The 60948-nt window shown below is 43.3% G+C and overlaps 2 protein-coding genes across 7 annotated transcripts; one reads left to right on the forward strand and one right to left on the reverse strand.

Moving 5' to 3' along the window:
• Positions 1 to 31156: 31156 nt before the first annotated feature.
• TMEM114 (transmembrane protein 114) lies at positions 31157 to 44159 on the reverse strand. Of its 2 annotated transcripts, XM_041401880.1 has the most exons (4): positions 43976 to 44159; positions 42754 to 42834; positions 33973 to 34110; positions 31157 to 31389 (listed from the first exon to the last, which is right to left on the reverse strand). In XM_041401880.1, the coding sequence occupies exons 1-4, from the start codon at positions 44157 to 44159 to the stop codon at positions 31157 to 31159; spliced, it is 636 nt and encodes a 211-aa protein (XP_041257814.1). The 2 variants fall into 2 exon arrangements, with proteins under 2 accessions (XP_041257814.1, XP_041257815.1); XM_041401881.1 differs by lacking the exon at positions 33973 to 34110.
• Positions 44160 to 49177: 5018 nt separating this feature from the next.
• Positions 49178 to 59895, forward strand: METTL22 (methyltransferase like 22). Of its 5 annotated transcripts, none has more exons than XM_041401979.1 (12): positions 49178 to 49278; positions 50687 to 50769; positions 50884 to 51018; positions 53317 to 53667; positions 54035 to 54075; positions 54161 to 54305; positions 54763 to 54834; positions 54930 to 54983; positions 55518 to 55598; positions 56235 to 56337; positions 57112 to 57280; positions 58989 to 59895. In XM_041401979.1, the coding sequence occupies exons 3-12, from the start codon at positions 50889 to 50891 to the stop codon at positions 59022 to 59024; spliced, it is 1182 nt and encodes a 393-aa protein (XP_041257913.1). In that variant the 5' UTR covers positions 49178 to 49278; positions 50687 to 50769; positions 50884 to 50888; the 3' UTR covers positions 59025 to 59895. The 5 variants fall into 5 exon arrangements, with proteins under 5 accessions (XP_041257913.1, XP_041257914.1, XP_041257916.1 ...); XM_041401980.1 differs by having other exon boundaries at positions 50896 to 51018; XM_041401982.1 differs by lacking the exon at positions 55518 to 55598.
• Positions 59896 to 60948: the final 1053 nt, after the last annotated feature.

Raw genomic sequence — 60948 nt, forward strand, 5'->3', positions numbered from 1 at the left:
CTTTTCAGGATTAAAACCAAGTGCTCACTCCCAAATTTTCCTTCAACATAGCAGGCATTCCTTTTCCACATTTCCATTTTTAAATGTAAGGAATATTGCTGCCAGTCAGATATTGCAGCCTGTCCCTCTCTTACTTTAAGAATTAACAACTTTAGTGTAGAAATTACTGTTTGCAGACACCAGAAAGGATCAGCAGATACATCTCCAAGTTTTTTGGTTTTGTTTAAAGTGACATCTGCTTGAAAATTTTCAAGTGTCTGGAAAATTACAATAGGTCTCCTGGGAATGGATTAATAGGCTGCAGACACGCAAGGCAAAGCTAAATGCTGAATAAAATACCTCACCTAGCACTGCAGTTCATCAGCTGGGCTCCCATACCTGCAATAAACCTCTCCCATCTGTGCCTGCCCATGCAGCTTTCAACCTTCGCCAAGGAGGGAGCTCCAGTCACTGTAAGGTCGATCCTGGCACAAATTCTGTGATGTTATAAAGTACTCAAACCATTTAGCAGAAAAATGTTGATTGTGTCTCTCAAAAGTAGAATAAGCAGGCAAGGATTAGATTTTTTAGTAACTAAGTACTCAAGAAAATAGAGTTCCAAAGCCTGTGGGTGTTAATGCACTCTGGTTTTACCAAAAGGCTACCAAAGTGTCCAGGCTGTAATCTCTAAAATGCTGTCTCTATACGTGGTACTTGACTACTGAGTGGAGATGGAGAACAAGCTCTGAAAAGGAAGACAAGCTGTAAGAGGAAAGGTGAGAGAAACTGTCCCTACAGACACACCTAAATTAATGGACAAAAAACCCAAATCTTAGACCAGAGCTGCAGGAAAGAGCAGGCTTTTTTCCTCCTGATTAGTAAGAATGATTAAAATAATTACCCAGTTAAAACTTTGTTCATTTTATGGTGACCACAGCAGAGTAGCTTGGTAACCCTGCCCAGCTCTAATGGTTTGTAATAGTCTGCCACTCCGTGGAGAATGTCAAGAATTTTTGCTACGGGTTGAGATGCTTGGGTTGGCAATTCAGAAAAATGAGACAGGGACATCAGAGCAGTCAATGAGCATGCACAGAGAGCACAGGGAAGCTGAGCTCAGCCTGCCTCGTGCAGCCCAAGCCCAAAAAGAGAGTATTTTTCCTGAAGAATACTCAGTGCATCCATCCCCACACCAACAGAATTCTGACATTAACTCCACTGAGCCTACTCACATCCTTATATTTAAAATCTGTATATAAGTACTTTTCTAGACTAAGCACTACATTGCACATCCCATGTCAAATTAAACCTTTACTACATGACTTACTGCTCTATTTTTTTTGCATATTAAAAAAAATCCCTTCAACTCTTATGTCTTTTTATGTTTTTATACATCTATCTTGCAAGATTCTTTGTGATGCCCATATAAAATTCTTCGTATGAGTGAGATTTGAACCTGACAGGCAAATTCTTTACTCAATCCTCATCTGCATCACTGGTCTGCTTTAAAAGCCATTCTCAATCTCCTCTCTTGTCATGTACCTCTAGAGAGTGATGCCACATGGACATAAGAGCACAGACCTTGTGGCAGGAGCCACCAAGTGACACTGTGAGAAGTCAGCAAGGAAGGGAAGGGATAGGAAAGGGAAAGGGAAAGAAGATGAAGATGCTTGAAGAAGATGAAAACCACTGAATTTTATGTGTGAATCTCAGTGCAAATAAGAGACAGGTAGAGAGAAGGATTTTTGGTAAATTCACTTTGGAAGCCAGGTCTGTGATTTATTTGATGATGGCCATCACACAGGTCATGCATAACTAAGTGCATGTGTATATAATACATAACTTTTAGTTTGATATTATTGACTGAAATCCTTTCGGTTTAGTGAATGGGTGCATTGTGCAGTGACCAGTGAAACCAACCTTGATGAGTCATTGGCAGGATTTTCCCAACTTTTTGAAGGCATCCTCTCCCGTGGGCTAAAAGTCAGAAATGAGCTCCCAGTGTGTCTGACTGAGCTCAGTTTTTGACTGTGACAAGACAAGCCCAGGTATTACTTCAAGTCTGTCAGTTCCTCCCACCTCTCCAAATCCCTCTGCACCTATCCTGATATCCTGACATAGAGGATCAAGGGATGGAAAGTCTCTCAGGGTTCACTGGAACTTGCAATGCAGCTCTTCATGTTAATTTTCCTTTTCCTTTTCCTTCACCTCAATTCACTCTGACGCCTTGCCACAATATTGTCAGTCTCAGAGAAAACAACAAGCCAAAGCAGATGTGCTGAACACATGGTCACCAACAGGAGCAGTTCCCAAGCAAAGTTAGCATGTGAAATCATTCCAAAAGAGGGATGTCTCATCCAAAAAATAATCTACATCTGCTCCTGTTGTTTGGTGGATTGGAAAAAAACCCAAACAACTTCCATGTGTAAGTTTACAGTTTGAATTTACCCAGTGCTCTTAAATTAGAAGGGTTATGATTTTAGGCAGTCTGATACCATTATAATGGGTTTCTCTTGTGTTGACTAACAGATATATTTCTAGTGCTCTTTTTAATAAATGGTATCATATAGTAAAAGCCCCATATGTTTTGGTGCCACAGAGATGAGGAAGGGTAACAACATCATTCTGTAGAAATCCTAAGAAAAAGAAATTTGATGAAAAATTATTGCTCTTTGAAAGAAAGATGAGGTTTTTAATTTTTTTTAAAAGGGCTATTTTACTTATATTGTTTCTTTATTAATTTCCTTTGTCCTGTAGAATTTAGGTAGCTAACATTAGACTGGGCTGTGACCTGATCCAAAGACAATGCATAGAACAGCAACTGGACATTTTATTGCTGCTTCTGTTCTCTTTGGGGGAATATGAGTAAATACCTGGAGAACAAGATACAGAACATCTGGCAAGCTCTAAAGACAAGCTCAGCCTGCCAAGGGGAGAGCACAGGGTGCCAAGGTCTGCCTTGGGTCTGAAGAGGAGGAGGACACTTCCCATCCAAATCTTGACTTTTCAGCAGAAGCTTTGTGCTGGGTAAGCCCATTCCCTATCCTCCCTGATAAGGGCCACCACTGCCCTGCAATAGAAATAAAACCAAAAAACAAATCACAGTTAAAGAAATGTGATAGCAAAATCCATGCCTGTGTTTGGGAGGAGTGGCTGGGAAACTGAGACAATCAAAGCATGAAGTCACTGAGAACTTGTCCAAGTTGAACACACCACCCTGAGACTTGCTCTGCTTTGATTACCCAAACATTCACACTGAGTTCATTCCACCTGTTAACACAAAGAACAAAGCACTTCCTCCAAGGGCAGTTGGTAAACAAATGACTTGGAAAATATTATTAAGCTCAAAACCAACGTTTTACCATGTTGGATTTGCCACCAGATGCTGTGGGACCTGAAGATGCAGAAAGAATAAAAAAATGGCAAACAATGACAATGAAAGACTGAAATACAATAAAAGGAGGGTTTTGTTAAATTACAGTCAGAAAAGAATGCAAAGCTCTTATTCTACCCTGAACTATGTCATGTACAACAAATTTTGCCTTTTCATGAGAGGTACAAGTCCCTGACAGTCTTTACCATATACCTTACGGGGGTATTGTGTCTCATTCAAAAAGCAGATAATGTATGAAATTGATACTATTTCTGTAGTGCATTACCCCACATGCTGGGACACGCTGATGTACAGATTAGTGGCAAGGAGGCAGTTTCTCCTGTTGAAGGCAGGTAATAAGCCTTCAAAGTGTTTTTTACTGAGAAGATGGATGTCAGTAAGAGCAGCTGGAGCTAATGCCAGCTAAACTTTCATCTTTTTTCACTTTTCCCTTTCCTTGAGGAAGAGGACTGTTAGTATGAACCAGCAGCAACATTCCTCTTAAATGCTCTCTTCCAGTCTTACAGGGTCCTTCCTTCTACTTATAAACATTTCCAGCCTCCCTTTGAGAGTGACAAGCATGTGTGATTCTTGGAAAATTCAGTTAAAAACACAAATAACCTGCCAAAGACTGTGGCTACAAAGGAGCAGTGGCCGTTGGAAGGATACAGTCAGAGCTGATTGAGTCTTCCCAGATCATCCTGATGGGGATCTTTGCACCCTAAACACAATGGAGTGAACAAGGAGTTCATAATGGGGCAAACAACCCCCTCACAGTCCAGAGAAAACCTTGGAAAGGCCATGGTCCAGCTATGTCCTGCAGCCACGGAGGGAGATGCCACTATCCAAGACCTCCACCACCCCTCAAAGGCACTCTGCCTTCTCCAGCAGGGCAGTGTTAGTGTTGGACAACTCAGCCTCAATATCACTGAATCCTTTCACAGCCTAAATCTGGGCCCCAAATTAAGTTGTAGCTCTAGGCACCAACAGCAAATTGAGCAAAATCCACCAAATAGCTTCAAACTGAAACATGCACTAAGGTGTTATTTTTATTTTAAGCTGATATTCTGCTTTAGAGGATCATACCAGAGAGCACCAAAATCTCTGCCCAGGAGCATGAGCTTCCCAGGCAGCTCAGCTGGCTGCAGAGACCAACACCAGCTACTGTGCCAGTTTGTTCTTTTCTGGCGCCTCTCTTTTTATTATATTTGAACTGAAAGTTACTCCAAATCAAACCACTGACAGGGAGATGAGGCACAGTGGATGGGTGCTAAGCAAACCTATGTTATGCTCAAACCAAGACCCTCACTGGAGTCCTTGCTGGTTTCCAGGTCATGGATGCTGCACCAGCAACCTGGTCCCCAGCAGAGATGGCACTAAGAAATAATATTTCTCCAGTTTTTAAAGTTATCCAGTGACTCGGGAAGGAGATTTTTTTTTTTCTCCCCCTTTTGCTTTGAAGCAAGTGCAGGATGAGGTTATGTGACTACTTGGAATCAATGCAGGTTCCTAATGATGCATGAAATGAAATATTGCTGTCCAGTGCACAGTGAATATGCAGAGTTCTGCTCTATGATAGATACATCCTGTGCTGCTCTGACAGGGCAGAAACACCCCCCACAGCAGCTGCAGCTCAGCCCTGCACCCCAGCCTGCATTCTGTGTCAGATGAGTTGCCATCTTCTGCTGCTGCACTCTCTTCTCCAGGCTCGTACATCTGGCAGCCAGTTAAGTTCCTTTAGCCAAGGGGTAAATAGAAAACATTTTCCATGCTAGGAAACAACAACAAAAAAAAAAAAGCCATGGACCTTACAGAATTTCTAAACAAGCACATATTATCTGGGAGCTCTGAAATTCTGGCCTGATAATCTGTACATGGTAGCCCAGCTTTTTGCCCTTTTAATAACAGTGATAACATGGCCTGATGAAGCTGGACCAAGATGAATTAAAGCACTGCTCAGTCAGGGCAGACACATCTGTAGCTCAAATGCTAATTTCTGAGAGCTTTTCACATCAGAAGAGAGAAGTAGCATGGAAAAGATTAAGCACTTACAACTTTCGTGGAGATGAATTTGGTATAAGAGAGAAAATAATTAAATAAACAAATGAGAAAAATTTAGATTTCCCTTCAGCAGAGCCCCATCTCCAGGCTAATTTCCTGCTCCTTAAAAGAGTGGACACAAGCAGCCAGGGAAGAGAAGCTTTTCAAGACCTAGCACCAAAACCAACCCCCTGTCTGATGCAGGTTGCTGCATCGGTTTACATTTGTAACCTGTGCATGGCCAGGTGGCTCCGAAACTCGGCAGTCAAATCCTAAAATGAAGGCAGGGACTTCAGAGGGAATCCACAGAAATCTCAGGAAGAGGAGTTATTGCCCTTTTTTCTGGGGTGGAACAAGGCAGACTGGGGCAAGTGCAGCAGAAATCTCTGCCTGCACACCTTTGCCTTGATTGTGTTGGGTTCTGGGGGCATCAGCTGCTCAGGGCAGCCAGGCAGGGCTGGCACACCTGGGGGAGCAGGGTGGGGCAGGCAGGCACAGGGCACTGCCAGCTGCTGCCTTCAGCTCTCCTTGCCAAAGCTGCAGCACTGCCCCGTCTGACAAACCCTTTGAACAGTGATGGTACAGCTCCTAAGCAATGGCAGAACCTGTCCTGGTGCCTTTCATGTTTAATGGCACGCACAGATCTCCATATTCCTCCTGTTTCTGTTGATAAATAATCTGGATGTTCCTCCTCGTTGCTTTTATCCAGACACAAAGGACAGTGCAAGCTACCTGCTGTGCCTCATCTTTTCTCCTGATCGGCTCTATTTAAAATGAAAATCCAGCCAGCAAAAGGACACCAAGGGCTGCTTGTTCAGTATTCCCTCTGTGCTTAGATGATTACACCAGGGAAGAAAAAAAGAGGGACAGCAAAACCAAACAGTAGGAAGCCAGGATAAAACAGTAGGAGAGAAGAAGAAACTTTTTATCCCCAACTATTGCAGAAAGTCACAAGATCTGTTAGTGAACTGCAATTTGTTCTCTCCTGTCCCTTGTCCAGGGAGGACTGTAGTTTTACTACCTCATTTTCAAGTATTTCAGCCAGTCTATGCTAATTTTCCACTCCTTCCTCCCCACCCCCACCAAGTCTTGTTCCTACACACCTGACTTCAGCTTTATCTTCATCTCTTAAAGCAGCTTGAATCACCATTCCAGACCCACCAGATTTATGGTTAAAATTAAAGCTTTGGCAAGCTTCTGTCACTATGTTGCCCATTAGCGTGGTACAATATAATGTAATTAATGTTTTTATGTTTAAGGAAGAGGAGGCACATATGTTCCTCAGCTGCTGACGAACAGATTTATAGGTAACACACCAGAGTCAGTGCCCATGTTTAGACGTGAGCCTGACAGACCACTAATCATTTTCTAAAGGCTGTGCACCACTGCCCTGCTTCCCTGGATTTGCAAGCAGGACTGTGCTGGGATGCCATAGTGAGATGATAGATTTCAGGTGACACAAGGGGAGGAAGCAAAACATCAGTAAATGTTTCAGCATATCTATCTCTTCATAAGCAGATGTTCTTGCTTAACACGTACCATTAAGCTGGAGCACACAGTGTGTCTTCTTAAAGAGAAAGCCAGCCTGCAGGGCAGGCAGCTTGCAAAGCTCTTCTGCCCAAGCCAGCCTCTCTTCTGGCCTCAGAAATTCAAGCCCTGTTTCCAGCAAAATCCTTTGCATGGAAGAGGAGAGGCTGTCCCACTCACAGCCACCCAGGAGGTCTGAGCTGGTCCTAGAGAGACCCTTCCCATCCCTCATTGCCATTGCCTTTTTGGCTGCACCCAGCTGAGGGGGACAAGAGCTGGAACGGTGATGGTGGCACCAGTGTCCCCTCCAGGAAGGCAGGGCACACAGGTGTGGATAACCAACCCCAGCTGCCTCAGCAGATGTTCCAGGTGACCACCAGAGCACTGCCCCATGCCTTTGTGGGGGGTGGGGGATGTTAAAGCACCACCAGTCCTCACAGCATCTCTCAGACCTGCACTGACCTGACCAAGGTGAGGCTCAGCAGAGGCTCAGCCACTGTCACACCCCCCTCCTCAACAGGGAATAGAGTGGGAAAGCTCATGGCTCAGCCATGAAGGGAGATCCCTTCAGCTGCCTTTACAGGCAAAGAAGTGTTTGCTTGCAGAAGATTAATCTAATTTATTGCCAAGTAAAAATAGAGGAGGATTGTGAGAAATTAAGAAAAACTAACACACACCCCCATAGCCCCCTTCCTCACTGAGCTCAGCTTCACTCCCTAATCCAGACCCCCTCTAGGTGCTGTCCCCCTGTGGCAGCAGCTCTCTGGCCACAGAGACACACACAATTTTCCCAGGCATTGTCCTGGGAAAGGCTATGAGAAGTTCAGAGAAGAGCATGAGAAGCAATTCTTATCTTCACTTGCTGCACCTGATGTTGTGAACACGTGGAATGTGTTATGGAGATTTGTTTACCAAAGGGTGATTTCTTAATTAGCCAGTGGTGATGGTGTTTTAATTAGAGGACCAATTAGGTCAGCCTGTAGCGAACCAGGGTATAAGAGAGCAATGGGTTTCTTAAAAATGACCTATAATAAAGAGATTGATCAGCTTTCATGGAGTCAGTGCTAATTATTGCCTGGCTGGGGGCCCACTGCACTGCTGTCCCTGCCCTGCTGGGCTCTGCTGCCCACCTCACCGTGCCCCAGCCAGGGTGCCCAGGGCTGGGATGGACACGTGTGGGACCACAGCTCAGCATGAGCAAAGTGTGGAGCTTCCAGCTCATTTTCAACAGTCAGGCTTTCCTTTAGATTTTTGGGGGTTTATGAGCTCCAATAACAGCAGTCAGTAATATGGAACTTCCTGTTCCTTCCATCTCTGTTCCTGGGACACAGGGTAAGGATCCAAGGTCTCGCCCACTGTCCTGGACATCAGAGCAAGGAATTCCTCTTCTTTTGAAAAGTGCAAGACTAAGCTCTCCTTTAGGGATTTAATTAGCGTGAAAAATGTGAGTTTTCTCCTATACTTATAGCTGGGGGCTGCTTATGCATTTTGGTGAGTCATGCTCTACTTCCAAGCACAGAGTCTCTTTCAGAGCCCACTGTAGTCAATCTGCTGACTTAATGGCATTAAGAAAAAAATAACGCTGTTTAAGAAAATCTTTGCATAAAGCAGATTTTTTAACCTATACTAAAGCCCATTCTGGGCACTCTCATTCAGAATTAAAGTGGTTTTAATTCAAGTTAGTGTTTGAGTTAAATCTAAATTAAATTTGAATTTAAATCATTAAATCTGTGCAGGGATTTAATGCAGTTTACATAATCAATTTTAGGTTCATGCCCTTCATTAATTTGGATGACTATCATCCAGTCTTTGCTTACTTAAAAATAGTTCTAATGCATTTATGAGTATTATACTCCTCAAACTGGGTTATTCTTGAAGAAACAGGGAGTTTGAGCTTTCTTTGAAGTTTCACAAAATGAGAGTATCTTGCTGAAGAAAGTAATTTTTTTCTCACGCATATTAAGGGCAGGGAGGGCTTTTAATTCTGCTTAAAGAGCTTCTGTGTTGTCACAGCCAGTAGAGCAGGCACGAGGAGCAGGGCTCTTCCCTCGTTAGCAGCAGCAGGGAGCCCAGGCGTGCGCTGCACCCACAGGGGACATCCCCAGCCCAAGGACCAAACTCAAGGGGCACATCTGCCAGCTCCTGCAGCGGCACCCAGACCAGAGTGAGGGTGTGTGCGGGCACTGGGGATCCCCTCTGCCACAGTTTGGGATGCATTTGTGCTGTGGTTTCGCCCCAGCCAGCAGCAAAGGACCACCCTGCCCCTCCCTGGCTGCCCCAGCAGCAGGACTGGGCAGAGGAAGGGAGGAGTAAAGTGGAAAAGCTCCTGGGCTGAGATAAAGAAGGTAAATCAAAAGCCATGTGTGCAAGCAAAGAGACAAGGAACTGGTTCCCCATCTCACATGGGCTCTGTCCCAGGTTTGGGAGGACAAACAGCATCCCCCCAATGTCTCCCCTTCCCCCCCTCCTTCCCCAGCTCTGCACACTGAGCACGATGCCATACAGTCTGGAATTATCCCTGTGTGCCCCCCAAGTTCTTGTGCACCCTCAGCCTCCTCACAGGGCTGGGGTGAGAAGCAGAAAAAACTTCAATGCTGTGCAAGCCCTGCTCAGCAGAAACAAAAACATCTCTGCAGTATCAATTCTGCGTTCAGGGCAGGTCCAATACTCTGAAGAAAACTGACTGTACCCCAGCCAAAGCCAGCACACAAAATGCAGCCATGGGTGTAGAGCCCTGCTTTTTCCCCTCTCCACGAAGTGGAGCCATTTGTGATTAGACTCCCAGCTGTCACCAGGTTTCAGAGGAATGCAGAGAGGGTTCCTTTTACACCATCAGAACCAGCTGCTCACAAAAACAGCTTTTGCTCTCCCAAGGTCTGGTAATCATTTCAGGAGACAAGCAGAGAAGAGGATATCTCAGCTGACACCGGAGAGCACAAATGTTGCCACAAATATGAATCTGAATTTCCTGACAGCAGTTGATTGTGTTGCTTTAGAAGGTTTAACAGGCATGCCACTCAGCCGACAAGGCCCTGTTTAATGCTTCACTTTAAGGATTTGTGTGATCTTTGGGGTTGTCAGTTCTGGGAATTGCAGTGCTTCAGAGCCATTGCAGCAATCTCCCTGTGTGTTACACCTGTTAGAGCACAACGCCTCCTCCTCAGCCTGGGCTCTGCTAATCTGAAGTCCTGTGGTATCTACGTGCTGGAGTGCTGCTAAATCTTTTCCATGCTTTCCCTGCTTTACAGCAGCTCATTTGCACTGAGGCCAAGTGCCCAGGCACCAAGCAGGTGTGTGCAAATGCAGCAGGTGTGTCACTGTCACAGAGGATGTGCCTGTCCCCAGCCTCTGGAGCTCCATCTCCAATGGTTCGTGCTCCAGGGCTTATCCTAGAAATCTATTAACCTGCTCTGTGTTGTTTCTAATTTTCTGTTGATTGGGGAAATCTAGTTTCAAACAGTCCAGTCAACGTTTGAATGTTTCAGTATAGTGGGTTTTGTCCTGCCATAAATTTTTTTTTTTTCATGACTTTGCAGATAGTGCCCTCAAATTAAAATCTGGGGCAACTGGAACATTTGGATAAAGGCTGGACTTCTCCTAGGAGAACTGAGCTGCTCTGTTATACTTGCAAGCTGCATTTCTGTATTGCTTGCTTCTGGGGATCTTAAACTTTGTATCTGCTCTATGTATTCAGCATTAATGTTGTCTTTCATTGTTTTCTAATAGTGATAATTAGGTGTTGGGTATGTCTTGTAGCACCCCTGGGAGGGCTTTTATGCATAAGATAAATACTAAATACTAAATACTGTATACATGAAACAAAACTTTGTTGAGATAAAGCCTCTGTTGGTTTCATTTTTATAATGCTGGCTTTCACCTTCCTCTTCTAGACCCACAAAACTCTCTTAGAATTTCCCTTTATCACCTGTTTCTCATTCTTTCTACAATCCAAAGTGCTGGGATTTATCTCAGGCCTTTCATTCTGCGCCAGTGCCATCCTCACCATGGAATGAAGGCAAACTCTCCTCACAGTAAATACAGCAGCATTTTGTGTGCCAAAGAGTGAGAACTGTGCAAATTGATTCAGGGACAGGCTGATCCATCTCTGTATGGACCAGCATCTTCTTTCACTGCAGCCATTCTGGTCAGTGGTGCTTTTCACTGGGGACAAAAAATAGAAATTGGGCTGTATATCATCATAATAATTACAATGATGTCGACAAGGATGAAAATAAAAATAAGATATAGAAGAAGATGGATATTTGCAAATTTTGACATTTCTGGATACCTAGAGATTTTCTTAGCCTAACTTCTGGCTTCCAGTTTAAAATTCCTGGCTGTTACATGGCAGTCTGAATTCCTCACATGTACCTACAGAGGCACAGTGTCACAAAATGCTCCACACTGAGTGACTACCCAGTTCTTCTGCCAGCAGTGGTGGACATAGGGAAGCCAACTGAACACTTAAAGTTTAGTGAAGCTGGGAGAAATGTTCCAAGAATACTGCTGTCATACATGCCTGCTTTAGAAAATTTTGCTATAATTCCTAGATGTTTTAAAATGGGTCATGTATTCCTACTTTTAGGGTTTACAGTACTCTAGCCAAAACTAGCAGCAGCAGTTAGGTACAATAAAAAGGCACCCTGGAGCTCCAGGAAAGCATCCATCTGATCTGAAGGCCTTGACTACAGGGGTACAGGGATACAAATCCTAACCTTTAACAAGAGAAAAATGTAGAAAATGATGATAAAAATAAAGCTGCAGCAATAATTGTCTGAGGTGACCTGTAAAAGTGGGCCTTCAGCATTCAAACCCCCCGTGATAAAGCACACGGGTTGCTGGGGTTCTATTTATTTAGCATTATTGCTGCAGCTATTGTTGTAACATGGAAGTCTGGAGCTGAGTGACCACCTGCTGTTCCTGTTGATGCTCAATTTGCAAACAGTCAAGTACCATTTGGTTTGTGCCAGCTTGCTGCATTACTTCAGCCATAAAAGATATTGTGTAACCTAACAGCAGCTTTTTAACTAAAAATAGGTGTTCTGCTTATTTCCAGTAGAAAACTGGTATTTAATGATTACAATACAATGTATTCAGATTCTTTCAGCTGCTTCAAGCTGTAAGAACAGCTTTTTAAGCTGCAACAAATGGGGCAAACCTCCTTAAAGAAAAATTTAGTATCAGCAGCAAACTGAGGGACAAGACAATTGGCCAAATTTACTGCTGCCATAGCACTGCAAAGGGCTGCCTGTGTGACCTTGGGCAAGCCTGCACATGTGGCTTTAGAAAAGCTGAGGATTTAAAACTCCTCCTGAAGTTACTAGCAGGCCCCAGGTCTGAGCACCTATGAAAATCAGAGCCTTTAATCTTCACCATTTGTCATTCTGGTACCACAAAAGGCTAAAAGGGATCTTTTACTTTGCCCTCAGAGAGCCAGGCCAGACCCCGCTCACAGGGTGCAGTCTGAATTCCAGAGGTTTTATTTTTCTTATTATGACAGATTGCCTATCCAGCAAGAGGTCAGGAAGTGCATTTACCTGGGAAAGGAAGGGTGATCTTCTGTTTACAGGGAGAAGCTGACAGCCAGAGCTCCTGGGAGCTGCTGTTATATCACATCATGGCTTTGGGAAGAGCCTTTACCTCTGTCTTTCACCCAACCCACCTGCAACACTTCCATCCCCCGAGTGGGGTGACACTTCATCGTTATTTATAAAATGCTCAGGGATGGCTGGAGATTTAACCACCCCAAAATTAAACCACAATCACAAGGTGCAGAGGAAGGGATCTGTGTCAGGGCAGGTAGAAAAGCTGCTCACTCAGGTTCCCGTGGCCCTGCCTGGGCACAGACCGTGTTAAACTGCAGCAGCAGAGATGCTCCTCATTCATTACCAGCCCATGCTGGGATGAAAGCAAGGCAAACTCTGCCACCATTTTGCTGACGTTCAGGGTTTCACACACACAATAAATTCCACGTGAACGTTGTTGCCATGCATCCATCCCAGAATTCAGCCCCGGGGGACTCAATCATGCTGCTGTGCTGTCGCTGGGAATATCAATGTGCGGAAACAAGGAGCTGTACCTCATCGGGGTGGTTATGGAGAGCACAAAGGGGAGTGCAGGAGCGTGGCCAGGGAGAAGGTTCCTGACCTCACCATCTGTGCAGTCGCAGGAGTGTGGCCCTCGCTCCCCACCAGGCCAGGGAGAAGGTTCCTGACCTCACCATCTGTGCAGTGAACCCGTGCAGGGGCAGCCCTGGCACAGCCCTGAGCAGCGGGATGAGACACAGCACATGCAACTCTCATAAGGATTCCTGGGTGGGCAGGTCTTGGTTCTGATGAGGAGGAAGGAGGAGCTGCGTGCCCAGGGCTGGCAGCACCAAGCCTTTTCTCACAGCACCCTCGTGTGCTCCCAGCAGAAAATGCTCTGTGTCACTGCGGGACCGCTGTGGCTTTCAGCAAGGCTGGAACTTGTTGAAAAAACTAATTTAAATTAAATAGGACAGCCAGTACATGTTAATTAAGTATCAATTGATTCTTAAAAGAGTACTTATTGAGGGTTCTCAAGTTGGGAAGGGATAAATCTGGTTGTCATGTAATTAATTCAGAATGACACAGGCAACAAATGCATATTACATATTTTTTTCCTCTGAACATTAACTTGTAAAGAATGTTTACATATTCAATTAACATTTAACAAGATAACCTTATACCACATTAATTAGCTATCTGCTAATTAAAAATGCACCAAAATTAATATAGACATTAGACAAGTCAACTGTATAACTGCTTATGCAGAAGGGGAAATCAACATGAAATATCTGGAAAACCTCTTTGAGGGAAAATGTGTGAGAATCTAGACCTATTATGTCCCTTCCAATGACTCTGGAAACCAGCATCTGCTCATAGTAAGGAGTGGTGGAGTTTATTTTGCCTTATGTACATAATTAATGAAGTCCTTTCTGGCCACACCTCATCCCAGTGCTTTTGGGTTCAGGTTTTGAAGATTTATGAAATGAGATTGGATGCTTCTTTTTGGTTTTGGAGGCTCAAAAGCTGGGGATTTTGAGAGATATGCAAAAGAGAGATAAACAAGAGTAAACAAGAAGGTAAATAATGGCTTGACCCCTTCAGGAGATCACTGCTGCACACATCTGCCCAGCCCTGTGCTCACAGTAACATATCCTCCACGCAGGCTGCAATAAACCAAATGCTCAGTGAACAATAAAAGGAAAATGAGTGGTTGTCACCGTGTTCTAAAGAACAGAAACAGTTCTTACCCATTAAAATAAGACACTGGATAATACTCGTGTTTGTGCCTATTGCAATGATTTTAGCACCTGCCCATGTGTTTTGGCACCTGTGAAGAATTACAGGAGGTCATTCTCTGAGGCATTCTGCCTTGCCTTCACCAGTAATTGCAGCTAACTGGAAAATCAAGCCTGTTTCGATCCTAAGATGGGCTGTAGTAGTCTGCAACAGCATAAATTGGCCTATTTTTAAATGAATTAACTCTGACAAGCAAAGCAGAACTACCAAAAAAAAAAAAAAATCACCTCTCTTGCACATAACAGACCTCCTGCTTTCAAAGGCCCACACAGCAGCAGTGCAGCTTCCAGCCAGCACACAGATGGAAATAGTTGCCTGTGTGGATATTTCAGTGTGCCAGAAACCTTTGAAAAATGTCTCAAACTGATCAGTTTAACGGTCAGCTGCATGGGGGTTATCTCTGGGTGTGAATCTGCACACGTGCATGTGTACTGACACACACATGATCTTTTGGCATGGTCACCCCTTCCAAACTGTAGCACTGATTAAAGTGCTCTGAGATCCAACTGGTCTCTTTTTAATGCAATTGCTAAGCCATTTACATTTAAACATTCCCATATTCGAGCTTCATCTGAGTTGAATCATAATATGGATATAATTTAATCCCTTTTGTAATAGTATCAAGACCTGTGTAGTTCAAAACCTGATAAATTATAATAAAAGTAAGAAGAGCAAATGTGAAACAAAGGGATTTTATAAGGAAGGAATAAGAACAATTAAACACAGGCATAACAGTGAAAGGGAGTGGGGAAAGATGCCACAGAAAGTGAAAGCAACCAGGATGAGAACAGGACAGGAGGTGGAAGATGTGTGCAAAAATAATGGGAAAAGCTGAAAATAGAAAGTGATTCTGCAGAGTTTGAGTGATCAGCAGAGAGACAAGGAGGACATGGGAGGGAAAGACAGATGTCATGTTCTTGTAATGGAACTGACTGTGCTAATACCCCTGTGAAGCCTCCCAGCACGCCCCTTGTAAATGAGATGTTTTCAGAGGCCTGAGAAGATTCAGACAGAGCTGACAGCCTCTGTGGCCAGGAAAAAACCTCTGGGTAGAGTCTGTGGTCCCTCTCTGCTGCTTGCTGCTCCCCTGAATCTTCCAGCAAAGCACAGTGCTCCTCAGAGCCTTTCCTGAGCTACAGACCTGGAAAGAGCTCTGTGGATCCCCAGCACACATGCCCTGCTGAAGAAGCCCCTCAGCCATCCCACTGCCATATTTTCAGCTGTGTTAATAAGCCAGTGACCAGCTCAGTTCCAGCTCAGTGAAATCCAAGCAGCTGGGTTAAACAGCAGTGTCAGGCTGGAGAAATGTAAGCAGATGTTGGAGAGTTACAGAGCAGTGCTGAGCCCAGAGAGGGAACAAAGGCTGCTAGTCAGTAGCTCTGAAAGGGAAGAGATTAATGCTGGCACTTGCAAGGCCTGGACTAACAGAAGCATCATTCTCCAGGAAGCAGCAGGGACCAGCAGGCTCAGCTGGGGCTAGAGCAGCACCAGCATCTCTGCAGGGCCATATTGTATTTGTGGGGACCCTCGTGGCAGGGAGGAATGATGAATCTGACTCCATGTTCTCAGAAGGCTAATTTATTATTATATTGTGTTAAAGAATCCTATACTGAACTATACTAAAGAATACAGAAAGGATACTTACTCAATGCTAAAAAGATAATAATGAAAACTCGTGACTCTCTCCAGAGCCCTGACACAGCTTGGCACTGATTGGCCAAAGAGCCAAAATAACTCACAGCAGAACCCAATGAAGCAATCACCAAACACATTCCACAGGTGAGCACAACACAGGAGAAGCAAATGAGATAAGAATTGTTTTCCTTTTTCTTTGAGGCTTCTCAGCTTCCCAGGAGAAAAATCCTGGGCTAAGGGATTTTTCAGAGTGTGAATGTGACAGGACCAAGCATCACTGCTGGCTTTCCAGCAGCAGAGCAAAATTACTTGAAAGGACATGAAGAGCTAATCCACAAACTGAAATTAGAAACAGAGCCCAGGTGAAACCAAGGCAGTGCAGCAAGTATGAGGAGAAAGCAAAAGCTCAGTGATTCCACACAAAACAAAAGTGCTTTCATAAAAGTGAAGGCATGATTTGGGAGATCCCATCCTGGAGGCAGTTAGTGGAAAGGACATCCTTTTTAAGGTTCTGCTATGGTTTATGTGGCTGTCTGAGATGAATATTACAGTGGGTAATGCTAGAGATCTAGCCAGAAGAAAACAATTTTTCACTTCTCTAATTAAGGAAAAGGAAAATATACAAAGTAGGCCTTGGCGAGCTGGTAAATCCTGATTATGCTTTTGTAAGTATTGCATATTGCGATATTGCATATCAGTGATATTGAGATTATTATATTATATCAATACAGTTTGTGACTGTTACCCAGGGCTGGTACATAGGATGAGATTCTAAAGCTCAGAACTCCAAGAGCAAAATCATTTTTATTGAGAAGAAAGATGCAGATAAATAGCTTAATCTGAGATTTCTTCAGGCCTTAGAAGGTTTTACCATCTTCTTGTCCTTCACCAAATTCACTGCAAAATTCAGCCTTTAACTGGGTGGCAGCCTTCCTCCGACTTTTCAAAGTATGCAATGACATTTCAGTGTCAGTAATGTAGGAATTAATCTAACAGATTTTGTCTTTCTAAAAGACTGCTTCAAAACCATGGGAATCAGTAAATTCCCCTTTCTGGGCATAAGCACCTATTTGGAAACAGCAAGGAGGTAACAGGCATCTACACTGCTGAATTCTGTTCCGAGGTCTAGGAGAGAAATATTGGTTTACATGGGGAAGAAACTGTCATGTAACTGGGCATGATATTGCACTGGGGAAGAATGTTAGCTTTTGGAGGGTTGCTAAATGTTTTGTTACATTTACAGCTGAGCCTGGTCTGAGAATGGTGATCATCTCAAAAAACTTCTGTGTTCTTTACAGCCTCTGAATTAAATTATTTCCATTTTCCTTGGGGTGTTCTTGTTCTGTGTATTTCAGTGTGAAACATGATCCTGGAACTTTTGGGTGTGTTATTATTCCAATATTTTCAGGCAGTGAACTGAGGTAACAAGATCATTTACTAGTCTTTTTTTTTTGTCTTAACACATGCTGCTTATTTGAGTTTCTTGGTCTCTGTGGATGCCACTTCCCTCATCTGAAGAAAAGAAATAATGATAGCTACTTACAGATGAGTCATCAAGAATAGTTATGCTCATGTTTGTAAAATTCTTTACAGATGCTGAGTGTCTTGGCTTATAAAACCCTTTCCTACTATTAGATGTTCTGCTATCCTTTTTTCCAGAAATACACATGAACATTTTAAAACAAAGAGGGCGAGCTGCTACTCATTTTTAAAACATAATGTATGTACATAATCTGCTAGATTCCTCATTTCTCAGCTGATTTATCCGCTTTCTTATACTCCTACCAATCCCAAAAATGGCACAGTGAGGGATTTTCAATTGTATCTTTACTCAGGGGGAAATTTTAAATGAGAATGTCCCTGGAAACAAGGGGGCACAAAGTAGAGTGGAAAGACAGAAAAATAATTATATTTTTCAGTCCTAACTCACCAGCAATCGTTACCTATCAGGTGTTTTTAAACATGGAATAGCTGGGAGGAGCAGGCTGCTGGGGATTTTGGAAGTGTTATTACTGCTTTTATGCAAAGCTGTGTAAACAGAAGCAATCTAAGATTTCAGGTTAAATTATGCATGTCCCTGTGTTTTCCCCCAGAACCTAGAGTAGGTGTGTGGTCTCCCACAGCTCACCAGAGAGCAGGAGACTCCTGGCTGGAAGCATGATAGCTGTGGTCCCAGAGGAGACAACAGTTCCTGCTATTTATTGTTACAGACTGCTGCATTGCCACGGGGATTTGAGGACATTTAGCACAGCACATGCACTCCATAACTGAGTGAAGAGGCCCTTTGCAAGCACATCCTCCCCTCTCAGCTCTGTCTGCAGCGCTGAAACTCTCAGCATTCCCTCCTCTGCAGCTGTTCCAGGGGAGCAGGACTCCCAGAGACCTGTCATTCCCTTCTCCTGCTGCCATCTCCCCTCCCAGCCTCCCAAGGGCCCTGTCACCCTTAATCACAGCTTTCTCTCTGATGGAAACCACAGGTGAAGAGCCAGATGGGTTCCAGACCTGCCCACAGCAGAATTCTTTCACTTTATTCCCTGGGAAAAGCATGGGGGAAAGTGGGGAGACATGGGCAAAAATGCAGATGTGCTGCAGTAGACAGCTACACCAAAAGCAAGTGAGCAGGAGTAACTCTCCTGTTGGACTTTGTTCCTCATTAATTCCTTTCTCCACGTGGAGCTCAGGTATTCTCACACTCCAGACAAGACTCGTGGTGTCATAAGGGTTGGGCTGAATTAAATATTTGACTTTGCAAAGACTGAGAAATGGATTTTCATTCAGGGACCTCCAAACATCCGCATGCCAGTTCCATTCAGGCCAACAACAGCAAAACTCTGATTTACCTTTGTGGAGCCTGAATTCCCATTTATTCCTCAGGTTTTCAGGTGCTCACCCTACATTAAAACTTTTCTTCCATGTTGGTATCTCCATAGAAACAAAAACAAATCCAGAAACCAGTGTTAGGACAGTGCTGGCCAGACTCTTCCATATACATCCAATACATTAAATATTTGGCACATATGGCTGTGCTGATGATGTTAGAACCTTTAGTGGAATCTAGGCATCAATAATAATTCATTACTTCTAAATTAGGATCTAATGTACAGATTTTGGGACAGTTACATGCCTCTGACAAGATAAAATAAGATTTTGTAGAGACAAGGGTCAGTGAGATAAAGAATTCCCTCAAATTTGGCAGAGTGGAGCTTGGACTGGCTAGAAGTTCCATTAATCATTTTTCAGGTTCACAGTTTCGGCATCAGAACTCAAATGTTTTACTTCGGTCAGATCCAGCATTCAGTGAAGGACTCTGCAGACACAGCAAACTTCACCCAATTGCTGTTCAAAATGACACTCAGCCCAGGCCTGCTCAGACTCAGAGCTCAGCCCCACGCAATGATTCGTGCTGGGAGATGAATACTGTTTGCAGGGTCCAACCTTACAGCAGGAAAAGCTAAAGCAGAGAGTGACATTCTCTGAATGTCACTCTAAATAATTTTTTCCTGCTGTTACATTAAAAAAAAAAAAAATTGAAAAAAAAAGGTACATTCTGGAGAATATTTTGCCTAATTTAATAAAAACTGTAAGAGAATGCTCCCACCCCAGGATTATGTGAGTTTGCTGAAGCTACACCGTGCTTGTGAACGACTTGGAAAAAACTCCTGTTACCTTCAGTGGCCTTTGGATCTGATGCTAAGTGAGGCAGCATAAATAGATCAGTATTTGGAGGAAGGTTTAACTGTGCACCATCAATTTCATAGCACCTTTAAACCAATATTTACAATAGCTAGCATCAAGTGATTCACTACTTAAAAGGCTCCCAACCACACTATTGACAAACTTGCAATTTGCTTTCCATTTCCAAACTCTGGATGGGTATTTTTGGCACCTCTCCCCCCCTTTTCTTTTTAAATATATATTGACACTTAACTTTTTCAGCACAGAATGTATATTGACGGAGCCATCAAGACAGCAAACACATTAAACAAAAAACAACAAGAAAATAAATAATACAAAGCTCTAAATAATGAAAAACTGGACCTACAGCTTGCATGCTGAAGAGCTTTAGGTAACTGAGTCTGCAAAGAGACCCTCAAGATTCCATTTGGGCTTTTATAGCAAACAAAACAAAAATAAATCTTGCAATTATACAAACAACAATAATTTATGGTGCCAGGTAAAGACCGGACTTGGCTTCTCTGGCTCAGCCACCCAGGAGGTTGTTAGCCACACACAGAACTTGAAGCTGCTCAGAGCTGCTAAAAACTTCACAAGCAAAGCCTCTGCAAAGATTCTTGTCCTGTAAAGTCAGGTGTTCCGGGTTTAAATGCTCATTCCCAGCTCAGCCAATGGACAAGGCAAAGCACAGCTCTTCCCTTGCCCAGGGTGGAGCTGCAGTCAGCCAGGCTCAGGAGCCAGAGGCCTTCAGGACTTCATGATGCAGCATCTGTGGCTCCCCAAGGCCCCACTTTCTCCGCCAAGAGAGGAGAATCTGGCCCGTGGATTTTGTCTGATTTCTTTCACCTGTTATTTGTGGGGAAGGAAACAGCAGCAGGTCAGGAGCACCTGGGCAGTGCAGCAGCAGGGATCACCCTGGAGATGCTGAGAGGGGAGAGCAGGACAGGACAGGACACCTCCCTGGGCAGCCCAGGAGCAGCACACCACAGAGAACGGAACATGCAGGCAAGGGTAAAGCTGTTTTCTCACAATGCCTGGGGAAGGAGGGACATTTACAATCCTCTGCCTTCATTTCTAGCCTTTGATTCACTTCTGCATCTTTTCAATCCTTCACTCAGCTCGGCAATCTTGAGGCAAGCGTTTTGATTGCCGAGTTGTGTGTGTTTTCTCCTTTACAGATCATCCCTGTCTCAGTAGGATGCAGTGTTACAGCCCAGCCATTTGCTTCAGGAAAGGGTTTCCTTCCCTCTGGCAGTATGATCTCCTCTCATGTTTGTGGATCTGGGCTCATGAAATAAACATTGCTTTCGTAACCTCAGAAACAAAACTCCCTGTTCTTGTGCTGCATGAGCAATTCTGGACTGATTTTAGGCCTCTCAAAGGATTAAGATTATGGCTGGAGGTTGCAGGGTATTTTCTTTTGGGAATTTTCTTCATTTCTGTGACACAGGATCTACAGGTTGAGCATGCAGAGGCTCAGCTTCTTCAGACAGCCAGGGAGGTGCAGGTATTGGTGTCAGTTCAGGCATTCCCAGGATGGGAATTGCCAGGGCTCAACATTACAAAGTTGGCATCTGAGTCCTACTGCCTTTAGTGGGGCCCTAGGGAAGGAGAGCAGAATGCTTTTCTCAGATTTTATCTCTTCTGCAGACTGGAGATGCGGGAAAGCATCTGTGAAATAACTGTAATCACCACAAATCAGGGCAGCAATATCAGGGAAAACACAGTGGCCTGGGAGTCATCATGCACCACACAAACCTGGCAGGAACACAGCTGCTCCACACCGGAATGTGTCCCTCAGCTAGGGGCTGGAACTGCAGGTAGATGAGTAAAGCTGGCTTGGGAATGTACACACAGCACCTGGGTGTCGCCTGCAGATGAAGTGTGGCTTCCTCCTCACCACCCCAGGTCCAAGGACTGCAGCCATGTGATGAATTACCCTTCCAGGAGCACCCAGCCCGTGCAGCAGGAGGATCTGCTCGGAGCAGCAGGCTCTGGTGGGCTGGAAGCACAGTAGGAAGAGCCATGGATGGGGAACTGTTGTTTTTAGAGTGCCACAGAAGGTCTGCACTTGATAAATAATTTTCAGACAATGTGGGAATTGCTGAAAACTTGGGGAAAAGTTGTGAAGAAGTGGAAATGTGTCTGTACTTTTAGTGGCAGGTACTGGGAGAGGGGGTGCTCTTTGCTACACAGCTTTTGCGACCTGACATAGCTGATGGAGTGTCGTGTTTCTAGAAAAACACCTTTCAACCTTCTGGCTCTACAATTACACCAAACTTGCAAGGTCTTCATTTCTAAAATCACAACATAACACTCCAAAATCTCCCCTTTTCCTGAAAGGAATAAATGCTCCAAGTCTGAGAAGAACACGATGTTGCTCTTACAGTTACATCTGAGCATCTCATGATTTTGGCGTCAGCCCCCATGGCAGCACCATGAGCAGGGCACGGTGCCATTGCTGCAGGACCTGGCCATCAAGAGCTTCAGTGCCCTGCCACATTTCTCATGGAGAGCTGGCATTCCCACAGGGTCTGTGATCCCTGGCTAATGACCATTCTCTGTTTATACCTTTAAGAAATATAAAAAAAAGATGGATGGGTTTTTCTGCACAGGCAAAGGAAAAAAACAGAAAGAGCAACGTGTATGGATGACCTCTGGTCTGGGGGACAAAAAACTCCCCCTTGGCTTGCAGCACATTTTCTTCCCTCCACTGAAAAGGCAAAGAGACTCTCCCAGTCCTGCTGCCTCTCCCAGGCTCTTTGGGCTCTCTTGTGTGGAACAACAGTGACGTGCAGCGGCTGCTCGGGCAAAGCACAGCAGAGCAGGGCTGTAATTCATCACTGGGGCTGCTTCTCTGCAAAATTACATTCCCACAGAACAGCTACCAGGAAGCTGGGTTCCCCACGCCGTGATAACAGCTCACAAATGAGTTTGGTGGAATGCCAAGTTATGATTATGTGTGTTGCAAACCCCATTTCGAGCACTAATTTATACTGTGTGCTTCTCTCTCATGTAACAGTGCTATTTAGAGGGTAATCACGTTTTAACCTAATTTCCAAATTAGTAGAAAATATTTGTATTGACTTGCAGTATATGTATGGGTTGTAGCTGACAGTGCAGGCTGAATTCTCAACATAGAATGAAAGAAAATCTGATGAAAAATATTCAATCTCTAAATGAGCCATGGAGGGGTTTAGTAAAGTCAGTTATTGAGCTTGAGGCAGTTGAGTAGGAACACTGCAATTAGAGAGGGTGAAGAACAGAAAGGGATTCTGTTAGACCTGTGTCAAAAAGATAGGAGCTAAGTAAGATTTTGGGGTAGCACTTGTCATTTTGGAGAGACATGCTGCTTTCTAAGAGTCTTTAGTGTTTTAATGCTTGTCATGTCACCTAGATTCCAAGGAATCTGCTGTTACAAGGGGATTTACTCTGTGAGAGGTTTGCCCTCTGTGGAGTTATTTTCTGGACTCCTTGGGGCACTGCTCCCCCAGGCAAACCCAAGAGGACAGGGTTAATCACAGGCTGAGCTGGGCTTTGAAAAGACTGAGGCTTTCCTGTACCCAATTCAATTCTCTTTCCAAATGGGTGAGTAAATGGTTCATCAGGCTTTGGAGATAAAATGGCAGAGGCAGCTTTAGGAGTGGGTGTGGGAGTTACTAGTCCAATAAAGAATGTAGAATTGCTCAGGGAAGGATTGATGGGCTCTGGATGGTGTGTAGGAAGAGGCCCTTGAAGTTAGAGAGAACAGTTTGAATTATAAGACAAAGAGCCCAGTTGTTATGGTGACAGAGGGTCCCCATGCACTGCCATCATTGCCAAGGAGGAGGGAAAGGACTTTCTGGTGAGCAGGAAAGCAGGAAAGGGAGCCCCAGAGATTCTGAAGGACAGATCTGTGTCCAGGAGAGGCTTGTAAGCAGGAGAGTGGTTTTCCTACTGGATGATAGCTGTATGGGAAGTGGACTTTTTTCATATTTATGTTGCTAATTTTCCTGCCTACCCACACAGGGAATAAAAAATCCTGTTTTCAGGGAAGCCAGCCCAGCAGGACTCCCTGCACAGGCTTGCAGTCCCTTGTCTCTGCACACTCATGTGACAAGCAAGTGGTTACTAAAGTAGGGCCCTAAAGACTCTGCACTGTGCCCCTTTTGTTAGTCAGCCCATCCAGCAGAGGTGTGGACCAGCTGGATCAGTGGCAGCACCTTCCACGGACAGGTTCATCCAAGGCAAGGCACAGCAGTCAGGCAGAGCAGCTCTCCTGGGATGGGATCCAGTGGTGGAGTTCCCTCCACAGCTGTTTGCAGCTGCTCCTGCAGGGGTGCCCAGGAGAGCTGCTCCAGACCCTCCCTGCCATGAGCTGCAGGGGATGTGTGTGGCCAGGGGCTGGATGGCTGAAGGAAAGAGCTGCCACCTGCTCAGCAAAATGAAACTGACTGCTGTGAGTGCTGTCACTGGGGTGTTTGCATAAGTTCTAGTAGGAGCTCAAAGAATAGCTGAGTTTGAATCAAAAAGACAAGATTGGGAATATTGTGATTTCCATTGGCTGAGAAAGCACCCATTTCTTTCTTCATGTTCATTAAATGTTGCATTATTCTTGAGCGCTGAAAAAATAAATATTTACACTTTTTCACTGCACACTGTATTAAATAGGTGCCTTATCTGTCTGACACTGAAGAAAACAGACCTGGGCTTCTCAGTAGCTTATGTAGAACTTCTCCATTTTGTCAGAAGTACCTTGGAACTAATAAAGGTCTCATCATCCATTAATTTTGCCACAGATAAGAAAGAGATACAGCTGCCAAGTGCCATGTCTGGAAGGTACCAGACATGGCACTTGTAAAAACAGAAAGACAGACAACTCAAAAGACTTGTTATTGCAAGTCCTAAAAACTTTGTTCCATCTATGGATGTTCCTTGACAGTTATAAAACTCTTTTTTATGGTGGGTGCTTTTGTTTGGTTTTTGGTGGGATTTTTTTGCATAATTAAATGTTTCACTGTGTGATACTACTCAAGTGGGAACCGTGGCAATAAAAGGTTTATGATGCCAAAGGATTTTCACAGCACTGATGCAGTCAGTTCCAAAAGGCTGTGAAAATAGAGACTCCTCCACAGTGCAATTTAGTTCAGCCTCTCTGTATGCTACAGGCATTACAGAGAACATTAGCTTATAAATATTTGAGAAGGCCAGGCTGGATGGAGAAATATGTTGGCCCCACAGCAGCCAGATGTGTTGTCCAGAAGCACAAGCCATTAGCAAATGCTCTTCAGCTGTTGGCACAGAGATTCCTTTCCACACCTAGGGAGCATTACACTGAGAGGATACCAGCCTTCCACCACAAGTGTTTGCTTTGTCCTTGGCAAAAATGAAAATGGTAACATTATGAGCCAAAAGCTCTTCAGGGAGCTGCCTCCCATCCCTTCAACCCCAAACAAGGTGTCTTTCAGCTGCCTTTGAAGTGATTTGATTTGATTACCACCAAAGTGCTACTTTTTAATACTTCACTGCTCATCAGCTCTGGGCTGCACCAAATGAAATATTAAACCAAATAGCTTAAACCATTGTGTGAACAGGACCAGGCTGGAGAGATGCTATGCTGAAAAAATGCATTTCAACATCCAAGAGTGATGGGAGCATAAATATGTTCGATGGTGACAGCTTGGCTGATGAGCATTAACTCATTAACTGATGCAAACTTGCCTTCCTAGAGCCCCATATCCCTTTCTTTCTGTCAGTTTTACAAGTGCTAACTTCAGTGCCTTGTCCTTAATGTTGATGGAACCTGAAGGGTTCCTGTAAGATCACAAGGATGGGTTTCCTTCACCCAGGCTGAGAAACCTGGTCACACAGAGCAAAAGATTTCACTCTGTCAGTGCCACTGCAGTTACAGTGGGGTATGGCATTGCTTCCCTCCTCCTTTCCCTCTAATACCTGCAGATCCCAAACCAGATGCTGTTCATCTCTCTGGAGACCACAGTCCAGGGATGAAGGAATTATCCCCAAATACTGCTCATCCAACAAGTAAGCCTAGCAAGTCAATGCTGCACCACAGCTAAGAATTTTTTTTTTTTTTTTAGGACATGCTGTATCCTAGTCATTGGTCTTGGGAGAATTACAGCTGTGCCTGAAAAGCCTGTGCAGAGATATATTCATAGCTCTGGAGTGGGTAATGCTGCCACAGTTACTGCGAAAGGAAGACTGAATCTCATAAATGTGAGAGGCTAGATTTGGTCTCCCCTGCTTTGATAGTTCCAAAATTCAGTAGTGCTGGGAGATTATTCAGTCAAAATTCAGTCATACTGGGAGCACAGCTTCCTGACTTTCTTTAAAAAAGAATTATGGAGAGAGAGTAAAAATTAAGAGCCACAATATAATGTAGCATGTTGTTTCCTCCAGAACTTCTCTTAGATTGTCTGGACAAATCCTCAAGTCAGGTTCAATTGTTCAGTTCTTAGACAGTCTGTCATACCATGGAAATAAACCATGGGGTTTTTTGGTTGTGTTTTTTGTTTGTTTTTTTAGTTTTTTGGTTTTTTATTGTTTGCATCCCCAGATATCCAGCTAATAATTTCAACATTTATGCCACAAATGTATTAAAAAACCATGCTGGTTGACCGAAATCAAAACATAACCATCGCTGGAATGGCTGTATCTCCTAAGAACAGCAGCATAAAAACCTTTAAGAATGTTTTGTGTTTATTTTGTTTTAAAAAGATGATGGCTATCAGCACATTTTCCAACACCTGACATTTTACCTGCAGGTGGCAAGGAGCAACTTCAACTCCAGCAACAAGGCTGTAGTGAGCATGACAGCCTGCCCTGATCTTCCAACCACACAAAAATTAGTACAGAATGACAGAATAGGTTGGAGAAGACCTTTAAGATCTTGAAGCCCCAGAGCCTTTCCCAACCCAGGGGCCCGTCTGGCAGCACAGCAGTGAACGGGTTCTTCCCAAACACAGCCGAGTTCCCAGAGCAGCCATGAGATGTCAGCACAGACCGCTGCTTCTGTGCAAGCTTCCCGGAGAGAAAAACTCAGCTGAGAGTACTCACGGTGCCCGGTGCCAGCACAAAGTGGGATTGACCCCGCGGGATAAACTGTGAGCATCCCAAACTGCGTATGACAGGGACAGGGCTGCTGCAAATGCTGGCAAAAAGGGAGGGCAAGGTTTGAGGGTTTAATTAGGGTTAAAGCTGATGTGTAAAGCAGAGGAAGCTACTGCAGTAAAACAGCACTACAACGCTTTAGTAACAGGAAAAAGAGTAATTTTTGCAATTTAACTAGAACAGCAATCCAGTAATTAAAGACCCGTGACCTAAACCAGGGATAGCTCAAACTCTGGGCAGAACCCAGCCTTCCAAGTAGTTTTAGCTGGCCTTTAAGAACACCTGACCAAATTCCTGTGTGCTCATTGTTTCTGGGCCAACAGCTGTGCCCACTTAGAAGCACCAGGGAATCTCTCATGACCACGGTTATATCAAACCAGGGGGAGTTTGACTCTCTAACACAAAGCCAGGGCATTTATTCTAACCTTTTTCATCCTGAGATGAGGCAATTAAGTCTGCTAATTTGGGATTGACAGTTAGGAGGCACAGGGATATGGGGTTTTTTAATCAATATATTTTGGTTAACTAGGCAGTGCTTCACTGCAAGGAATTTACAAGAGGAACCAGAGAAAAGGACATCTTTATTTAGAAAGCAGGCTCAAATTTCTTCAGGTTTTTTTTTTTTCCACTTTAATAGTTGAGACCATTGAATTTCATTTGCAAAAAAGAGCCAAGGCCAGCAGCTCCAGGACAGAGCCACCGTGGCCAAGGCCGAGCGTGTCAGGGCAGGGCAGCGCCTCTGGGATGGCAGATTTGGGACGGGTGAAGAGCAGCTGTGCAAGGACAAATTGCAGCCTGAGAGAGGAGCGAGAGCTGTGAGAGGAACAGCTCTGCAGAGCCCAGGGCAGGACAGGAGCTGCTCCAGGGGCAGAGCTCAGATTCCCCTGCTGCGCCCAGGGAGGTGCCCCAGGATGCAGAGATCCACCTGGAGAGCCCCAAACTGGAGGGGGTGCGTGCCCAAAGGGGCTGGGATCTCCTGGGATGCCCACGATGGAGCGGGGTCCTGGCAAGACCCACAGAGAGAGGAGCCTGTGCTGGAGCAGGGTCCTGGCAGGGTTTGTGAGCCAGCAGGGAGCCCACGCTGGGGCAGGGTGTTCCTGCAGCCTCTGGAAGGGCCTCGCCCTGGAGCAGTTTGTGAAGAACTGCAGCCCAGGGGAAGAACTCTCTGGAGGAGTTCTTGGAAGAGTGGGTCCTTTGGGAGGGAGGGCCCCCATGCTGGAGCAGGGGCAGCGTGTGAGGAGTCCACCCCCTGAGGAGGAAGATGCTTCAAAGCAATGTGTGATGAGCAGACTGAACCCCCAGTCTTTGTCCCACTGTGCTATTCGGGAGGCAGAGAACTGTGTAAAGTTAAGCCTGGAAAGAAGGGAGGGGTGGGTAGAAGGTGTTTTTAAGATTTGTGTTTATTTCTCTTTCTCCTACCCTGATTGCTAATAAATTAAACTAATTTCCTCAGGCTGAGTCTGTTCTGCCATGACAGTAATTGGCAAGTGACCTCTCCCTGCCCTTTTCTTGTCCCAAACTGAGCAGGGTTTGTGTCCCCTGTCCAGCTGAGCAGGGTGTGACAGAGTGACTGTGGCAGGCACCTGCCATCCCCACGGGAGCCATTGGCTGTGGGTGACAAATCCCTGGGGCTCCTTTGCCTGAAGCTGTGTCCAAAGCAGTGCTGTCCCCCTGGCCATCAGGGCTGGGGACACAGACTGCTCTGCAGGAGCAGCACAGACACACACCGAATTCTTGTGGTGCCATTCACCGGCATGGCCTCTAAACATCTTGCATATTTCCATGTTTTTCACATTCAAGGATTCTTCTGGCCTCCCTGTCCTTCTGTGGCAGCCCTCAAGAAGTCCTGAAAGGGGTGCCTGTGCTGTGGGCACTCTCAGGCAGGGCTGCTCTGCTCTGTGCACCTGCTTCTCTTCACTTTCGATGTGGCGAATTACCAACGAGTACCAATTCACCAGAAAGCAATGGGAGCTCTCTCTCCTCATCTCAGTAAAGGATTTTGGGGAAAACACAGCAAAGGACATGGTATTAAATAAACATTCATTTCAGTAAGAGGAAGAAGCTGATAAGGTCATTTCTTTCAAATTACATAAAGTCCTTTCTAGAATGTTTCCTCTTCCCCGTATAATTTTTCAAAATGTTCAATGCTAATTTGACTATCCCAAGCCATCTTTTGTTCTTTGTATTCAGAAGGAATTTCAGAGAAATTCAGTGGTTATGCAAACATTCAGGAGCAGAAGATACTCTTTATTATCATTGTGCCAGATATTGCAGGAAGCCAGAATGAGAAATTTAGGAGAGCCATGGAAATGAGAATTGCTCTAATTCAATAAGAGATTCATTGGCTTGCTAATTAGATTTGATCACTTGAGTATTTTATATTGTAGCTGTGTAAATATCTTTTAAATACCTACCACATCTGACACAGGAACTTCAAAAGCATTATAAAAACAGTAGAATAAATCTGCAGAAAAAGTTAAAGAAAAATAAATATCTTAGTTCTTTCTTGTCTTGGCAAATAATTCCCACTCTGAGATGTCATTTTATTTAATTTTACAACACTCAAAACCACTTTAAAATAACATCTGTAATAAATATTGAAAAAATAACTCAGATGATATTTTATTGTTACAGCTTGCAGTAATGTCTGAGTAACATCATACAAATTGCATTATAAATAGTTTCACCAGCACCAAAACATTTTACATAATTCACTTAAGCACATGGAATTTTTACTACAAAGGATTTTTTTTCTTACATTTCTTATAGAGCTGATTTGGTATGCTTTAAGTTGTAAAATGACTCAATTACATGGTCCCAACGTAAGGCAACATGGAAAATACCTGAAACCAATGTGGGAGCAACTAAGAATTACAAAATTATACAAATTATACTAGTTAGTCACAGGATTTCTACTGCTCTATTCAGTCTATTCAGGATATTGAGCCTTATTCAATTCTGGTAACAAGCAGGATCTGACAAGTTAGGTCTTAGCCCAGGATTCAGAAACTCTGGTTTTGTGTGACCTTGGACAAGTTTCCTGGCTCAGTTCTCCATTCACAACAAGGCATTAAAATGCTCCTTTCTATCTCCAAAATCTGTCAGCTCTCAGGAGCTCTCTGCCACTATTTTTTCATAAAACAATTGGTACTTTGGGACTAAGATTAGAGCTGAGCTTGGTCAGAGTGAATGTGCAATCTTAAACACAGGACAGACTGATAAAATTGTTCTGGTGTTTAACAGAGGTAGGTGAATGATGCCCTTGTGCTGTTGGAGAATGTACAAGGGACTTGCCCAGCAACAGAGGGTGCCTGACACAGCTCCTGAGTCACAGTCCTGAACTGCAGAGTGCTGAGGCCTCCAGAAATAAGTGATCTAACAGAAATGGAGTGGAGCTCTCATCACATTCAAGACTCTATTCAGCACAACAGTCAGGGGAAAATTTCTTCAGTAACCTCAGTGGGCACTGAAGAGGAAAAACTAGATTGTTTGGCACCCAAAATGAAATTCATGTGTCCTGCACGTTCAATTTACTCAGCAGTTTCAGCACAAGATAAACATTCTAGCACAAAGCATGTGCACAAACTTCATGAAAAAGAAGCATCATCAAAACTGCAAAGTAAAAACTGAAAAATACATCAGATACATCTCCTGCATTGCAGAACTGGAAAAGCAGCTAGTAGTAAGCTGAAGGAGAGAAGGATGTAGGCTGATCATTGAGAAATTGGGGCTGTCTCCAGCAGTTAGAACATCTGGAAAACAGCTGTGTCTTTCTCTTGCAGTGCACTCTCCACTGCACTCCCTGGAGACCTTCAGCATCACACCACTACCATCTGCTGGATTGCAGGACCCTGGGATGGTTTGCCTTGGAAAGGATGTGAAACATCATTAGTTCCAACCCCCAGCGCCCTGCCCAAAGTCCCTCTCCAGCTCTCCTGGAGCCACTTTGGGTGCTGGGAGGGGCTTTAAGGTCTCCCCAGAGCCTTTTCTTCTCCAGGCTGAACAGCCCCAGCTCTCTCAGTCCATCTCCAGAGCAGAGGGGCTGAGTCCTCTGAGAATCTCCATAGCCTCCTCTGCACTCACTCCAACAGGTCCACATCCTTCTAAGAGCTCTCAGGAGAAACCAAAATCTGGCCTGCAAGGTACTCTGAGGCACTTTGCTGAGACAGTGGAAAACAGAAAAGAAAGCAAGAAATCTGCCTTGTTCCAAGCAACAAATGGACATGTCTGATGAGCTGCCAGCTGAAATTATTCTGGAAATACAAACACTGCAATGCACGCTCTTCTAAGGACACAAGGGTTTCCTAATTGACAACACCTGGAATGTTTCACTGATTTACCAGAGTCTTTGTGTTTTACAGCCACCTGTGAGGAAAAAGGCTTACAGCAGCTGACAAGATACTCGGCCTTGCACTCTTACTGCCCCTAGTGACCAGATGGACCAAGTAATGCGAATTGTCAGGCTCTGCAGGGCTCTAGCTGCAAAGGCACCTGCTGCTCACAGAGCCTGCTCACGCTGCCGCTTCAGACCCACCACTCTTGCTGCCAGGAGGAACACGGCCCCAGTGAGCACTTCTGCCACAAAGGAGATCCAGACCAGTGCCAGGGACCAGCCAAACCTGATATCGATTTCCACCAGCAGGTCCTTGCTCCTCAGGAGGCAAACAGCTTCTTGGAAGGCAGCAGCTGAATATGCAATATAGACACTGATTCCTGTAAGGGTAACAAGAGCTGAAAAGAGAAACATGTTCAGCTACTTAGCAGCCACTGAAGAAATTACAAACAATCAATTGGATATGTCTTGGGGCCTCTTTCCCACTCCTTCCTATTCTAGCCAGGCCAGATTTACAGATTATCTTTGAAATCTAGCTGAGGTTGGTTTCTTGGGCAATGAGGGTGAGAGGGAAGAAAAGGCAGGGTTATTTGTGTCCGCTGAGAATAATGTGTTCTCACTGTTCAAGACTGAATCACAACATCTGGCAGCAAGCCTCCCTCAATAAACATCCAGTCCTGTATTTAACAGATATCTAATGCATGTGCATCTCTGCTTTCAGGGCTGCATTGTAATGTATCCTGATTCCTCACTGCTGAGCACCACAGACAGTTGTCTCCCTGTATGCAAGAAAGCCCACAGAGACCCAGATTCTTGATTTTCAGGTCACTGAATTGAGGCTGTTCCCTGACTATTGTCAGTTCTGAGAGTTTAATGTAAATTTGTTTTGTCACTATCATCTCCCACCAAGTGTTGTGCTGCCATGACTATCCATCACTTCCAATACCTGAGTCAAAGACATCTTTGGGACAGACTAAAAATAAATTAATAAGGGCACTCAAACAAGGAGCCAGATGTTTTCAGAAGGAAAAGACTGTTCAAAAGGTGGCAAGTGCAGGGAATGGTACATCTGGAACAGGTACACACTGCATCCTGAGCCTGGCATCCCTGTCAGTCAAAGAAGGAATGATGGAAATCACCGTTCACTGGATCAGCAGCAGAAAAGAGGCAGTAACAAGGCCCTGGATAAAAAGACTGCAGCCCAGGGAAAGTAAATACTGAAACACTTTCAGGACAAAATTGTGGATTTGATTCTGAGAGAGAAAATTTTAGCATAGCTTTATGTTAAATTACAATAAGTCCTGATGAGCTGCCTTTTGTCAGTAATATATGTTTGATTAGAAGCAAACCAAGACAGAAGAGCATTGGGTTATCCATCAGTCCAAATGCATACTCATATTCCTGATTTTAACCATCATCTGATGCCTGTACCTTATTCTAGTCCTCTGCAAGGAGGGGGTAAAAATAGCTTCATACCTTTTGTCAGCAGAAATGGAAAAGACTGATTTGTTTACATTTGCAACAAGGTGCACTGAATGCAATTTCCCTTGGAAAAAAAAAAAAAAAAAAAAAAAAAAAGGAAACCTATAGGATGTCCTGACATGTGGAGCATATAAGTCCTGAGGGTTTAAAAAACTCCCACATTTCTGCAATGGCATCTCCAAATATCTCTTTCTGCTGAGAGAGAGCTACCTAACTAAGACTCAACTTTGTGCATTTGAGTGTCCTCCAAAACTGTTCTGTGCACCCAGCCAGAGCAGGGTGGGGGGCTGGTCTGAGCCAAAGGCACCCCACAGTCTGCTGCTGTTCTCCTGGGTCACTGCACCATCTGCACGCCCAGACCCTCCTCAGGCACCCCTCTCCTGACTTACAGAAGCCTCTGTGCTTCCTTTCCCTCCTGGCAGCCCCAAAGAGCTGAGAAAGGCCCCTGCTCCACTCCCCAGTGGGATAATCATGCTTGGCACTTGACAGCTTTTCATCTTTCACTGACTGTCTGGAGCAGTTTTCCAGCAGCCTTTTCAGTGAACACAGCTTTCTGCTGCTCTGATAATTAGAACTTGCTCTTCTTTTTAGGAGACAATCATAATGGGGGATGGTTGGTCGGTGTTAGAGCATTTCAGACTGAAAAGTTCAGTCAAGGCTTTGAGACAGCAGCATTTGCTTCCAGCAATCTCTTAGCATTTTCTTCTTAAACATAGGACTTTATGAGCAGTTGATGAGAGGCAATTCTGAGGATCCCCTTTTCTGTCGGGAAAAATTTCTGTTTTAAGTTACATTGTGAAACAGCACTAAAAATCTGTTTGGAGCAGAAGATGCAGATTTAAACAAGGTTTTCCTACTTTGACAGAATGTTTTTTAATTCATAAATTACTTTCTAAAACACAGTGGGTTTGGATGCAGCAGCAAAGAAAAAAATAAAAAGAAGTGTAAAAGCATTTTACTAGCTTCAAATTGAAATGTCACACTCCAACTAAAATAACTTCTGGGGGTTTCCTTTTGTGACCCACAGTTTGGGGACACCACTCTAGATCAAAACTAGCAGTGAGGCTAAGCCAGGAATGCCTAAAAAGTCCCTTTTCAGGAACTCAATGCAAATGCCTTTTTAAAAACATCAGTTTTCTGAATAGCTGCAAAATCTGTGCATCCCTACGATTTACTAATTCCATGGTCACTTTTCCATCACCCCTTTAGCCTGTCTGTAAAGAATTTGTGCACCGTGCTGAGAAGTTATTGAATCTTTAGTGTCAATGGGCACAGCACACACAGACTGTTCAAAGGGTGGCTTGCTCTCCAAGAGGGATATTTGCCTGTCCTCAGTAGCTCTGTTCCAGAACCAGGACCCCAGCAGGCACCAGGTGAATGAACACCAGCACTGTTCTGAAAGCAAATTCCTGCTTTTAATCCCTGGGAAACAAAGTGATGTTTCCCAGGTACAGCCTCTTGTTGTCTAAAACAGTTAGGCCAGGAGTTTGGTTTAGTACCTCCAAAAAGGAAAAGCAGTCCAGTCATTAGGAGCAGTAGGTAGGCCCTGGCAAGAATACTGATGAATCCAGTCATTCCTCCAAAAATCATCAGTATCAGGCTGAGGGGCATCAGGATGACAAATGTTCCATGCATGTCTGAAGAAAAATGAAGAGTGTTAATATTGTAATATTTTATTATGGTGTCAGTAGATGTACCAGTAATCATTAAGTGCAGAGCCCCTGATCAGGACCAAAGCCTCATTTTATGCAGCACCAACAAGAAATTGGACAAGCCCTTGGGTTTTCAGGGTAAATCAGCAGGACAAACATATGGTATGGAGGAAAAGGTGGCAGGCAGAACAAACCCTCACAGGATCCCAGCCTGTGTTTCAAACAGAGACCACAGATATGGAGGATATGAATACACAGATATATATGAGCAATCAAACTGTCCTCAGCTCGTGAGCCAGCTGGATGTCAGGTGATGCACTGCACCCCAGGTAGGCACTGGCAACCCTAATGAAAGTAGCCCTGTTATGTGAACCACACTGTTCTGCTTGGGAGGTGAGATCCAGCCATGCTTTGATTTAAGGTTTCTCTTCTGTCATGTGTCCTCTGCTGCACTGATGTGGCAAATCGTTGACCTTTTCCTTTGTTGCAGCTGACCATCAACTAGAGGTAAATTTTCCCATCCAGCTCTGATTCTGTCTGTCACTGTTTTCTACAGCAGCTTCACTAAGTGCATTAACCTATCCTGCTTGCTTCCTCCCATGCTAAATGTTTTACATTACTCTTTCTTGATCCCTATAACATTTTAATAGCTGTGTAAACAGAGGGTTGCTATGTATTTTTTCATATCACCCTGGTTTTTTCCATCATAAACCATAATTGTGCCATTGTTCCCTCTGATGTAATCTATCCACAACATTCAACCCAACCTTATTTTAGAATAATCAAAAAAAAGTAATTCCAGTATCAATTTGTTTAATCCCAGAGTAAAGTGCAGAGTAAGTGAGAAAAGAAAATGTAAAATCCATAAATGGATGGATGCTGAAGAGGTCTAGGCTTCATTGTCTCATTTAATTTCACAGAGGAGCAATACACCATTAGCTTAGGAAAAGTAATCATTTAAGAGCTCACAGCTGGTGTGTGATCAAATGATCAATTTTTGCAAGTCACTGTAACTGCCCATGGAATTGGAGCTGCTGCATCTGCCACTGGCTAAGGATCCAGCTCATCCTGTACAGCAGCATTTCAAAGATCAGACACAATTGTGTGCATGTCTCTGCTCATTCCAGAAGCCTGGAAGGTTAGGAAGGGTCTGCATGGCATCAAGGCAGACACTGTTGATGTTTGTACTTGAGTAGAATGTGGTTTCCAGACATTGTTTTGTGTAGCATAGAACATGCTAAAAAAAAAAAAAAAAAAAAAAAAAAAAAAAAAAAAGTTTTGGGAGTTGACAATATTTTGGGGGTTTTTTTCTGCTTCTGGTATTATATTTTCATATTCAGTCCCACATATGCTGACATCAGGACCAGCTGATGCTCAGGAATCATGAATTCAACATTCTGCAGCGAAGAGAGCACTTCCCCTCTTTGATTCTAAAGCTGAGGACACTCCCTGGGCCTTCCTCCAGCAAAACCGGCCACGGCTGCTGTTCCTGGCCAACAAGCACAGACCTAAAGCAATTCCCAGTGCTAACAGCCAGATCCATCTCCAGCTCACTGGGAACAAACCAGCACGTCAAAACTGCCTGCAAATCTCAGCTGAGCTCCAAGGTGAGAAATAGCCACGGAACTTAGTTCAGGAGTTTTGTGTGGTTAGAAGTGGTTGGGGTGTGCTGAGACACAGTGTGGCAGAACAGAGACTGGGCACCCATTCAGTGCTCATATTCCAGAGGGGCAGCAGCCACAGGAGCGTGGTCTTCAGCCACATTTGAGCTTGCTGAGGGTTATTTGGTGTCATTTTGATTATTCTGACATCCATGTGTCACTTTAGCTTTGGTCTTGCAGTAAAAGGTGAAAAAGGTTGGGAGGATAAAATCTTGGGAGGATGAATTGACATTTGAAAAGTATGAATGCAGGAATGGTGCAACTCTGCTCTCAGAGCTGGCCTTGCTGAGAGAGAGCAAACATGACCAAGTTCATGGCTGGCTCTCTGCTTTGTGATTTTCCAGGTGTCCCCTGCCAGTCCAAGTCCCTGCTCACAAACTCCAGCTCAGGACAGCAGCACTAACTCGGCATTTCTTTGACTTTTCTTGTCTTGGTGTGATTTCAGCTACTGCAACCTGAGCCAGGACACGTGGGTGAGCAAAATACACTCTGAATGGAACTTTGTGAAGGAAAAGGAAAAGAAAACCACACCAAAGCATCACTGGGAGTTTCCTAGATTACATTAATCATGTGACAGTTGCAATATCAGAATAACTCTGATTTTTGTGCCCTCTTCAGTGAAAATATAGAGTATAGGGATAGCTGAAACCCACAAACCTCACTGTGACAGAGCCTTGCTTTTCCTACCCACAGCTGGGATCACACTTCTCATTAATCATTGGCAGCTTTTTAAAAATCAAATATTTAGTGAATTCTATTTGGTTAAATAGTACTTTTATAATCTCCAGTGTTCTAGTTCAATATCTAATACTCATTTGTACAATGAAATCTGAAACTGCCTGGGAAACTTATTCTAAAATGCTACCATGGAAACCACTCAGGAATCTGAATTCATGCCATCTGGCATATGATATTATGCCATTATATTCCTTGATTAGAGGAACAGAATTAGTTTATAGAAGAAAATGACTTAAAATATCTTTAGTGTGTTTCTGTCTTCAATAATCATCTGTGAAAGAAGTTAGAACATTCATTTTGCAGTCATTTTAGTGGGTTTTTTAGTTTCTGTTGAAATACACATTTATGAATTATGTATTAAACATATAAAACATATAACTGTCTTCATATTGATGAAATTGCTCTAATATTGGGGAAAGAAAAAAACCACCCTAAGCATTTTGCACAGGAAGAGGTATGTGCACTTTCTTGTAAAACAGAATTCAGTTTCCCACTTCTATTTCTCAACACCTGAGTTCCCTGTTAGTCCAACATGAAAGATCCAATGATTTAATCTTGGAAATACTGAAACAAACTCATAGACTTTTAAAAAACACTCACTTTTTTTTGAAGCAAAAAAGAATCAAATTGCTTAATAGTGGTTACTGAAGTTTTACAGTAGCTAGCCAAAGCTTTTTACTAGAGCTCTGGCCAAATATCTGTAAGAATGACATCTGTGTGTGTCCAGAACTGAGGATTTGGCAGGCATCTCTACATCACCACCCAACACAGTTGTTGAGGAGTTGTTTGTGAGAGAAATCTGTGGAATTAAATAAAAACACTGAGCAGGTCAGAAATAACCAAGTGCAAGCCCAGCAGCTTTGTTAATCATCTCCTGTTAACATCCTGCAGCTTAATTGCTTCAAACTAACTTTGGATTTGTTTGCACAGCTTATAATAGCAAATAGTGCCTAGAAATCTGCAATATCACCTCATCAGAAATACTCCAAATGGCAGTGGCTCAGAAGAGCTTAATTAAGGGCCTGTTTGTCTTACCCAGCAGCAACTAAAGAGGCAGTCAGAAAGACAAAAGCCTCCAGCTGAAGCAGACTCCTGGCAGTTGTTTAAACCAATGGGGCTGCTCCAGAAGGACTTGGCAAGGCCAGGAAGGAAAAGTGCACAGAGAAATCTGACCTGCTTGCTAGGAAAAAAGCAAGGAAACAACTTAGGAAACCAGTGAACAACTGAAAGAACTTGTCTGTGGCTAATCTTCTGTGCTTAGGCCAGAATCTTCTGTGCTTAGGCCACAGGGACAGGAAGGCTGGATTCCCTCCTGTTCAACAGAGAAAAGGTGATGGAGGAGGATTGCTCACAGAGTTAGGGGTCTCCAGGATGATTAGCCAGGCTCTGGTCTGTGTGTTACATGTTTTGGCTTCCTGCTTTTCTCAAAAAATCTCTGAGCTGAACAGGAAGACCAATTGCAGACAGCAGAAATAAAATTATGCTAGACCTGGAGCAGGTGGCACTGACAAAAACTGCAGCAGCAGGAATGGGCAGAATGATGAATGTGAGCAATGCACCATGGCTCACGTTCTGTTGCTGTGGTACCAATGAATCTGAAAGTAAGAATATTCATCAGAACTCGTCACTGGTTTGGCCTCAGCTGCAGTGGTGCTGAAGTTATCTGGCTTTCTGTATATATTTACTGTTATATCTACAGTGAGTACTGAAGCAGATGCCCACTGGCACCTCTCTGAAGGAACAGTGCACTGTTGCTCAGAAACAGGTACACACCTACCAGACCAATCAAGCCAGAATTTCTGTGAGCATCATTTGGGTCTCATTTCATCGGCCTCTGAAATGGCTTTTGCTCCAGCCCCAGCCTTTTCCTTCTGGTAGCTTCAAACCAAAAGAAAATCTGCAAAGGACTGTAAATCCCTCAGGAAAAAATGTCACAGTGGCCAAAGAATAGAGCATTCTTTCCAAGTGCAACTGAGTAAATATGGAGCAGGGTGAAGTGTGAAAGCAGCTGGTGCCTGACTGTTACAGGGTCCACATGCTGTGAGGAAATCCAGACAAGTTTATCTCTACTATTAAACCCATTTTGTTGAGGAAGAAACCAAGGCAGCTGTTACATTAAAAAACTGAGGTATCAGAGCTGCCTCTGCTGCAAAGATCATTTCCCTGCAGGAAGCACGAACTTGAGTGCAGCCTCATGGTTCCAGTTACATTCGTGTCTAAAAAAGAAAAAATAAAAATACTCTGGGGAGAATACTTTAAGCAGTTGTGCATGGGCAGCTGCACGCTCCAGTCTTGATTTTAGAACAGGAAAAACAATATGAGTGGAAACCACATCCATTAAATACTCATTTCTAGATGGGTCAGGAATAAAGGAGAGCACTAAAAATGGACCTGTAAAAGGAGACCAATCACTGGCCATATTGTTCAAATCTGACAAAAAATCAGGATTGCCAGAGGCTTAATCTTACTTTGCAGGTACCTAATGTAGATGGTTTGTGTCACAGACAGTAAGAAAGAACAGCAGTTCCTCTCACATTATTTTTTATAACTCCAGCCCCAGCTCTGCAGTGCTGGCGGGACCCTGCAGCAGCTCAAGTGCAAAGCTGAGATTTAAGAGAAATTGTCTGGTTTTGAATAGAAACATTTACTATATTTTTCATTTTGCAAGGATTACACTGGTACTGCCTTCAGCTAAATGTGTACTGGCATTTATTTATTATTAACAACATAGGCTTTGGTAAATGGAAAATATTTATATGACAAAAATGTCTAAGAGCAACTTTTCACCAGTGTAACAAGTATAGGTTTCTTGTTTGGGTTTTTATTTTAAGAAATTCATTTAGAAAACTTGAATTCTGGGGGAAAAGTTTACAGCTGATTAAGCACTGCCATTCCTTCTACTCAGGAGCTTCCCTCTGTCTCTGTGTGATCCTCAACATCAAGATCTGATTTTGGATGTTACATTTCTGCTACTGGAAAATAGCAAAGCTGCTCAGAACTCAATGCAGCTTCATTTGAAGTCAGTGACATCTTTATTTTGTCATTTAGAGAGAGATAGATTCAGCTCACCATGAAAAATGCTGTCTTGCTGCTTGTCTGCCATAGCTGGCACAGGAGAACACATGGCAAGGCAAAATATCAGAGGTGTCTTTGCTGACAAATTTAAATTCTAAGGGGAATTTTCAGAGGGCTATCTTTAATCCTAGTAGTCACCAAGACACTCTAATAACTGTCTAAATTAGTGAAAGTGATTGTTTCATTCTATTCCTGTTTGGGCCAGAGGAAAGTGTACATCTCCAGCAAAAAATAATTTTATTAATGCAGAACTTTCAGAAAAGTTAGTGGTAGGCAGTCGAGTGGTATTTTTCTTTAGACAGTGGCTGATGTTTTAAACAAATAAATAACCAGGCCATAGTGTAATCTGTAAGAGGGAAATATTTTACCCACGGTGGGTTTGAGGGGAGGGAGGGTATACACTGCATGTTCAGCTGGGGGGAGTGGTAAGAGAAGAAAGGGAAGGCTAATGAAGAGGAGGAGTGTGTTTGTGTCCAGTCCATTAGAGGAGCACAAGAGCACTCCTGGGATGTGAAATACATCACAGTCCCAGGCTCAGCAAGCCCTAGGTTGATTGCCTGGGTGATATTCCTGCTAGCACAGGGTTTTAACTCGTGCACCCAATTATTTTAATTTGCCAGGAGCTCGATTTGAAGTACACAATAAGGTTAAAAGGAATCTGCTGGGATGAATAGGGGAGATATTGGAAATGTGGAGGAAGGGACCATGGAGGCTTTTCATTCTCTAATGAAGGGTTTGTCTTCTGGCAGTGGCCAGCACTTCTGTTTCCACGTAGGCACAGCTCTTTGCACTCACACAGAGACTTTCTCCAGTCTCTTTGGCATTTGTGTCTGGTTCATACATGCCAGGAAGTGCATTCAAACTCTGGAGAATGAGGGATGTGACCAATGTGTGACTTAAGTGCCTACTTTAGGAGACAGTTCTCTAAAGTCTTTTTAGGAATAATCAGAAAGAAACAGGTTTGATGTTGCCAGAGCTCATGAAGTTCAGTGCCAAGCAAATAGTGAGAAATATAAGTGTACAGCTAGATGGAATGAGATTAATCCCATGTGACTGTGCCTCACAGACACCTTCACAGGCACACAGAGAGAAAAATGTCATTTTTGTGAAGTAACCAATTAAAGCTGTGCAATTAGCTTGTTTGCCACATATAGCAGCAGATGAAGAAACTGCTGTAACTACATTGCAATCCATGATCATAGAACTTCCCTCCAAAATTCTTGTCAAAATGTGTTGTAGATGAATAGGTTTTGCCATGATCTGCCTAAATATGATTCAGTGGCCACAGTCAGAAACATTTAAGAAAGAAGAGTAAAGCTGATGTAGAAGGTACTGTCTTAGGACCTGAAGAATCTAGATGTCACTTAGAAATATCTGTATTTTCTAGAAGGAAGAAGTACTGACATGGTACTTTCTAAGTTCAGCTGCTACTGCTGAGGATCTGTAGCCTCACCACACTGAAGCTGCACTGAAGCCGAGCAAAAAAAAAATCAAAAGGTTAACTAAGAGGGGCATTCCAATCAAACATAGCAGGTTCTTTCAATTGAAATATCTTTGATTTCTTCTCTCATCATTTTTAGGCAGACGGCCTGTTTATAATAAAATATGCAAGTGTCTTTGCAGACCTGAAGTCTTTTTCCAGGAACATAAAAATAGTAATTGATGTGAAAGTGAGATAAAAAAAACTCTCCAAGGCCCTGAAGAGTCTGTAAACATAATTATTAATACAATTTTTATTCATATCCAATATTTTCTTACACTTCATGACTCACAAAGAGCCATCCTTTGTTTCCAAGCCAACATCATTTGTATAACCAAAGAGCACTGCTTTTTGGTTTTGTTTTGTTATTTAACTGAAGAGCTGCAATCTCTCACCTGAGAAAAATAACCTTTTGCAAATGTGCACAGGACTTTTGAAAAGCAAATGGGTTCATCCTGAAATGTTGGACTATCACCAGCATACCAGTGGAGGTGCTGACATTTAAAACATGAGCGGGGAGGTTCAGTTAATGCTGACCCCTGAAAGGCTGGAGTGATCCAGCAGACAATCACTGCCACTGACTTCAGAGCCACTGAGCAGCTACAGCCCTCTGCTTTGAGCCAGGAGATCAAAGAAATGGCACTTCCTATTTGAGAGCACAGACAGACATGCTGGGCTCTAAGTCCTGGATGTGTTTACATGCTGGGCTGTCAGTCCTGATGTGTTTATTTGGCTGCTTCAGGAGCTGACTGGGATCTGACTCCTCCTGAACCTTCCCAGGACAGCTGTGACACAGCCCCAGCACCTCCCAGGCTTCCTCTCTGTGCTGCGTCTGCAGCTGGACCACCAGGTGCTGCTCCAAGAGAGGATAAAGACCCTTTAAGCCTCTCTGGAGCCCAGGGAATGGCTGGTTTTGAGGGAAAGAGTTCCATTTTAAGAAACAGGACAAATGCATGTATTCTGCAGAGTCAGGGAGAAGTGAGTAAATAAAAAAAATTGTAAATAACAAGCCCACACATGAGGGTGTGTGAGTAAAGGATTGGGCCAAATATATGATGCAAAGATGGTAAAACATCATCTTCTAGGAGATGCCTGTAAGTATTTGAAAATGTTCCGTTTGGACTTTTTGAAAACATTCTGACATTGACAAATGAATCTAAAGAAAAATAAGAAAATATATTAGAAGCCTAATGTTTTTGAACACGATGTTCTTCAAAGACTTTGAACACTGCTTTTGGTCATTGATTTATTTTCTTAAATTCTCCCACACTTAAGTCTTTTATCAGTGCCAGAAGTCCCACTGAAATGCTAGAAAAGTAGCTGTGTTAAAGATTAGTTTTAATGTGTTCTTAAGCATTTTCAGTGATCAGACTCCTTTGAGGTGACTGTGAACACTTTTGCCTTTTATTTTTAGCAATTGTGTACCTTCCTGTGCCACTCCAGTCAGAGATTTAGCTCTTGTGGAAGAAATTAGCTGAACTTGTCACCAAATAGATGGTTATTTCAACAGTAAACACACTTAAAGACCACAGGCAGTGACAGATATTGTACAGAAGCAGAGTGAAAACACTTTCTCAGTGAATTCCCCCTCTGAATCAGAAATGAGTCCTTGTAATTGGCCAGGGAGGGAGGGAAAGCTGGATGGAAATACAAAATAATATAAACGCTACTCACACAAAAGCTGTCTGTGTGAATCGGTGATGTTCGCATTCTCATGCCAGAAGGGGTTTATCAAAGGGTAACATTCACTCCTCACTAGTAGAAAAAGGGGGGAAATTACACTATTATATCTGGTTTTATATATATATATATGGGTTTTGCATGTACATATAATTCATATAATACTAGCTGCTTCTAAAAACAGCCACTCCTAGGTAGGGAAGGAAATGAGAGGATTTTTAGCACGCAGCATCAGCTGCTCCCATGGGGTCTGACCACTGGAGTCAACAGGGAAACATCTGCTCATTGCAGAGGGGCTCAGTGCACAGCAAGGAGAGAATTCCTGCAACATGCTCCTTCTCCCTGCTCCTCTGGAAACAACATCCTTTCTTGCCTATGGCTTTACTTGCTCCTGGCTTTTAAGAGTGCAATCAAAGCCAAAAGTTAAATGCCTAGCATATAAATTAACTACATGGGGGAAATCCTATATATTGATCTATAAGATTACAATAATCCCATATGATGATAGCTAATAATACTTATATTTAAATTAATTGTATTGTTTATGTAAATAAACTATATAGTGTTTATATTTTTATTTGTTGTATTATTATTTATAATTTTAATGGCTTTAACCCAGAACTTTCGCCCCTTAATTTCCTGAACCAAATGAAAAGACATCTCCTTCCTTCTAAATGGTTAACATTTATTAGATTATCTTGAATTAAAAGTTAATGTAAAATCAGGTTACAGTAGCAGAAAATTCGCTCTCCCCATGTCTCCTCCGCAAGTGACAGAGGAGGTATTGACAGGGCACTGCCCACGGGTCCCGGGCACGGCCGGGGAGCGCCCGTCCTTGAACGGCGTGGAGCCGGAGCTCCGCGGGCAGCGGGTGCTGCCCCCGAGCCGGACCCCGCATCCCCATCCCTGCATCCCCATCCCCGCATCCCCATCCTGCATCCTCATAGCCGGACCCTGCAGCCGGACGGACACCGCATCTCCATCCCTGCATCACCCATCCCGCATGCCCATCCCGCATGCCCATCCCGCATCCCCATCCCCGCATCCCCATCCCGCATCCCCACCGGCGGACCCCCGCAGACGGACCCCGACCCGAGACGCCCGCAGCTGCGTCCCCGCAGCCTGACCCGCAGCCGGCCGGAGCGCGCAGCCCTGCCCGCAGAGCCCGCCGGCGGAGCGCAGCGCTGCGCTCCCCGGGCCGGCCCCGCGCACTCACCGCGGCAGGTCCGCCAGAGCCCCGAGTGCGAGCTGAGCGCGTCCGTGCCGTTCTGGGACGCCTCCAGCTTGGAGGCATCGATGATGTACCAGAAGTCGGTGGCGATGGCCACCACGAGGAAGATGAAGCTCGAAAGTCCCACCAGGGCCACGAAGAAGGAGAGCGCGCCCAAGTTAACCCTCATGGTGCCGCCGCGGCCGCGCCACCGGGCACCCCGCGGCCGCGCAGAGACCCCGGCCGCCAGCCCGAGCCCGGGAGAGCCCCCGCGGGCGTGTGCGGAGCGAGCGCGGAGCCCCGGGCGTGCCAGCGCTGCTCGCGGAAAGGGACAGGGCATGGGGATCCCCATCGCTCCGGCAGCCTCGGGATGGGCTCGCCTCGGAGGGGAGAAAGCTCCTGCATCCCAAACAGCACTGTCTGTGAGGGGAGGAGGAAGCAGAAGCCCAGGTTTGGGGAGCAGAAACACGGTTTGTGCTCCGGCAGCCCTTCTGGTATAGTTACAAGAGATTCTCTCTTGTTCTGTGCCTTCCAGCTGCCGACCTCAAAAGGCCAGTTCTAACCTAATTTGAAAGGGGGTGTGAGAGAAGGCAGTAGCGTGGCATTTACTGCCTGGTGCAGTGATGTCTGTACCCTGCTCGGGATCATATTCCTGTTAGAATGTCACCGATGGAGGGAAAGACACAAGCTCCCTCTCCAGAAACTACAGTTACTGAGATGTTCATGTGTGAGCCCTAAAGCCATACTTCACCCAGCCTCCTGCTCATCTTCAGCCCGCTGAAATCTGTTGAGTAACAAAGTGTGTTTCAGTAATAGAACCTTGCTTTCAAACCTGCAGAGAATTTACTCTGGTCTTTTACTGCATCTCTTCACTGGCATAAAGATACTATGCAGGTAGGGTCAATGGGGCATCTTGTTTTTTTCCTTGTAATTCACTTCAGGCCTTCCAGGGAATTGCTAAGTAACTCAGAGTAATTAAAAAAGTCATTCTCATTTATTTTCTGGCATGGACACTGGGCAGAATGTGTGACATCATTACCCATCCATGGCAACAAGCTATCGTGAACCAGTAGGGCTTCAGCAGTAGGATCAGTTAAAAGGAACATTTTCCTTGAGAGAGAGTGTTTAAATAAACACAGTAATCATCAGCACTACAGACCACATTTTGCTCTGCAAAACTACTGAAAGGTGTATATGGCTGGGAATATAATTGTCTTTATATTCAGGAATACACTGTTAAGCAGCCACAGCATCATTCTGAGCTCTTGCCATCTATTTCTCACATCTCCAAGTTGTATTTGTAATCTGTGAAAATGCCTCTGTAGTTCCACAAACCAGGCAGCTGCTAGCTCCTTGTAATTGCAATGTTTGGATGATACAAAGTTAATGAAGCAAAGTGAAATGTTTTGTTAGACTAACTAATGCAGGGAGATAAAATGAGCAAGCCTTGGGGCACAGTCTTAACTGGGATCCCAAGTTTGTCTCTTTTTTTCCAACTACATTTGCAGTGTTACTTGAAAGTTTAAATTAGCCCCACAAATACCATGTCTTAGAGGTTGTATCAGTTCTCATAAATCTGAACCAGAGGCACTCATACTCCTGAATCATCACTCCTCTGCAATGATCTGCCACTGTCATCTCCCAGTTAAATCCAAGGGAAAGCAAAGGGTATAAAACTGGAGGAACATTTAACCCAGTTGGATACAAGCTGTTAATCAGGAATGAGATGCTTATCAGTGATACTCTGTCTTGGAGAGGTTTTGTTCTGATCTTGGGGCCCAAAAAGTTTGTACGTGTGCTTATTTTTAGAAACTTTATTAAATAATCTATTTCAGCCATCAAGATGTGTGCAGGTCCTTGTAGACTCTGCCTAGACTAACTTCACAGTAAACCTAAATTAGAGCCTACTAACGCCAGATCCTTTTTTGACCAGGCTGATGACAAACATTTATATCAAGAGTAAGTCAACTCTACATAAAGGTTTCATTTCCACATCACCATGCCATGCTAGGGAACAAATAATTCCTGCAAAGTCAGAAAACTAAAAACATAGTTAACAAAACAATTTCATGTATTCACTGGGAAATGCTTATAATGAAAGGAAAAAGCCAGTAGTGCAAATCATTTTCTCTTGAGACTCAATTTCTTGAGTTTCAATTTCCTGAGATCTCTGAATGTTAAACTAGGATCTATAGCATTAAAGTTTCAAAATTTTAATCTAGGCTTAGCTTTATGGAGAAGGAACACTTTGCTTTGCATAGACTAGGCGTTGGTTGCATCTGCCAAAGTCAATCTGCTGCTCAGAACAACAAAGATAATTCAGAATATGCTCTCATAGTTGCAGTCAATTATTAGTCCCCAGAGTGTGATGCAGCAAAAGCATCAGTCTCTTCCAGCCTGAGCATGGCAGAGCTTGTGTAACTTTTACCCTCGCTGTTCTGCTTGCAGGGTTACCTGGGTGCTGGATGATTCAGAGGGCATTGTGCTCTGGGAATCACCAGCTTTGCTTCCCAGGACTTTTCCTGGGTAAAATTCATCTCTAGGGCAGTTCCTCCTCAAATGTTCTGAACCTGTGCTGTTCAGGTGCAGCAGAACCACACTGAATTCCTCCATTTTCCCCAGTGTTTCTTTATTTCATGACCTCTGCCCTGTCTGTATTTGTGAAGAGGTGCTGCATTAGTAGAAGCAGATTATTTGTAAACTGAAGAAGGCAGGGATTCCCACAAAGTTTCCCCACCTGACTGTAGGAAAGCCAGGCAGTGCAAGTGTGCACCAATGACTGTAATTAACTGCTGCCATGGCAACAAGCAAAATCAACATATCTAATTTCATTCACAATCCTTTTCCAAGAAATACCACATTTTTTCTCCTGTTTTTGTTGTTGTTGTTCTTTTTGTTGAATGAAGAATTAAATTCAAAGGCAGTTTTACCATTCAGTAAAGCTTTGCATAGCCTTCCAGTAAAGCTAATGGGATTCTGGAGTTTATTCTTGTTTTAAACTTACCACAACTACTTCCCCTGTGGCTCAAAAGAGAAAAGCAGTTAGACAATACACACTATTACAATTTTCAGATTCACTGCCCTTGGAAATTAGTAACTATTGCTGGTTGATCTGAGGTTTGGCTACTCCTTCTCAGATTTAATATTTTCATCACGTACTTGTACACATCCAGTTTTGAAGAGTCACAACCTACAACGAATTTTAAAAAGCACTGACCAGTCACAATTTATCTCTGATGAGAGACTACAAGACATACAATGTCCTGACTCTTACTCAGTATTACCTGATCTGCCAGAAAGACCCCATGGAGTGTCAGCACATGGCACTGAATTCAAAAGGGGATTGCAGGAAGGACATACCTGAAGCAACCAGCACAGCCAACTCCTTGGTACTTGCTCAGTGGATTAAACTGGCCCAATTCATCATTTCAAACAAGCAGTTAAACCTTGGTAAAGTTGTCTGGCATGTGAGGTAAATTTAAACAAACTCCTAGGTCACATGGCTGTGAGGAAGACAGGAAACGCAACTTAGGCGCATCCCTAAAAAAGAGGTACATCTCGGGAATTTGCTGCCGAAGCCCTCTTGTGTGTAGTGCAGGAACTGCAGCTCCCTAAACAATTTTCATTATCACCCACGTCATAACATCTGTAGCCACAGATCTTCTGCAGCCACGAGATATTCCTGCTTTGCCCAAATATTATGCATATGTGAAATGAGGTATCAGAATTTCTTAGAAAAGCAATTGCAGTAGCTCCATTTCTCACGTAATGTAACTTTGTGTTTTAATGTCCCCATGCAATGGAGATTTTTAGCTACACCTCCAGTTACACAAAACCTGTGCACCAGTAAGTGCCTCTTGCTGCAAACTGGTGAGATTTTGTGACAATCTGCTTTGCCTGCTTAGTACTCCATAGCAGTGAGGAGCATGCCAGCAGAGAGAGACACTGCAGTAATAATTTATGTGGCAGTGTATCACCACAGGAAGTAAAATAATGTTCTGCTCTTTCACAGAAGACAGATAAAAGGAGGACAAATCTCCAAAGCATTTTTGTCAGATATTCATCTAATAAAATTCCCCACAGAAACTGCAATGAGATATTTGAATGGCTTCTGTGTTTTCCATTTCATTGCCACTCAATACACTTCACTGTAAAAATAAGGAAAGATTATTTCATTCTTTTAATAATTATTTAATAATTCTTAGCCTTTGTTGAGGGAGGCAGATGATGAGGAGACATCTAGAAATAGATACAGACTATAAATTCCATTCCAAGGTTTTTTAATCATTGACTAATACTTCCTACTACTCAAGAAAAATACAAGGATCAGCTATAGCAATTGACATTAGCATCATATGCTAATGCAGTAATTAATATGTAAATGCACACTTTTGAACAAGATCCTCCTGCTGAAAGATAAAACAACTTCAACAGCCCCTGCAGACTTGCCAGGGAGGTGAACTAGAACACAGATGGGAGTTTGGAGCCCACCTCCGTCTGTGATTTTGCAGAGGGCTGCTCAGTGTCCAGCTGCTGAGCAGCCCTGTGCCCACACTCCCTTGCACCTCCGGACTGACCACACAGCCCCAGGGCCAGACCAGCTGCCAGCTCTCACCGCCGACGAGCTTAGCTGGGAAATGACTGCCTAAAACACCATGGTCCAAAACGTAGGTACTAAAATCTGGTGGTCTAACTCTCTTAGGCAAATTCCTGTTGTTAAAGCCTCCCAAAGACTCTGGTTATGATGTTTCCACTCAATGATTAACTCAGTCTTGTTTATTTCACCTGGTTCATACATAATTAACAACTCTTCAGAGTTAAGTAACTGAACTCCCTAAACAAGTGAACAACTGTTGCTTCAGCTGATCTTACAGTGGTACTTGAATACTGACATTTAGACTAAGGAAGAAACGCCTATTTGCCTCCGCAGAGGTTTTCCCACTTTGTTTTCAAGCCGTTTGTAGATTTTGCATGGCATTACAGACGAACCGAGAGAGGGCAAGTGATGCTAGAATCAGTTAAGAAGTAAAAACGCGCGTAGGAAAGGCGTGTTCAAACTCCGAGCAAGTCCTGCGCGGCTGGCGCTGCCTTGCCGCCCCCGGCAGGCTTCCAGCGGGGCTCAGAGCCGGGCAATTCTCAAACACGGCCCGGCCCCGAGCACAGCGGGCACCCGCGGGGGCCGCCGGGCAGCGGCGTCAGCGGAAGGAGCCGGAAGGAGCGACACCGGGAGGAGCGACACCGGGAGGAGCGACACCGGGAGGGGCAGGAGCGGCTGCGAGAGGCGGGACCCGAGCGGAGAGCGCGGAGAGGTGGGATCTGAGCAGGGAAAGGGGGAGAGGTGGGATCTGAGCGGGGAAACGGGGAGAGGTGGGATCTGAGCGGGGAAAGGGGGAGAGGTGGGATCTGAGCGGGGGAAAGGTGGAAAGGAGGGATCTGAGAGGCGGAAAGCGGGAGAGCCGCCGGGGGGACGCGGGGCCTGAGCGGGGAGAAGCGGGACGGGCAGGTTCGGCCGGGAAGACGCGGATCCTATCGGGGGACGTGGGTCCTGTCGGGGGACGCGGTACAGGCGGGTTCCACCGTGGGGACACGGGACAGGCAGTCCTGCCGGAGGGATGCGGGACAGGCGGGTCCCACCATGGGGACAGGCGGGTGCCACCGCGAGGACAGGCGCGCCCGCGGAGCCTGGCCCGGCCGCGCTGAGCCCCGCGGAGCCTGGCCCGGCCGCGCTGAGCCCCGCGGAGGCTCCGGCGGGCCCCGCAGCAGGAGCGGAGCCCCGCGCACATCTCACGGCGCCGGGCACTGCCGGCAGGGCTGCGCTGGCTCCCGCGCCCAGCCCCGCCGGGACAGGGCAGGTTTGGAGCTGGCAGAGTTCACAGAAGTGCGCAGGCACTGATACAGACTGCTTCTGCAGCCCGGAGTGTTGTGAGTGGATAGGTGTGATGGTCCGGCAGGGAGCTACTAAATTATCACGGGTCTGGAGCATCTGTCTCAGGAGGAAAGGCTGAAGTTGAGAGATTACTGAGGGGGGCCTTTTTAATGTGTGTAAACATCAAAGGGAGGGCTCAGAGCAGGGACCGGGCTCTGCTCCCTGGGGCCCAGCAATGGGGCAGGAGCAGAGGGCAGGAGCTGGTGCCCAGGAAGCTCCACCTGAACGTGAGAAAGAACTTCCCTATGCAGGGACATGGGACAGCCCTGGGACAGATGGCCCTCAGAGAGTGTGGAGTCTCCTCGCTGGAGATACTCCAGAACCATCTGGAGACGATGCTGTGCTCCAGAATGACCCTGCCTGAGCAGGCAGGTGGGACCAGAGGAGCCACTGTGGTCCCTTGCAGCCTGAACCATTCGGTGATCTTGTTCAAGCGCAACGGGATAATAGCAAATTTAGCATAACCATTCAAGACGTTAATGCCAACATAAGTCGCCTTATTCCCTTCGAAGACCTTGATTAGGCATTGTAATTCTGTGCAGTCATGGCAACGTTTGTTTTTTTCAGGGGAGGTTGTTTGTAACACAAGCAAATTAGTAGCTCTTCCTAAAATACACAGTGGCTGCCACTGAACTGCTAACAGCTATGTATTTGAGGATTCTGTAAAAGAGAGCCTTGGAGCATTGCTACTTTGTTGAACAGTGTTATCTGACTTTTATCTTCTGAAATGCTGCTGAAGCAATGTTCAGACTGTCAGGCTACCACCAAAAGCTGCCTGTGTTTGGTTTTAGGTTGAATATCCTGATGTTGTCTTGGAGCGTGGTGGAGCTTGCACGACCACACCTTCTCAGAAATGATTCCTGAGTTTCCCTTGGTGAGCAAAACTGTTACTGGACGCCTGTAAATGGGAGAGAATGGAATCCCTTTGTGGCAGCACTGCATCAGGGGCTGTTTGAGCACTGCAGGTGTTCCTTGTTCCTCTCACCAGCTCCCATGGTAGATGTAGCAGAGAAGGAGATGGATAACCCCACATTCAGAAGTGACACCGTGCTGTCTGATGTGCACTTGCACTGCCCAAGCAAAAGACACCTCATGGTACGACTGAATGCAGTTGGACAGCCAGGTAATGGATGCTGGCTGATGGAGCTGTGTTTTAACTGTGCTCAGGTCTTTGGAAGGCTGAATCCTCCTCTAAGTGGTTGATATTAATAGTTACATATTTTATTCCAGTTATAAGCAGAATCACCTCCTACTCAGTCTTTAGAAAGAGGGCTAGCTGTGTTCTCCTCATGAAATTAACTCCAGAAATGAAATCTTGTAGACAGCTTGTCCTAAAAATTAAATTTTAAATTACTTTTTGACAAAAAGTAACCAAATTTACTCAATTGCTGGTTTAATTTAAGAGTTCATTGAGCAATATTGTCAATACAGCACTTTGGGAGTCATGATTTAAAATAAGGTTGTGATGTTTCTTACACACAAAAGGTGAGAACTCAGGGGTTTTAAATAGTGTAACTTAAGTTTAAAATATAAACTATCAATAATTAATTAATCAAGTTTAAATAAATGTTTATGTGGTACCATCTATTCCAGGGGAGCATAACAGCTTTCTTTCTTTGGGCTATGTGGTGGGGTTTCTTTTGTTTTGATTATTTTCTCTTGGTGGGGTTGATTTTTTTTTTTTTTTGGGGGGGGGTGTTTGCTTCTAAAACAAGAAAACTCAATACAGCAATGGCTTTAACTGACATAGAATTTGAAGAGTCAAGGCTATAGAGGAAATGAGTTGGCAAATGCCCCTGGCTGATTGCCAGCTTGTAGGTTGCTATAAAGTTGTCAAGGGAACTGACCTTGAAGCTGCTGGCAAAATGTTCTGTACAAAAGTCCTGCTGTGACAAAAGTGTTAATTGTTTTTGCAAACCCAGTCGTGACATCAAAAGAGTAACTTCTGCAGCTGTTCTGGTGTATGACAATGTGAGAAATTATCAAAGTAGGCCTGACAAGGAAATTAATAATAATTTTGACCCTGTTCAGGTCAAAACGCAGGTAATTAATGCTGTGGTGGGTCTTCATGCTGTTTGATGTTTGCTGTGATTGTGCTTGGTGCAAAGGACCTTTCAGCAGGAGGAAGTGCAGTGTGTTCTACCTACTTCAGTGAGCTCTGTCTGGGACATTCCTCTGGTTATTGAGACAAGAATTGCATTGTGGTATGACAGCCTTTAATGCCATAACAATGTACCAGGGCCACTTTGCTGTGTTTTGGGGAAGTTTATGGGGATTTAGTCTCTTCGCCTTTGAGTCAGTTTGACTTTCCACCTTTTGAATGCTGTAGAAGTGCAGAGGATCAGAATGGACTTGGAGAACAAAGCATTTCATTCACTGATGGCATCCTCTATTCCAATTAGTTTCATTTGGTCATCGTGCCAACAAACGAGACCTTAAAAATTTCTCATGCTAGGACAGGCATTGAAGATTTTATTAGATCTAGCTAAAAATGGTCTCACTAGAGAGGAACCTCTGTCAGATTTCAGTGGACCACCTTGGAACACCTTGCCTACTAAAGAAACTGGAATAGAACTCCATAAATTGTGAAATTGTTTAAAGCAGTGGTCACAAGCACTTTATCTCTTCCCTTTTCTTGGGAATGAACCTTGATGGAAGGACTATGGAATGTCTGTTCTTCCTTATGTGTGGTTGTCAGGCAGTACAGATTCTTGTAATTAAAATTGCAAGGTCCACATTTTAATAACTTAAATTTTTAATAGATGCTGATGTCAATGAGTGATTGTTGTAAAAATTTTTAATTAATTGGTCATTAAGAATAGCTTCAGTCATTTAATCTCTTTGAATAATCAGTTTGAACATTTTTTAAAAATTACAGAAGTGTCAGCTTTGCCTCCTGTGCACTTATTTCTGTTCTTATATACTGAGCCAATTTCAAAGCTTGAAGTTGCTTGAATTCCTAAAGACTTTCAAAGCAATAAACAAAAATTCAACTTGCATTTTACTGGAACATGCTTCTTTCTTACAAGATAGGAATCTTAATCAAAATAAACAAATTCTAACTTATATTAATTCTGCTTTCAACTTAGTTTGAACTTCTGTGAACAGAACTTTTGGAGGGTGTAAGAAAGCATCCCCTCTGCCAAGAGTTAAAATAAATATGACTAAATCAGACAAACGTGCCTGTTGTGGCTGTGCAGATGCTGTGAAAGTGCTTTGTTAATTTCTGCTGACAGAACTTAATAACAGAAGTATTTCTTCATAGCAAATAGAACTGTGTCTCAAGTTGCTTGTATCGTGTTTTACTCTGTAGATTTTTCATGCATATAATGAATACCAAAATCTCATGCATGTGGAAGTTGTGCACAGGTTCTGCCTCATCTGGTGTTTAACCTTTCCCTCCAACACTGTGTTCTTACAGTATTCCTGTCATATTTCAAACTGCTTTGGAGCACAGAAGATTTGGCATCTGGGAAACACATGAGAGAAATTACCACAGGAAGAGAACACCAGAGCAGAAGTGGAGATGAACTGTGTGACAAGGACAGGAGTAATGTGAAAGAAGAAGGAGAATTAAGTAGTGAAGGAGTAGAAGCTCTGCTAGATGATGACGGAGACTTGGAAGTGGTCAGAAAGCCTCGAAGTGCCTCTGATTTGCAAGCAGAGGATCTTTTGAGGGATATAGTGTGCCCTGTCATTCTGATGAAAGGGAAAGAAGATGCTTTTGAAGACGAAGAGCAGGAGTGCACTTGCAGTGATGTTGTTAAAATAGGTAAATAATAAGTTTTCAGCCAGGGAGAAATATGGCAGATACGTTTTAGTAAAACAAAATAAAAATTTTCTTAGAGATGGAGCAGCAGTTTGTTAAGTGAAAGAAAATAATTATCACAATACTGTGATATTGCAAATAAAAATTCACATTTTTTCCCTGGAAGTGATTTGGGCAATTGTATACCACGGAGAACTCGGTGTTCCTTAGTTAGAGTGGGTGTTTGGCATTATTCAGCATTGAATAGAATGAAGAGTGTTTAGTTCTATATTTGAAAGGGAAGCAAAGCCTTAGTTTCAAACCTGCCACTATGGAACTTGATTTGAACAATTTTGAGATAATTGTTTTCTGCTCTCTCTCATTTCCACAGAACACACCATGGCAACCCCCTTGGAAGACGTTGGTAAACAAGTACGTGTTCTGCCTTGTAGTGTCTTGATTTTCATGGAATGTGCTTCAGAGCTGATTCAGTTTTAAGTGCTTCCCTTGTCCCCAGGTCTGGCGTGCTGCCTTCCTTCTGGCTGATTACATTCTCTTTCAAAGGGACACGTTCAGGGGTTGCTCTGTGCTGGAGCTTGGAGGTGGCACTGGAATTACCAGCATTATCATGGGAACAGCTGCCAAGAGAGTTTATTGCACAGGTAAGGCAGTTTTTTCAGTTAAATATTTTCATGAAACTTGCCAAAGCAGTGCTTTCATCCTGGTATTTCAGACTCATCTGTTCAGTTATAGTTAATAATTTTTATTAATGAGTATCAATTTGTGTTATTTACTGAAAAATAACAGGAACTTTCTCAAGGGGCTGAGAAAGCTGAAGAGTTTAAAAGCAAGATATGTTGCAGTGAATTCAAGATAGTGTGTTCAGATTAAAATAGGTAGTGTAGGAATCTATCTTCTTTCTTCAAGGATTGCTCAGAGCTTAGGACTGAAAGACAAAAGGAAGAAGGATACTAGGGGAGCAATCATCAGTGGACAGAGTTGCCCTGAATCTTCCTTTATCTCATGGGCTTGAGAGAAAGTTTGAGTATTAGTCTGAGAGGCATACATGGCCCATACAAAATATTCTTGGTTTTAATATCATTATCTCTTCTTTTCCAGATGTTGGTGAAGATCTCCTGGCCATGTGTGAGCAAAATGTTGCATTAAACAAACATCTGATAGAGCCAGGAGGTATGTGCTGTATGGTCAGATTTTCACTCTCTGCTTTAGCCCAGGTGCTGTCTGAAAGGCCATTTGTGACTGATGTGATCTTTGTTCAACCCCAGGAGGGGAAATTAAAGTGAAAGAACTGGATTGGCTGAAAGATGAATTCTGCACTGGTAGGTGCTTATAATGGCTTCTTTTAGATTGGGTTGGTGTTTGGTGTTACATCTTCAAAAGCCTCTCTTGGGCCTCAAAGAAGATTCTGGTTAATGACAATATTTGATACTGCCAGTCGAAAAGATTTTATGTTTATTAGACTTTCAAATAAAGATTCTTTTAATGAAGAATAACATTTTTAAAGCACGATAAAATAGGAAGATTAATCAAAACTTATATAAGGATATATCTGGGGTTTTGTTTAAAGGTGTGCTTGCTTCAATGTATTTAAAGCTGTGATCTTGCCACAGGATTGTAAATTCTTAATTGGAAGAAAACTTTTGCTTGCCAGTCAGCCTTGGGAGGGTTGGACATAACAAAGAAAGCAGAGGACTGGGAGAACATCAGAAAATGAACAGGGGAACTTATGATTTCTCTTGAGTGATGTGCTCTGTTTATGGAGCAGCAGCTGCCCACAGGAGCTGGGAAATTCCTTTTCTCCAGTCACTTGAGACATTTAATCATGTACACCCAAGCCATATTCTTTCTTCCAGATCCTGAAGCTCCTTATAGCTGGTCTGAAGAAGAGATTGCTGATTTGCTTGATCACTGTTCTGTGATAATGGCAGCTGATGGTAGGGAAATACAAACAGTAAGCTTTTAAATCAAACACTCAAGCATTGTGAGTAATAATTTAAACATACCTAGTTTGCTTTTAAAATCTAATAGGTCAGATCCTTGCCTAATTTGCCAAAGCTCTGCCTTAAGTGTTCCTGCCTGTATTTTTCTTTTCTAAACACTTATATTTACATTCTGAATTAGCAATTTTGAGAACAGATGTTGCAAGCTGTAGCTCTTCCTTTTCTTTGGTGTGTCCTGCTTTCAAAGGAGATCTGGTTATAATGGTAAATTAATTATAGCCTAGTGTGGGTTTTTGTAAGGAAAGAGGCTCTCTACTCTCTAATATCCTGGTTTTTTAGCTTTGTAGTACGATTATTTCCTGGCTGAGAGAATTCTTGTCAAAGCTTGTAAATTGCCTGACAAATGATTCCCATTCTGATGAGAGAAAGCTTAAAAAAAGCCTGGCATAAATAGCAGCAGTGAATATTCTTACAGGGTCAGTTGTTGCCATTAAAAATGTACTTTGCACTTAGATAAAAGAGTGACTTGTTTGATTTGAGTAATCAAACTAAGGCCTGTTGTTTCATAATGGGCACTTCAGTAATTTATATACCTAATTATACATATGCTCTTAATCTTGTTTTTAACAGTGTTCTATGATGATGACCTGACAGATGCCTTGTTCAGAACTCTATATAGAATCACACACAACTTGAGAAACTCTTGCACAGTTTACTTAGCACTGGAAAAGAGGTGAGTATTACCAAGAACTTAATATAAAAAGCACTAAAACTGTGTGTTTTAATTAGAGGTTGGCTTCTGATTTTCATTGTATCAGCTGATCACAGGCTGCTGTATATGCTCAGGATAAGCCTTTTTTTTTTTTTACTACATGCTTAATTTTTATCAGTTAGATTTGACTTTAACAGGAGTTTGCCTTTTGTTGTCCTACCTTTGCCTCACCTGAGATACTCTCTGAGAAAATAAGGATAAATAGGTGGCTAGATTGATATAATGCCTGATAACATTTGCTGTATATTTTTGAGGTCACAGAATGGACTTAAGTGGTTTAGAATTAGGGTATTTATTTCTTAGCTTGAGCAACTCTAGACCAGTTTCTCTTGTTTGCTCTCAAGGAATCAATGAATGTTTTTAAGTAATTGTGTGTTGGAGTTCATTCATAAGCTGATACACAAACAGGCTTTGCTTAAATCTCTAGAGATATGTAAGCAATAACTCTTCCTGTGGTTTGCTGCCAGGTGTTTGTCCAGGAAGCCAAGCCAATGATTCTGTTGTGGCAAAGTGCCCTAAGATCAATGGAAAGGTTCATCCAAGAGTTACTGTGTACTGATGCTGATATAACATCTTTTCTGCTTTTCAGGAATGGGGGGTGTACATTTTTTGGCTGCTGAAGGGAGTTAATTGTGCTGAGAACATTCATTTTTTTTCCTTAGCTGAGAGAAGTTACACACCTATATAAGAGGCCAGTATAGGAGAGATGTTCTAAATGAATTACTCTTTTACCAGGCTGAACTTCACTTTAAGACATATGGATATTACATGTGAAGCTTACAGTCACTTTAGAAATACTCTAAATGATCTGGAGAACCTCCAAGATGGAAAAATGAAATATACAGTGGAGCCCATTAAGCTTGATTTCTGCCAGTTCCTTGTGTATGAACGGATTGAGCAGTTGGTAAGTGGCATTCATGAAAATAAATGTACTGTGTCAGGCTAATCATCTCAAATTAGTTATCAGCTGTTTATGGAAAATGAAGGAAGAACAGGAGAATAAACATTATCTTTCATTTCCACTTAGTTTTTTTGACTTAAAATGATTCTTGTTTGTGCTTACATAATCTGTACTAGATTGACATGTCCTGGTTTTGGCTGGGACAGAATTGTGTTTCTACCAGCAGTAGGGTGGCTGAGATTGCCCTCAGTTCCTCAAAGGATAATACTTTGTAAAATGCCATTTTTTGTGACTGAACTGGAAAATGGGACTAATAGCTCTTCTCATTTATTTTCTTGTAGGAGAGCTTTCATTTCACACTTTCAGCAATTCCTTTCCCAGTTCAGAGTTCAGGACATAATGTTCTAATATCTATGAAGAAGTCAATTAGCTGTAAACTTGTGTTATTGAGAAACATGTCAGATATAATATTTCTGGTTATCTAATTACCTCTCAAGCACTTACAGTTCTCTTTCTCTGTTTTTTTCCAAATTATCTACTCTTAGGAATATTATGCAGGGTGACTAGCAGCTAACAGGCTTCTAGAACAATCCAGTCTAATTAATCTTTTTAGAGGAGATGCAAATCTTGCACTGGATTGCAAATCTGGTACAAAGAAATTGTGTTGTTGTAGTGAACATAACATACTGTGTGTATGCATAGTGAGATGACAGGGACCACAGTAACCTCATGAGATTGATTTATTTTACTTAATGCTGATACCTTCAGGCATAAAACGTGTGTAAAACTTGTTTAAAAGTTTTAAAAGTACACAAAAGTAACCTGGATTATAGATAAATGTGTAAACTCGTTCCCTGGCTGCTTTGAGGAAAGCTGCTGACCCTTGAAATCTATGCATTTTTAAAGTGCTTATGTTTTTATTTATCATTAGGTCTATTGCCACAACTCAACAATGACATGGTGAAGAGTATGTGATAGTCTGCTTAATTATCCTCTGTGGAGCAGACAAAGCATATGTTAATATATTCTAAAGAAATGAAGTGATTAAGAATTTTTCATCCTTGTTGTCTTGTAGGATTGAGAAGGGGGTTTGTGTTTATATAAGCCATGCATTTGTGAGACTTTAATTCCTTAGTAAATTATTCCTTCAGCTGTTTGGTTTTTTTTACCAGCATTATTGAAACCATTTGTCAACACAGGCTAAGAAAGAGAGCAGGATTATCAGTCAAAATACTTAGGATTAGCAGGATCACCAATCATGATCATGCAGATCAGTGAAACGACAGAATCACAGAACATTCTGAGTTGGAAGGGGCCCACAAGGACAATTGAATCCAATTGAATCCAACTCTTAAATGAATGGCCTGATACAGGAATCCAGCCCATATCCTTGGCATTATTAGCACCATGCTCTGACCAACGGAGCTAATTTAAAACTATTTTAAAACAAACTACTTTATACTAAAAACACATTATTTTTTTTAATCATGCTACAAGAATGAAGCAATCAGCTGTAGTGCTCTGTTTTAAATAATTGTTCCAGGAAATTACAGACATGGATTTGGTATCCGTCCATAGATGGAGACTATCTATAGATGGAGGTATAGGGCATGTCTTAAGACTTGTCTTACAGAGAGCATGTGGAATTTTTTCATAGTTGCAACCTACTGATGTGAGAAAACAGCTGTATGTATTTTTTCTGCTCTTACAGGAATTGTGGAAGATCATGGCTCAGCACCTAACGTGACAGGCCCACAGGGAAGAGAAGATCTTTACCTAAGGAGGAGGGCTGTTTTGATGTTCTGTTAAGATAAGGATTTTCATCCCAAGAAAAGCATCTTCCTGGTGGAATTGCGTTCTCAGAAAGTATTGCAAGGCAGTTTTGCTTTACTTTTTTGGGTTTGGCACTTCATTTCTTGGACTTGTGCACTTGGACATGATTTCTTTGATGTTTCCAAGTACCTGCTGGATGCCAGGCAGTGGCAGTGACTTGCTTTTTGGGTTGATGACTTCACTCTTAGAGTTTGGCAAAGAAGAAGAAGAGGTTTGGAAGGTTTGGGAGAACCTTTCCCATGTTGCTGATTTGCAGATGTTGTGCATTTCCCTTTTCAGTTTACACAACATGGACACTGTTCTCAGTCTCATCCCAGTTCCACATATTATTTGTATTTATGGACATTTGTGAAACAGTGTTCTGGGCAAGACTTGTTTGTCATGAATGAAATTTTCTTTAAGAAATTTGTTTATGAAACTTGGCCCTTAAATCTCAGTTTGTCCTATATAAATCACTCTACTTTTGGGCCACTGTCTGACCTGAAAGGAAACAAGATGCATTTTGTTTGAGCCTCTAAAAATACTCCACAGACGTTTTGGAGTATAGGAAGTCAACCCTTTATTGTCCTGCAGGAATTTTAAGCTAATCTGTCTTGGGCAGGTTGAGGATGAGAAGGTACCACATGAATGGAGATGTTATAGCTCTTGAAATACTTGGAGTTCTGCCCTCAGCATGTACGTGCAAGGCTGGGGGTAGGGAACTGGCCAAGAATGTCTTGCCCAAACAAAAGTGGGCCTCTAATATCTTTCTTCTGGATTAAAATAAAACATATTTATTAAATCGCTCCTGTGTTATTAATGAATCCAAAAACCTGCTTGCACTTTTATAAATGTTATGTGCGCTGTTGTTTTTATATCATTTTGCTATATGTACACTGCCATGGGAATCCTTGTGCCCACTGCATTCCTCAGCACCAGGAGAGTGTCAGTGATGGAGCTCTTCCAGCCTGGGACTTGTGGGAGTGTGCAAGAGGTTCATTAGAAGCATCTGATGGACTTCTTGAAAGTTGGTGCAGGTCAGTTATTTCATAACCTGCTTATGTGTCCAAAGACCTATTTTGTGTGTTCTTTAATAGGATGAAAGGTTATTAGACGATGATGGCCATTCCCTGTGAGTACAAAGTAAAAATTACATTATGTTAGCACATATCTGCCTAGATTAATACAAAACTTTTCTCTCAGAACCCTCATTTGAACTTCAAAGATGAAAAACTGTGTTTTAATCCAAAGATTCACAAACTGATGTTTGTTGGTTTGTTATGTAATGTTATTAACTTTGGTAGATTCAACTATTTTTGAATGTAGCTGCTTATTTCAGTAGTGATTTTTTGAAGGCTGTACAAGAATGTACAAGGCTGATGTGAAACAGTGTGAGCAGTTAGGCAATCCTGTGGCTTTTTCTTACACAGGATTTCTCAAAGTCTTTGGAATTATCAAAGAAACTCACCTGCAAGTCCTTCATTTCTGTGAAGGCACTTAATTTAAAACCTATGAGTATTTCTGCTCAGTTGGGGAGATTAAATTTTTATTTGGAAAATTGACTTTCATTTTTGCTAAATAAAGTCATCAGGCAATTGGGAGCATTTCTGGATCTGGCTGGAAAATCCAGCAGTCGTCCAAATGGATCATTTTCTGAAGAGATGAACATAGAGGAGGTGAAGGGGAACCTGTGGAGCCTTTGCAGTGCACTTAGCTCTGATAAAAAGGAGGAGTGTCCAAATCTTGGGAAGTATGGTAATGGATAGACATATGATCTTCCAGTAGGAATCTGGTTTGAAACAAATGATTTTCACTTTTGTCACTGCCATATGGTGAAACAAATGCCTTTTCTCAGTCCC

Source organism: Onychostruthus taczanowskii, unplaced genomic scaffold (genome assembly GCF_017590055.1).
Source record: "Onychostruthus taczanowskii isolate IOZ18803 unplaced genomic scaffold, ASM1759005v1 scaffold19, whole genome shotgun sequence".
Lineage (NCBI taxonomy): Eukaryota > Metazoa > Chordata > Aves > Passeriformes > Passeridae > Onychostruthus > Onychostruthus taczanowskii.

Bases quoted from the DNA above. Each gene is read 5' to 3' on its own strand.
- TMEM114 (XM_041401880.1), bottom strand. From the start codon at position 44,159: ATGAGGGTTAACTTGGGCGCGCTCTCCTTCTTCGTGGCCCTGGTGGGA. The intron at 34,111-42,753 runs GTGAGTAGCGTT...ATTTTTCTTCAG, and splicing joins TTCACACAGACAGCTTTTGT to ACATGCATGGAACATTTGTC. The intron at 31,390-33,972 runs GTACTAAACCAA...TTCTCTTTTCAG, and splicing joins ACTGCTTTTCCTTTTTGGAG to CTCTTGTTACCCTTACAGGA.
- METTL22 (XM_041401979.1), top strand. From the start codon at position 50,889: ATGGTAGATGTAGCAGAGAAGGAGATGGATAACCCCACATTCAGAAGT. The intron at 54,076-54,160 runs GTACGTGTTCTG...CCTTGTCCCCAG, and splicing joins TGGAAGACGTTGGTAAACAA to GTCTGGCGTGCTGCCTTCCT. The intron at 54,306-54,762 runs GTAAGGCAGTTT...CTTCTTTTCCAG, and splicing joins CAAGAGAGTTTATTGCACAG to ATGTTGGTGAAGATCTCCTG.